This window comes from Mobula hypostoma, unplaced genomic scaffold, assembly GCF_963921235.1.
Source record: "Mobula hypostoma unplaced genomic scaffold, sMobHyp1.1 scaffold_42, whole genome shotgun sequence".
Taxonomy (NCBI): domain Eukaryota; kingdom Metazoa; phylum Chordata; class Chondrichthyes; order Myliobatiformes; family Myliobatidae; genus Mobula; species Mobula hypostoma.
The window spans coordinates 768,427-832,311 of NW_026948219.1; the positions used below are offsets into that span (position 1 = coordinate 768,427).

Sequence of the window (63,885 nt, forward strand, 5' to 3'; positions counted from 1 at the left end):
TACAATGGCTCTCAATGCATTTTTCAACACACCGGATACATGCTGATGATATTAAGTTGCTGCACAAACACTTTTATTTATGGGGTAACTCAGTCCAAATTCAGAGAGCAGTTCGTCAACACAGCGAAATATCCACTCGTGTCAATTATTCAATTAATTCATATACAAATTATCTAAGTTCTCAGAGACCAACGCAGGGTTCTCCATCTTGACACTGCAGAAATGGCGGTCAACAGAGGACGAGGTTTAGAGCCCGAGAGACACAGCACGGGAACCCGCAGCTCACGAACTCCACCTCCTACAGATCATTAAACCAATCTGACAGGTTGTTTTTATGTTTATTTCACCATATTCCCGCTCCCGTCATTGCCACATCCTTTTCAATAATGATAGGGCGAGCCAGGATCTCAGGACATTTGCATAAAAATGAAATGAAAAAGAAATACTACATTGCATACAGTTACAGTTAGCCTTGCACTGGTCCTGCACATTAGGATAAAGCTGTTACAGCAAAAATGTTAAGCACTGCAGAACTCATGTATTCTGTCCATAATTGTGCAATATTATGTGGCTGACTAAGTCCAGGGAAGAATCATTCCGGCCCGCCGAACCCGTGAGATTGAGACGACTGTCCCAAACCGAAACCCGGTTTGTGTGGATGCTCTGTAATTTGCTGCCCTGTTGCAACTCAGTGCCAAGAAATTACAGAGAGGACACTGCAGATTTTAGGAGATTCACTGGCCAAACTGTCTCACAATCGTCTTTAGGGCAGTAAGTACAATAATATTTAGGCAAGACTACAGCAAACATCACTTTGTCTTCCATTGCATTCACGTTACACGAAGTCAGTAACTGTGAGATATTATCGCTATTTATTTTCAGACAAGAGGATGTTTATTTACTCTCCGTGGAGGTGCATTGGGGTAGCACCACAGAATGTGCTGACCTTATCCAATTGAAAGTGAATCTTGGCGGGTCAGTGCGTTAAGTCTTCGTCCATTACCTTCGAATTCTATGAAACAAAATAGTGCCTGCGATTGATAAATCTGTACGCAGGTGTTGCTGAATGTATACAAGTAACTCAAGATCAAAACTTGAAAAGTTAGAAATGCATTACGCTTCAGCTAACGTGCATGTTATGTGTGTGTGTGTGTGTGTGTGTGTGTGTGTGTGTGTGTGTGTTTTAACGAGTATAATCAGTATTATTACAGATGCAGACGGAGTATCGCAGCGTGTGAAAGTGCGACCACATAGGTTCAGCGATCCCAGTAGATCTTGACCTCAGGGCTTTCACTGTGCAGAATTTTCGGCATACGATAATCCGTGCTTCCAATGGGAGATTTATTTTCCTCCAAAGTGCACAAGACGTGCGTGGGGTCAGTGAAGATTGGCTCGTTCGCGCCCACAATCAGGTTGTTGGTTGGGGTCCATTCAAAATCCCCCATTTCCTGGTCAGTTTTGTACCATTGCTAGTTCAAACGTTACAGGGGCCTCGTGATTGGGTGACATATGATCTTGTGGATGTATCGAGAGAGCTATAGATGGCGGTGAACAGAAATGCAAAGGAAGGTCTAGAATTAACTTAGCCAAAGACTCGAAATAAACAAGATGCCACAAACCCAATCAAAAATATAAATCACAGGCAGAAGTAATTGAAATTAAACTCTTACGATTGAGCACTGAGTGCTCAGCACGAGACTTTTAGGCATAGAATTTCCATGTTTGAATATGGTGGGTAATAACTGGCAGTCTGAGTCTTAAAGGGACAGCGGCATCTAACCATACTCCGGGGAGCTGGAGTGCCAGAACCTCGATGTTCAGTCTGGACAATGACAGAGGAGCTTTTCCCTGCTTGTGAACCACGGAGTGTTTGACGTTAATCTACATCCTGTCTTGAACCATTCTTTTTCTTTACGTTATTCCGTTGTATGTCCACAACGTCAAATTAGGGCTGAGAATTTGTATTTTCCTTTGAATTGATTTCCAGTCTCTGTCCGTCATTTTCTCAGGCAATTCACGTTAAGCTTCACTTTCTGTTTGCATGCTATGTCCAACAACAATATATCACCAATGCAGTTAAAACTGGGAGGCTCAGAGAGAGATTGCACTCTGCCGACTCGCAGGCGATTTCGATACTGAACCGCCGCCGGCCTTTGCAAATGCCCTTGAAGTGACAATAGAGCGGTAAACTGACGTCATTCCCACGTCACAGCGCATCCGTCCGGTAACATTGAGAAAAGATGCATTTCCGTCTCCATAACGATTTTTCATCGTCCATCTCCTTGTGAAATCCGCTCGATCAAAGTGGCAGAATCTGGCACAGCAGCAAATGAACAGAGAGACAGAGAGACAGACAAAGAAACAAGTAGGCAGCGCGTAGACAGACTGATAGGTGAATCGATAGACAGATAGACAGTGGACCTGGACAAAGAAAAAAAAATGTTCTTGCCATGAAGTCGCAGGAATGGGGGTTCTTATTCAGAAATTGCTTAATCAGAGCACTCCAATTGGGCCCAATTTGTTTTGGTTTTAGTTATTGCTGATCGTCTGATAAACCTGAGACCATTTTCAGACAAGGAAAAAATCACAATGATAGGCTTGTAGACAGAACAGACTGTGGCCCGCTGGTCTGAGCCCAGTGTTTGGCTAAACTGTTGGACTAGATTGAAGCAGTCTGAGTGGGGAAATGACCTGAATCACACGTCTGGGGCAAAGAGCCATGAAGTTTGATTTAGCGGAACTGAAGCTGAGAAGAGTGATCTGAAAAAGGAAAAAGATCGGACGAGAGGATTTCAGCGACAGCAGCGACAACTCTGTGCAGAGCACCCAGCGCAGGAGTGGGTGACCCCGAGTCATAAACTGCGGGATTACAATAGGATGACGAGTAAGACATGGCCAGCCTAGTCTCCTTTTCCCGGGTGTTAACGTTCGTATTCTTTGACTGTTTGTGAAGGGTACGGGAAACCTGGTGAGTGTCCACACAGGAATTTACACGACCGCTTTCAACCAGATGTCATCACCGAACTTGATGAAATGGTTCGAACTGGATCTAACAGTGTAGTTACGAATCAGCAGCGGGTCAGCAGTGGGCTGAGCACACAGCACGAGGGGCGCCGGTGGTCAGCCTAATGGAGCTAGAGCTGTTTCTACCAACATAAGACCAAAAGATATAGGAGCAGTGTCGGGCCATTTGGCCAATTGAGTCCCCACCATTTCATCATAGTTGATCCAATTTTCCTCTTAGCCCCAAACTCCTGATTTTTCTCCGTATCCCTCCATGCGTCTATCAACCTCTGTCCTATAGATACATAAAGTGTTGTCTTCCACAGATACCTGTGGCGAAGAATTCCACAGACATCACCTGTTCCAACTCCTTCCTTCAGGTAGGCGCTTTAGATCACTGTATGCTAGGACGAATAGGTACAAGAACAGTTTCTTTCAGTATGCCATTAGTCCTATGAACACTTGAATTTTAGTCTATTGTAAACCAAGTCCACCTGTACACACACAAGTATACCTCACTGTATATAGTTCACGATTATTTGCACTATTGTTTTGTTTGATTTTTGATTCTGTACAGCGAGAGCTCAGGGAAACCGGCATCAAATTCCCTGTATGAGTCCACATACTTGGCGATAGTAAAGGACTCTGATACTGATTCTGTTTATATTCTAGTCCTCATGAAATGAACGCTAACGTTGAATTTTCCTTCCTCACCTGCAAATGAATCTTTAGGGAATTATGCACAAAGTCCCTTTGCCCATTCTCCAAATCTGTCTGTCCTTCTAGAGCCTCTTTGCGCAATAACTCCTCGGAGTGTCTCCACAATCTGACGAGGTTTAGGTGTGTGAGCTCGCACCGTTATCACAATACAAACCAATGTTTACAGAAGCAACATCGAGATTGCCCTGACCAGCTGTATAGCCTTCTGGGACAGGAATTGCAATTCATCTGACCGCAAATCCCTCCAAACGATTGCAACGTCTGCTGGGAGAATCATCGGCCTCCCTCTTCTACCCATCAGAGATATTTATGAGGGGCGTTGCGTCTGCAGTTCCAGTAGCATTGACAATGATCTCTCCCATCTATCCAACAACCTCTTTGGCCTCCGACCAATAGGCAGGAGATACTGTGCCATTAGGGCAAGATTGTTAGGATGGAAAACGGCTCCCTCCCCAGACTGCCGGGCGAATGCACCTCCTGCCACCAGGCAGGGCTCGCCAGCAGCTTTATACTTTTCTCTTTTTAACTCGTTGTATATACATCTTAATATTGGTTAATTAATATTACTTGACGGGTTTTGTCTGTGAGTCATTTTGACTGTGTTGGTCCGGAGAACGTTGATTTGGTTGCCCGTATGCATGGGAAGAGCAGGATGACAATAAACAGAACTCGAACCGGAACTCTCTTCCTCAAAGGCCAGTGGAGTTCTGGCGATGGCGGAAATGATATTCCTGATATGAACTGGGGTGAAGAGCTGTGGCGGCAGCGGGGGAAGGGTGGGGGAAAGGGAATTGAGGGTCACGATCAGATCAACCGTGTCCTTACTGAATAGTTGTTGCTGCGTGTTCATATATTTTCATTCATATGTTTACATGAAATGTTGCGATTGATATCGTTTAGTACAGACAAGGTGGGACAAAGGGCATTTTCCTGTGTGCACTGTTCTATGTTCAGGGATACTGACGATTAGGTTAATATTTGTCTCCATTTGTTTATAATGAAGTTTTAAATAGCCGGGCAGAAAAAAAAAGAATTATGTTACATTCATGGAAATATATTAAAATTCGCATCTGGTGTGAAATATTATCTCAAGTCAGGCGTGGGTATCGAAACTCTTTGGAGTCGCGGTGGAGGAGACGCGCTCAGTGAATTGGGTGAGTCGAAGACCAGAGGAGGCAGTCTCTGGATCGAGGGTCGTCCTTTAGAACGGAGAATGGGAGCAAAGTCTGCAGGTAGAGAGTGGTGAATCTGTGGAATTCGGTGCGTCAAGCAGTTGTGGAGACGGTCTTTGTGTGTATTTAAGGCTGATAGATACCTGATTGATTAGGACATGAAGGGATACAGGGAGAAGGCAGGGGAATGGGGCTGAGAGGAAAACTGCATCATCCACGATGAAAAGGCGAAGCAAACCCGATGATGCCAAAAGGCCTAATTCTGTTCCTATTTCTTATCGGATAGTGGTCCTGAATCGGTGGATGTAGGTGAAACATAGACAGGAATGCGGTTGCAATGAGCACTTACCTATAATAAGTACTATAGATTACAGTATGAAATATTCTAATTCCCCGACCAGGAAGCTAACCCGGGCCACGGCGGTGAGAGCGTCGAATCCTAACCACTAGGCCACCAGGGATGCTGCTGAAACACTTCACACAACTGTAGAGAAAAACGAATGAGCAAATATAAAATACAAGATATACATAAACATAATAGTGAATAAATAAGTAATAAATATCGCGTTTTTGAGCTGTACCGTCACTGGAAGTTTGCCAGTCGGGTGTGGAATCAATTCAGTGATAGACGTTATTCACTCGGCCTCAGTTCAGTGCTGGTTGAGAGGGAATCAGTGTTTGTGCCCCGGTCGTGGGCCACCTGACCTTTTTGTTCCCTCACCACCACCACCCACCGCCACCAGATGGCAGCAACGAGCAGAGAGCATGGTCAGGATGGCAGGGGACCTAAATGATCGATGATCCCTGCATCAGCGTTCCTGGTGGATGTACTGGTGGTTGTGATGAAATAGGCCGCATACGCTACTTTTTACTTTGATTATGAAGACACGTAGTCCTTTTTTATTGTCATTTAGTAATACATGCGTTAAGAAATGATACATTATTTCCTCCGGTGTGATATCACAAAACACAGGACAAACCAAGACTGAAAAAACTGATAAAACCACATAATTACAACATATAGTTACAACAGTGTAACAATACCATAACTTGATGAAGTCCATGAGCACAGTAAAGTTCAAAGTTTCTCAAATGTCCCATATCTCACGCAGACTGGAGAAGGAAGAAAAACTCTCCCTGCCATGCCGACCACAATCCGACTCTGAGTCATCCGAAAACTTCGAGCTCTGATCAGCTATCCGACACCGAGTACTGAGCGCCGTCTCTGTCCGAACGATTCGACCTCCTCCTCGGTCGCCAAAAGCAGGCAAGGCCGGGGATTTTGGGGCCTACCCTCCGAAAGATTCCCGACCACACAGTAACGACAGCAGCGCACGGGGGTTTCAGAAATTTCTCCAGATGTTCCTGCGTGCTTTCACGTCCATTCCCCATCAAATCAGAATTGTCCATGGCCCCTATTTAACGGAAACGATATCATTTTCACCGGAGAGCTGCGCACGCGCCAACTTCTCCTCCCGCTTACTTTATGTACACTTTTGCGTTCAAAGGCATTGCTGATTCTACACCAGGCCGTGACATAACTGTAAATATATTCGCCACCGCACCGATATGGAAGGCTGTCAAACCAAGAGATGAAATGACTGAACTTCGTAAACGTCTGATAAGTTACTGACCCTCTTTACTTCTGATACCCTCATGAGGAGTAGTTCACGGACCTCCAGTAGTCAATAATCAGCTCTATGCTTTAGGTGACCGTGAATAGGAGGCTGCTGTCGTGCCGCGATTCGGGCAGACTTTCAATCTCCCTGCTATATAGCGATTCACCCTAACTTTTCATACGAGAAACAACAGAGGGACCGTCAGCTAATTTAAATGTGGCATCGGGGTTGTGCTTAGCCTCCGTCACAGTTACAAAGCGAGTAGAGCAGGGACTGAGACCCCAGGGTGGATCTGTGCCGATGGTGACTGTGGAGGAGATGTTGTTACCAATCAGAACTAACTGGGTTCTCAACTGAGGAAATCGAGGATATTTTGCACAAGGGGTTATTTGAGCTTAAATCTTGGAGATTATGGATTAGTTTTGAGGGGATGATAGTGTTGAATACAGAGTTCTAGTCAGTGAAGTGCATCATGATGCATCAATCTTCACTCTCTGGATATTCCCGGGACGAGCGAATAGTCAATAAAACGGCATCTGTCTTTGACCGAGAGACGGCAGGCAGATCGCAGCGGATCCAAGTCGCTCCTCGGCCTAGAGCCGATACGTTCCATGACCAACCACTCAAAGCACTTCATCAAAGTGGAAGTTAGTGCTTCTGGACGATAGTCTTTGAGGCAGGTTATTACTAACTTCTTGGGCACCGGTATGCTTGAAGACCTCCCGACGCTATGAGCAGCTCAGACTGTCGAGGCGAGCGGATAAAGATATAAGTAAAATCTCCAGCCATGTAATTTGCACAGGCAATCAGTACTCAGACGGGTACACCGTCTAGGCCAGATACTTTTTGCAGGAAAGCGAATGTGTAAGCTTCACCATCCTGAAGGGTGTTCTCACGTCGGCCTCAGAGACTGACGTCACCGGGTCGTTGGGAGCCATGGGAATTTGCTAAGCTGCCCACATGCTCTGTCGGTGAAAATAAGAATAAAATTCATTGAGTCCGTCTGGTGACGAAAACTGGTTGTCACATGTGTCGCTCAGTTTTTTTTTCTTATAGTATGTGATGGTATTCAAGCCGCGTGGCAGCGGCCGAGCGTCTATCAGTAATTCAAGTTTAGTCCGGAATTGCCATTTCACATGTGAGACAGCTTTCCCGAGATCGTACCTGCGCCTGTTGTAATTTTCTTCGTCGCCGGAGCTGAGCGCCACGAATCTACCGCTCAGCAGATTGCAGATCTCGGTTCATCTTGATTTTCTCATTCAAGAATGGGAGTAGAGTTAGCACAGGAAATTATAGACCAGCGAGTCTTACTTCAGTGGCTGGTTAGTTGATGAAAAACATCCTGAGAGGCAGGACTTAGGAATATTTGATGAGATATAATATGATCAGGAATAGTAAGCATGGCTTTGTCAAAGGCAGATCGTGCCTGCCAAACCTGACTGAATTTTTTTTCAGGATGTGACTAAACACGTTGATAAAGGTAGAGCAGCAGGTGTAGTAAATATAGATTTCAGCAACGCATTTGATAAGGTACCCCATGCAAGGATTATTGAGAAACTAAAGGGGCATGGGATCCAAGGGGACATTGCTTTGTGCATCCAGAACTGGCTTGCACACAGAAGGCAAAGAGTGGTTGTAGACGGGTCATATTCTGCATGGAGATCAGTCACCAGTGGTGTGCCTCAGGGATCTGTTCTGGGACCCTTACCCTTCGTGACCTGGATGAGGAAGTGGAGGTATGGGTTAGTAAATCTGCTGATGGCACAAAGATTGCGGTGCTGAGTATAGTGTGGAGGGCTGTCAGAATTTACAGCGGGACATTGATAGGATGCAAAACTGGGCTGAGAAGTGCCTGATGGAATTCAACCCAAGTAAATGTGAGGTTGTTCATTTTGGTAGGTCAGTTATGATGGCAGAATACAGTATTATTGGTATTAATATTATTAATAACAGTCCCTCTTTTCCTTCCGAAACAGCGATATTGCACTTACGTCATGTATCTTGTATTCCAGTAATTGCCCTTTCGCTAAGAAGATGCCGGGTAGAGGATGCTTCATAACCCGTCGATTTAGTCTGGCTTGAAGTCCTCCAAACCGACCTCTTTTCCGGCAATGTGAATGGCCGACCTTCGCTGATCGCTGAAAGATGCCGCACCAGCATCCCGAGAGTCAAGTCCACCTGGTCCTTCAAGAGCTCGTTAAATTACCAATTTACTGAGACGGCTCAAAAATACGTTTCTTAAACGGAAATCAGGGGTTTATGATCGCAGCGATAATGATTCATAAGAAGCCCATCTAGACATTTTGCGAGCTGTCGCAATACGTCGCGTGTATCGCCAGTGCCATCTTGGAGCTTTGGATTTATACATAAATCTCAGAACTCCTTAAAGCCTGATTAATAATGTAGACATCCCGCTCTTACTTGAGCCTACAAAATGCATCACCTCGCGCATCGTGCTTACATACGATCTGTCTTTGATCTGTACGGCAAATTGAATAACGATGCGTAAAATACAGGCCATTGAGTCTAACAGCGCTGGTGAGGAGTTACAGGAGGTGATGCGGGTGTTGGGATCTGTCAGCATGTGAACAGGCAGAGGCTAACTAGATATAATCGTGTGGTTCCTAAATTTATAAATACCATCTTTATTGGTGGTGTTGTGGACAATGAAGAGGATTGCCTAATTTTACAAAGAGAGCGAGACCAACTTAGAAAGGGGCCAAGGAATAGCAGGTGGAGCTTAAGTTGACAAGATGCTGCCCTTTGTAAAGTTAAGGCAGGGTAGTTCTTGCATAGTAAATTGAAGGGTGCTGGAAATCTTGTAGAATTGGTTGAACCAAGCTTATAGAAGCATATTCGCTGAAACTGGTTATGCACGTTGACAAAGCATAGGAAGGATGCCGTTAGACTAGAAAGCGTACCGGAAACGTTTCATGGGAATGTTACCTGAAACAGTCGGTTTGAGCTATAAGGAGAGGTTGTGTAAGCTGAGAGATTTCTCCCTGCTGCACAGCACGCTGAGGGGTGACATTCACGAGGTGTATAATATCATGAAGGTTACGGATAGGTGTCAATATGGTTGTTCTGACACGTCTAGCGTGATAGTGAAGCATTGAGTGAGACGTTTAAGGGCAGGGTGGAAGTTGGAGGCAAAGTGGATGAAATTGTCGAGGTCAGCGCGAGTGCATGAAGCGGCAACAATACATTCGTCGACGTAGCGGTGGAAGAGATAGGGTGCATTACCGATGGGAGTATTGGTAAATGGACTGTTTTACTCAGCCAACGAACAGGAAGGCATATTTGGGGCCTATGCGAGTGCCCATGGCTACACATTGAATTTGGAATAAGTGGGCGCAGAGAAAGGAGAAACTGTTGTGGTGGGGACCGGTTCTGCCAGTCGGAGGATGGTGGTGCTGGAGGGGAACTGGTTGGTTCTTTCCTTGAGAAATGTGGAGAAATTTAAGGCCCTTTTGATGGGGTCTGGAAATCCCTAGAGAAAATGAAACGGCCAGGGCCAGGGAATTGAAAGTTGGTGAGTTGATGGCGAGAACGGGAAGGGTCCCGAGCGTAGGTGGGAAGGGACTGAAGTATGGGGCATAGAATATACTGGAGTTATCAGAACACAGGATCAGTGGGACAGGAGCAGGCAGAGACAATGGGCCTACCCGGACAATCAGGCTTGTGATTCTAGTAGGAGGTAGAAGCGAGCAGTTCAGGGCAATGGAACCATGAGTTTTCCACTGTGAATAGAGGTTCTTCAGAGTTGACGATGTCAGCGATGATGTCAGAGACGGTTCTCTGATGGTCTGCTGTCCAGGCTTCTTCAAGGTGTAGTCATGAGAGTTACCGCCTAGTCTCACCAAGGCAGAGATCAGACCACCACTCCACAACAGCAACCATTTTGTCTGCGGGCGCAGTGGTACGTTTGGGATTGGTGTTGAGGGAATGGGGGAGTAGTGCATTCGGAGGGGGTAAGGGTCGAGGAGAAGTAAGGATTCCTGATGTTGAGGCGGTTGATGTCTAGTCGGCAATTAGTGATGGGAAGATCCAGATAAGGCAGAGAATCAACGCGCTGTGTCGGAGAAGAGGAGGAGGGCTGGAGACAGGAGAATGCACCGTCAGTGCTGGGCGGTGAATTCTCGCCGAAAAAGTGGGCTCGGAGACGGAGATGAATGTGAAATAAACTTCACCTTCCCAGCAGCAGCTCATCCCGAAAGTCTGAGAAGCTGTAGCGAATTGTTTATGAAAGTGTTGGCAGAAATACTTCACAGACCAGACACATAATACTATATGTTGCGTACAACGAACACGTGGCGTTACATTTTACACGAGGGTAGTGTACTCCGATTAATCCCCACGCGAAATTGAGACATCCATGCTGAGAGTGAAAGACAGAATCGAAACAAAACCGCCAGTTTGTCAAAAGGACCGTGGCAGGACTCGAACCTGCAATCTTCTGATGACTGCCAATCAAGCATCGAAGTCAGACGCCTGATCCATTAGGCCACACGGCCGTGTCCTCTAAGATAGGCCAAGGAACGAAAATGGGAAATGCTGACTGCTGCAAGGAGTTTCCATGTATAGAATGTTTTCCCGACAGAGTTAAAAGTACTGGCACACAGTGATTTCATCCCAGGTGAACATTCAACTTTTGTTGTTAATATTTTCCCAATAATTCCTACTTTGGGCTGTTCATTTAAATTCGACATTCTGTCACGCAGAAAGCAAATCTCCAAGGCACACGCCACGGTCTTTTGTGGTGGCGTTATATTCTGGGATTGGAATCAGTGAAAATGGTCCACCATATTCAATACATTATTCATAGAGTGAGCTCGATCACTTTTTAGATATATCAGCCGTTCGATTGGTATTCCAGAGCCGGGCAGCCATGTGTATGTGTCGGGTAAGCTTTCAGGTGATCGGATCTGCGGCTGCGCACAGCCGGGCGTGACGTCATCGTGTCCGTAATGTGGTAGCTTTCAGGTTATTGCATTTGTCGAATACACGGAAAGTCGTCATTCTCGAACCAGGTGGCAAATTTCTATAATATCTGTTAACTTGAAATCGAGCAATATGACAAGAATATAATTTAACACAAATTTATCGCATTGTACAACTTGTAATGGGATCCTGAATTACCCCTATGAACTGTTGTTTTGAAAAGAGAGAGAGAGAGCGTTATTTAACACCGACTTTTTTGTAAAAGAGAGAGTGAGACGAAGACTAACGGTGGGACTGTCACTTTAAGGAACAAGAAAGAACTGCTTAACTGTTGGATATCTGCTGAAGTGGAGATAGCACCGAGCAGCTCGTATGTTGCTATAGTGACCGAAGGCGGTGTTATTTAATAGACACTCGATCTAATGATTTTCGGCAGGTTGCTGACACTTCCTGCAAGGATTTTTGTCTGCTTGCATTTCTTTCACAGAGAGAGGAAGGAGAGATTATTTGAATGGCAGGTGGTACCCAGTACGGTGAGATAAATAGGAGGTCAGATGATAAAGACATCAAGCACATGTTCTGGACAGTGAATGAGCACTGTTGTGCCCGCAGGAACAGTGGGTTTTAGCGGATCAATTAGGCGGATCGATCTGTCGTTTTTGCAGTGGAAAGAGAAAAAGGGTTGACTGGTGGGGAGTTGTCCATGTGTCCACCCTCGCCTGGGGGATAGCTCACCACAGAAAAGCGGTCCCCTTTGATAGAGTCAAAGTCTGTGACTGTTATATATAAAGTCATTGCTAACCTGTTTGATTGTCTACATTTATATTACTGTATTGCGTAGTTACTAATAAATATTATTAGTTTATAGCAATACCGGACTCCAAAGTGCTTTCCATCTCTGCTGGTTCTTTATACCCGTCACGGGGTTCGTGACAAACTTAAAACACTCACAGATTCTAGAGTTGCAGAGAACAGAATCGATCCTTTTGCCACAGCACGTCCATAGCGTCTAAGGCGCCAACATTAGCTATTCCAATGTTTCCTGTGATTAGCACCAATCTCTCTGAACGGAGCTTTTCACGTCCTTGAATTCTGGTAAGCACGGCGAGCAAAATAAATCGACGTAGAATCTGAAAATAAATGTGTGTACCATAAGCAGAGTTTGTAAGTGTTCTGAAGAAATTCAAAACTTCCAGTCACAAGAGGCAGCAGAGCAGACGATGTGGCCGAGAGGTTAAGGCGATGGACTGCTAATCCACTGTGCTCTGCACACGTGGGTTCGAATCCCATCCTCGTCGCGAGGTGTTTGTCTGCGAGACCATCTTTGAATTGATCACTTTATAAGTTCCGAGCCTTCACCTTTTGTCACAGGGACGCCGACAGGTTGTTTTGTGAGCCATGCAAAAGCAATATTCACCATTAGTTCGTCACCAAATCTGGACACAACACCACCAAATATAGGAGCTGAATTCGGCTATTCGGCTCATCGATGTTTCTCCGCCAACCCATCATGGCTAATCTCAAACCAATTCTCCTGGCTTCTCCTCGTCACCTTTGTCAACCTTACTAATCGAGAAGCTGTCAACCTCCGCTTTAAATAAACCCCATAAGATGGGCTCCACAGCGAGCAAAATATCCACAGGTCCTTAACTTCCGCTGCAGAAGGTCCTCCTCATCCCTGTTCCAAAGGGACGTTCTTATCTGAGGTTCTGCCCTCCGGCCCCAGACTCTGCCACTTCAGGAAACACTCTTTCCATGTCCTTTTATCTCAGCCATTCAATATTCGACAGATGTCACTGAGATCCGCGACTCGTCCATCTAAATTCAAGCGAACCCAGGACCAGAGTTGGAAAACGGTCCTCATGCGTGACCTCTTCAATCCCGGGATCATTCTAGATATCGGCCTCCGATGTCAGCACATCCCATTTAGATAACGGAACCAAATATTTACCATATTCCAGATGCGATCTCACTAAAACCTTGTAAAGGGTTAGCATTACATTCTTCCTTTTTGTTTTCCAGCTCTCTCCTTACTACCGCCTCAAACTATAAGTAAACATTTTGGGAACCGTGCACGAGATCTCCGAATCCCTTTTACACGCCTTTTTGTCTAATCCTATCCCCATTTAGATAATAGTCTTTCTCCTTATTGCGTCTACAAAGTACAATTCCATACATTTCCCGACAGGATAGTCCATCTTTCCCTTCATTGCCCATTCTCCTCATCTGTCCAAGTTCTTCTGCAAACTTTCTGCTTCCTAGGGACTACGTATCTCTTACGCTAGATTTGGATTGTCCTCTAATTTGCCCGCAAAGCCACCAGTTTCATCATCAGGATTCATTGACATATAAGGTGAAAGGTTGCGAACGGAATACTGACTAGTCACCAGCAGGCAACCAGAAAATGCCCCCTTCATTCTCAATGTTTTCCTCCACCCAGTCAGTCATTCGTCTATCCATGGCGGTATCTTTGCTGTATTATCAGGAGTGTTTATCATTTTTAGCAGACCCATATACTGCACTTTGTCAACGACGTTCCGAAAATCCAACTAAGCAACAACCAGTGACTCCACTCTGTTGATTGTGTCTGTTATTTCCTCGACAAATGCCAAACAATTTGTCAGGATAGATTACCCCCTGAGGAAGCAATGCTGACTTTGGCCTGTTTTATTGTGTGCCGCGAAGTGCCGCGAAACTTCATCCTTAATAATGGACTTCAACATCGTCGCAAACGCCGTGGTCGGGCTAACTGTGTGATATTCTCTCTTATTTGCTTCACCCCCTTCTCAAAGAGTGAATGGCGTTTCCAATTTCAAAACTATTCAAAAATATATTGTTTCTCGACGGACCATTACGAATGTCTCCACAATATTTTGGGACAATACGATTGGAGCGAATGTCGACAAAACCTGCGATGACGATTAGTTTCGCTTTTTCCCTCTCTCTGCGTCTGTCCCTTAATTTATTATCAAAGTGTGCTGACTTTATACAACCTAGAGATTCGTCTCCGTACTGGTAGCCACGAAGCAAAGAAACACAATAAAACTCATTAAAACAAAAGAGAACAGTCAGACACCCAGTGTACAGAGAGAGAAAAAAAATATCGTACAACAACAAAAGCACGAAAACAGTGTTCAGACAAAAGGTCACAAAATCATCTATCACTACAGCCGGATAAGAGGTTCACTAGTTGTCGGCCACAGTCTCAGACCAGCACAGACACGAGCAAACCCCGCAGGGCAGCAAGCTGTGCCGAACAATCCCTTGCCTCCGGCTCCGACAACAAGCCATTTCTATCTGACCTGTTTCTTAAATCGTCAAAACCTTGTGTCATTCCTCGCTCTCTTTTACTTCGATACGCCCTCGGGCTCGGGTTTCGTCGCTTCGATTCGGCCAATACTCGACACAGACGTCGTCTATATTTCCACTCGCAAGCATGACTTAGAGTGTGTTTCGAAGTTTGATGATAATTAGGAAGAAGGTGAGAGGACAGTTGCAATGCGTATATTTGGGCTTGCGTACTTATAGATATAAAGAGTAAATGGAAGTTTGTACATGGACGTTAATGATGGAAAATGTGAGGGAAGAGGAATCAAGTAGAGAAGATTACATGTAAGTGAAATTCAAAGGGAGTGAGATGTTCCTGCGTGTGAGATATAGAACAGTTAGTATGATGGCGCATCAAGCAGTTAAAGCAGCACATGGCACATTGGTATTTATTACAACAGGGCTGGAGTTTGGAAACACAAATGTGCAGAGTATTAGCACAGACACACCTCGACCACTATGTACGTTCTGAATCCCTTATTTAAGAGAGAATACGTTCATGTTGACAGTCCAGAAGATATTACCTCAGATAATTCCTGGGTCAAAGGCGTTGTCCTATAACTAATGGCTAAACATTATAGACTGAGGGGTAATCGATTTGAACCAGACAGAACCTGAGAGGACACAGCAGGGCGGATGTTGAGAGGGAGGCAGAGAAATAAACAGCGTAGAAATAAGCTATTCAACCCATCGACTCCATGCTAGCCATCAATGATTATTTCAAACTAAATATGCCCCAGCCCTTTACATTCCCTTTACATTCCCCTTGCTCTCATCCACATTCTACCACTCACCTGCATTTAAAGAGACGTATAAAATAAACCAAAATCACACATATATTTGGGATGTTGAGGAAACTGGAACATTCAGGTTAAAAGCCTGTGATCACGGGGATTCCGTGTAATCTCCACTTAGCCAGCACCCAAGGGATATGTTCCCATTTGCAACAGAGCTTTGAACAAGGGGACATAATGGGGCTGATTTACAACTGAGATAGGTCGCAATTCCATCCCATAGAAAAGAGTGACTGTCTGGAATTCTCTACTTCCGAGGTTTGCTGAAATTAGATCACTGACTGTAAATAATAAAGAAGGGGATACATTTTTAAAGACTGGGAAATTCAGAAGCATGTGGACCTGGAACAGGAGAGAAGTTGTGAGATGGTAAAGATCCACAGATAGCATCGACTGTCAGGACAGGTTTAAGGGGCTGAATAGTCGACAACTGCTCCTATTTTATTGTCTAAAGTGAAAGAGGGATCTCGGGTGGTAACCTCAGAACGCAGAGACTTGTAGGGAAGTGTCGGACGATTTACCCTCTGGATGAGAAAGTGAACAGGGCTGGACAGCAGCAATATCCAAACGGAATTCCGTCCTCCATCAGCCCATCGTCCCTCTTTCACCTCGGCCTCACTTGTATTGATTGGTCAAAGCCTAATGAAATGGCTTCTCTGTAATGTTCACTACTGAAATAACGGTTTATCTGCAGCAGCAATGTTTGGGTTATGGCTGGAGATGACAGGACTTGGGGATGCATGTTAGCCAATCAAGATTTTTTTGCCCTGTCTTGTGAATCTGGAAGCAGTTGATTTCGCGGGCTTTTCCCAGAGAGAGAGAGAAAGAGAGAGAGAGAGAGAGAGAGAGAGGGAGAGAGAGAGATGAAAAGAGAATGGGGTGGACTCGGAGCGAGGGTTCGAAGGGCAGCGATGATCGGAGGAGGTCGATGGTGAACGATCGGCCTCTGAGTGAGTTCCAAATTTGTGCACAGACTGTTTATTAAGATTGGGTCCTTTTTTTCCTATTATTTCGTTTCTCTACTAACCATCTCGTCAAAGAGCAATAAAGCTCAATCGTTTAATCGCATATTGTGTACTGTTTGTTATTTCGGGGTACTGATTTGTAACAGGGGAGACATCGCGCAGCATCCTCCCAAACGAAAATTCTTACGTTTGGCCGGGCCGAGGGTTATCACCCCCTAGTTTAAGCCGCTAGGCGGAGCGAAAGTTACAAACGTAACCACGCAGTAACAGCCCATTCAAAGCAAGCAGACCCAGCCTGTGTTTGTGATCTACACCAGCTACTTTAACCGCCCCCCTTTCAAGTGACCATCACATCATCTATTCGCATCTCGCCTTATGCACCTACCCAGCGTCCCTTTGAATAGGTATTGAGCTGATTTTAAAGGAACACTCTCCGTGTGTAAAGAAGGGCCACGACAGATTCATCTAACAGCTGCGTACCCAGGCATATAATGGTAACATTCTCCTGTGCAAAATGATGGTGCACAGCATAAACTTCCCCACATCAGCAGAGTGTCCGTGTTGGACACTGGGATGTGCATACAGGAATATAATAGATATAAAGGGAGCGGGGGCATACATACCCAGGATCAAACCCCATACCATCATGTTGAACCTAATGTGTGGTGTGCTCCCACCCGTGACCATTTCCACCCCTACAAAGCCCCTCACAATCAGGCTTCTCTCATTCTGACCATCCTCCTCACTACCTGGAGCATGAGCGCATCGTCACTCTGTTCTTGGAGTAAAATGACTGAACTGGACGTAGTGTAGAAAGGTTTTGTGAGGATATTACTTGGTCTAGAGGGTCCAAAATGAGAGGCACACGTTTAGACCGAGAGGGCAAAGATTTACAAGGTGCTGAGTATCTTGAATGAGCTGCCAGTGAAAGTGGTCGCGTCTGCTTCAGTGGGATCATTTAACAAGCACTTCGATCCGGGCATGGGTTATGTTTAAGTATTGATATTAGAATGTTAGGGGCAAAGCTAAAGTCAAGTTTATTATTATATTTAGCACAAGAATATTTATACACAATTACCATGTTAAAAGTCGGCATCACGCATGAGGTTTCTGTATCTCCCGCCTCACCTGGAAGGACAGTTTGGGGCCATGAATGGTAGTGAGGGAGGAGGTGTAGGGGCAGGTGTAGCACTTGCTCCGCTTGCAAGCATAAGTTCCAGGAGGGAGATCAGTTCGGAGAGGCGAATGGACAAGGATGTCGCGTCGAGAGCGATCCCAGTGATAGCCAAAAAGTAGCGGGGTGGGGGGGGGGGGGGAGGGAAGATGTGCCTGGTGGTTTGTTCCCGTTAGAGATGCCATGAGTGGGGAGGGATGGAGTGATGATATATGAAGATAAGCACGCCAATAACATCCACAATTATACCATTTTTTTACGGATCACTACACGAGATATAAGTAAGCTTTTCCTGCCAAGGATCAGGGGGCGTCCACAGCGGTCAAAATATTAGAAACAGAGAAACATAGAAAACCTACAGTACTATACAGGTCCTTCGGCCCACAAAGTTGTGCCGAACATCTCCCTACCTTAGAACTACCTAGGCTTTACCCATAGCCCTCTATTTTTCTGAGTTCCATGTACCTCTCCAGGTGTCTCTTAAAGGACCCTATCATTTCCAACTCCACCGCCGCCGACGGCAGCCTATTCCAGGCACTCACCACTCTCTCCTTAAAAACTATACCCCTGATATCTCCTCTGTACCTGCTTCCAAGCACCTTAAAACTATGCCCTCTCGTGCTAACCACTTCAGCCCTGGGGAAAAGCCTCTGACCATCCACACAATTAAATCCTCTCATTATCTTGGACACCTCTATCAGGTCATATTATAGGAGAAGTGTTTTATTTATTACGGCCTCCCCGGGCGGATACATGATGATCAGGGTTGAGGTTTCCAGTGTCGGCTCATACATGAGTTACTGCGCAATGCTTGGCGTCGAGAAGCCTAGGACTATGTCTTATCGCCCGCCGGGTGATCCCCAGCCCGAGAGGTTTAATCGGACCTTGTCAGACATCCTCGGAACGTTGGAGATCAGCAAAAAGAACATATTGCTGTCAACATGTTGGGCATCAGGTCCACTGCTATAACTGTACAAGAAATGAAGCTACCGGGTACTCACCATACAATCTGATTTTTGGGCTCGAGGCGAGGTTGCCCTTTGACATCTGTTTAGGGACTGGTGATGGTGACCTGCCATGAACACTTATCTGAAGTGTGTGTCTGACATGAGAAAGGAGCTGACAAAGGCTTATGAATCAGCGGAGGTCGCGGCTGCTAAGCAGAATCAAGAGAAGGCATAATCAGAAAATTAGGTTCTCCCAACTCATCCCTGGAGACCGAATCCCCATAAGGAATTTGGGGCTACCTGGGAGACATAAGTTGGCTAACCGCTAGAGGGCTACGACCGATGTAGTGGGCAGTCAGATGCCATACGGACCAGTTTTCCGGTTGAAACCAGAAGGTGGGAATGGGCCTGTCGAGATACTCCATCGGAACCACCTTCTGCCTCTGGGACAAGAGGTGCGTGTTGATCCAAAACTTGAGCTGGACCCGACTCCTAGTAAGAGGTCACTGCGGTGACGTGGAGAGACTGACGGACCAGCAGCAGGAATGATTCAGCCGGCCCACACCCCTGAATGGGATACGGATCTGGAGGATAAGGAAATGAGGGTGTGGGAAATGCTGCCACATGGGGAGAGTGTAGTGTCCTGTTCATATTTTTACTGTTGTGTTGTCTGCATTTCATTTTCATTTTCATATTCATAGTCATAGTCATACTCTATTGATCCCGGGGGAAATTGGTTTTCGTTACAGTTGCAAACTGTAGCTTGTGTAGCTTGTGTTAAGCTTGTTTGTGTTACTGCTGAAGAAAAGTGATGATGTGGAATGTGTGGGATCCGGTTCGCCGGAGGTTTTCTCGATGAGGGGCAATAAGGTTGGTCCTCGGCTTTTGTTCGGGGGGGACGAAGTGGGAAGATGTCGAGGAGAGCTGATTGAACATACGATCTGCTGGGAGACCGGTTTGTTCGAGATGGATTCCGAGCGACGTTCGGAAGGTGGTGTGGACTTTCAGACTGAGGAGGGCCCAGCTCGTCAGTGACAGGGAAGATCAAAATAAACTCCAACCTGTGCACATTTGCTGTTTCATCAGAATGGGCCTTTCTCTTTTTTGTTTTTCTTTACTAACACTTTAGTTGAGCTAAGATTCCTAAATATAATTCCCTTCATCGTATGCAGTGTACAGTCCGTTATTTGTTACAGGGTAGCGAATTACACAGCATGCACACAAACTGGGGTTTGAGGTTGGAGAGCGCATCAATCTGATATGTTTTGCGGGGCCCGAGGCTGTTTTCCCTGGACTTACTCAGCCAAGGAAACCAGGGTGTTTCACTTGGAAGAAAGGTGTTGTCCTATCACGAATGGCTAAAGGTTATAGAATGAGGGGTGATCTATCTGAACCAGACAGAAGCTGAGGCGACACACCAGGGTAGTTGTTGAAAGAGAGGCAGAGAAATAAACAGCGTGGAAATAGGCTCTTCAACACATTAACTCCTTACTAGCCATCAAGGACTATTGTAAACAAAACATGCCCCTGTCATTTATATTCTCGTTACACTCCCACTTGCTCTCACCCGTATCCCACCACTCACCTACATTTAAAGAGGCAGTAAAGTAAACCTAAATCACGCACATATACTGGGATGTTGTAGGAAACTGGAACATCCAGGTTAAGCACCTGTCATCACGCGGATTCCATGTAATCTCCACTGACCCCCACCCAGGGGATATGTTTCCATTTGCAATAGAGCTTTCAACAAGGGACATAATGGGGCTGATTTACAACTAAGGTAGATCGCAATTCCTTCCCATTGAAAAAGAGTGAATGGCTGGAATTGTCCACTTTAGAGGTTTGCTGATTAGATTAGATTAGATTATAAGGACACGCAGTCCTCTTTTAATGTCATTTAGTAATGCATGCATTAAGAAATGATACAATACTTTTCCAGAATGATATCACAGAAAATGCATGACAAACCAAGACTCAAAAACTGGCAAAAAACACATAATTATAACATATAGTTACAACAGTGTAGAGCAATACCGTAATTTGATTTAAAAAAAACAGACCATGGGCACGGTAAAATCCCAAAGTCTTTCGAAAGTCCGATCATCTGACGCAGACGGTAAACCTCCAGCACCGCAAACCTGCCGATGCAGCATCCCGGAAGCATCCGACCACACTCCGACTCCGAGTCCGTCCGAAAACTGCGAGCCTCTGATCAGTTCTCCGACACCGAGGCAACAGCACCATCTCTGCCGAGTACTTCGACCCCAGCCCCGGCAACAGACAATAGGCAAGGCCGAGGATTTAGGGCCTTCCCTCCGGAGATTCTCGATCTCACCCTAGTGGCGGCAGCGAAGCATGCATTTCAGAAGTTTCTCCAGATGCTCCCCCGTGCTTCTTCACGTCTGTCTCTATCAAATCGGGATTGTGCACGGCATCCTACTTCGCAGATGCTGAGGTTAGATCACTGGCTGTACATAATGAAGAAGGGGATACAATTTCAAAGACTGGGGTATTTAGAACAATGAGGGCCTGGAACAGTAGAGAAGCTGTGAGATGGTAAAGATTCATGGATAGTATCGACCGGCAGTACTGGTTTGAGGGGCTGAATAGCCTACGGCTGCAATTATTTTATTGCGTGTCTGTCTAAAGTAAAAGAGGGATCTCGGGTGGTAACCTCAGAACACAGGGACTTGGAAAATTTACCTTCAGGATGAGAAAGTGAACATGGAATGCACGCCTCCCCCAGTCCATCGTTCCTGTTTCACCTTCAGTCACATTTGTATTGCTTGTTCAAAGCATTGGGGAAAAGTCTGGACACAATATTTTCATGTTGATTCCCGTCCAAAGACAGTAGTTTCCTGACACGCTGAGTTCCTGCAGCAATTTTATTTTTGTTTGTTATTTTTGTTTTCATTACCTGTTATTTTTGATCCAGTTTTGCGCATCTGCAGACTCTCGTGTCTCTATGGTGCTCAATATTCTTGAGACTTTTCACCAGATGTTAGAAACATAGAAACATGGAAATCCTACAGCACGATATAGGCCCTTCGGCCCACAAACCTGTGCCGAACCTGTATCTTTTCCTTAGAACTACCTCGGCTTACCCATAGCCCTCTATTTTTCTAACCTCCCTGTATTCATGATGTCGCTGTCTTTTCCATCTTTCTCGGTCTGACAGCTTCCTGTACTGAAAACATCACATCAGTAAATACTGCTGGCGCAAGACAAATAATTTCACGGCAGACAGGTCAGTGACAATATCTGATTATGATTGGGAAATGACCTATGGAAACTGTAATAGGCAGCAAGAAATTCAACTTGCTCGAAGCAAGATCACAGGTGGATCAACTGTGGCAATGGACTGCTTCGTGGGGAAGGAATTTATAATCAGTTTTAATACATGTAACCAAGCAGACCCAGCCTGTGTTTGCGATCTGCACCAGCTCCTTTAACCGCCCCCCTTTCAAGTGACCGTCACATTATCTATTCCCATCTCTCCTGATGCAATTACCCAGCCACCCTTTGAATTAGTATTGAGCTGAATTTATAGGGACTATCTCCATGTGTAAAGAGGACCCACGACAGCTTCAGATAACAGCTACGTACCCAGGAATAGAAAGGCAACATTTTCCTGTGGAAAATGAACGTGCACAGGATGAACTCCCCCACATATACAAAATGTCGGAGCTGGACACTGGAATGTGCATACAGGAATATAATGGATATTGAGGGAGCGGAGTGCATACACACCCATAATCAAACCCCATAACATAATGTTGAGCCCATTGTGCGGAGTGCTCCCACCCGTGACCATTTCCAGCCCTACAACGGCCCCTCACCGTCAGACCTCTCTCATTCTGACCATCCACCTCAGTACCTGGAGCATGAGAGCATTGTCACTCTGGGTGGAAGACGGGATCTCAGTCAGACGAAACCGGAAATGCTACAGAGTGAGTAATGCTCCGTCAAAGAGCAGCAGAGCACGTTTAAAGTAATTCTGCGATATTCCTAAGTGTGGTTTTTCACATCAAATGATCAATGTAAAAGATAGAGTCCTCCAATCGCCAGACAAGAGGTATTGTTTCTTTTTCCGCTCATGATGAACGATAATTACAGCCGCCTCGTTTTCATTCGGCTTTCCAGTATCATTTTTTTTGTCATAAATCGATTGCACTGCCAGATTGAATGCAGTTAGGTCCACATAGAGAGAAAAAATACATTTTCCTGTTGTTTTGGTTCTTTAAAGTTCAACGTACATTTATTATCAACGTGAATATATGTTCCGACATAGGGTAATGAGATTTACTTTGTTCAGAAGGGGACCGGGCGTGTGGACAGATAGGAAGAAGTAAGGAAACAGATTGTCACGGGGCCTTGGGATTTGAACGGAGGAATGAAAGGACAAAGAGAGAGCAGTCCGGAGATGGAGAGAGTGTTGAAAAAGAAAACAAAACACATATGGCTCCGCTGTGTGAAGGTCCGATAATGATTTCTCATGCTGCAGCTCACCAATCTAAATGTGTATACCGGCGAGGGAGAAGGCATAAGCGGGGCCTTTTACGGTGGAATCGATGGGATCGGGAGCGAAATTGGGAGCAAAACACCGTGAGCATCACTAAATGGAGAAATGAGAAACAGCGGAGAGGATGGGGAAAAGGGAGCGGATCCATTCTGACCGGACAAGCCCGGAGTGAAACACCGCGAACATCACCAGGTAGAAGAATGAGACCGAAGGGGGGGAATGAAAATAAAACCTGCGGGACATGAGTGAACCGTCCCCGACCGTTCCCGTGTTCCACACAGCGTCCATCGGGGTGAATTGATCCTTACATATTACATATCTGACGAAGGATAAATGTCACCTTTACAGGGTAGACCGGAGTGAAATTTATCAACACTAAATGCACGCGTATTTCAGAGCGCTCAATTGTTAACCGTGGTTCTACATATCGGCAAGCGGATTGCTTATGGAGGAAAATGGCGATAGAATTTATTCCACTGCAGAAACCAAAGGTCTCTCTATGATTTAAGGAATTTGGGTAACAGTTTCAGCGGGTATTTCACCGCGTTCTTCAGCTCCTCTCTGAACTTGCTCTGAGTCACGGCGTAAATACAGCTGTTGGTGCAGGAGCTGAGGATCTGCAGCATCGCCGCCGCGGAGTCTGCGATATAAATCGGATCCGTGTCCGAATAAAGGGTATTGTTTGCAATCCGTCGGTAGATATCAAAAATCAGCCGCGCTAACCACAGAAATATAAAACTACCGGTTATACCGAATAGTAAAACGACCGATTTCCTCCGGTTCTCCATCTCCGGGTCCTTGTCTTTCTCTCCGTTGCTGCGGCCCCGGAGCCCCCTCCGGACTTTACTGGCGGAAACAATCCGTCTAACTGTCAGAGCATTGAACAATAAAATCAGAACAAACGGGAGACCAGGTATTAAAGTACGACGAATCATCTCAAATGTGGCCCACGAGGGGGACGTATCGAAGCTCTCTTTGGTCACGCACCCATAGGAAACTCCATTAATTACCGCCAAAAGCTCTAATGTAAAGTAGAAAGGGATACTTTCCAAACAGCCCAGAACACTAACTGTCCCGATAACCACAGCCGCCGTTCGTTCGGTGCAATATTTTATTTTCAGCTTTTCACAACAAATGGCCACAAATCTGTCAAAGGTGAACACGATTGTCAGCCAGACAGAGATCCCGGTGCTGGCTATAAGAAGGCAATTAAGCACCCTGCAAACGGGAGTTCGATGGAGGAAGGAAGTCTTAAAATATAGGAAAACAGTCCACTTCAGCAGAGGGTCAGAGATAACGACCAGGAGATCGGCCGCTGCCATTCCCAGCAGGTAGCAAGTGATACATTTGGAGAGACCGCACTTTCCTCGGGACAGGATCACAATCGCCACCAGGTTAACTGCAAGAGAGAGGGAGGGAAACAGATATTATTGACTCGTCACGGAAATAGAGCAGCAGTGTGATAGACTCAGATTAGATCTTGTGCTTTTTCTCTGCCTCAAAGGGTAAATACCGGACCAGGGACATATGAAGCGACTGAGAGTCTGCATTATCGGCGCGACAGAGAATTTGACGTGAGTTTTGTAAATGGGTTAAAGCTGGGTGAAATGATCAAACCCGACGAGAGGAGAGCTGCTTAAATGTTTCCTCGGCCGCAGTAAGGGATGGGCATTAAATACCAGCATCACTGGCTCTGAGCAGCACCGGAATGAAATGAAATCCACATCGGCAGTTCCCCCTGCTGAGATCTCTAAATTAAAGGAGCCATTCGCATTGTTCCATCACCCAGTCACGCAATTCACAGTTGATTCATACGGACAGAACAGAAGGACGGCTGGTTCCCACAGATGCAGTGCAGCCCTGTGTCCTCCTGTGCAGACATTTCGATTCACAATTATTCCATGACATCGAGACAGCGGAGAGGATTTCAGTCAAAGGCAGCATCTCGGCTCCAATAGGGAGCGCTGTCTGCTACGAAAGCAATGGGATTAATATTGTCATCGCCTCCGCCCATGACTGAAATGCGGGGACTGGACAGGTGTCTGTGGAAACAAGTAGAGAGAGAAACACTTCAGAACATCCGAATTAACTCACAGTTTCTGCCGTTTTCAGGTGTGACAGCGGCTTACCGGGAATTCCAACGGCTGAAATAACTGGGTAGTAAATGTCTTCAATCCGCCAGATTACTGGATATCCCATTTGAGTGAGGCAGTGAACGCTATTGCTCTGAATTCCACAGCTCGGCAAGACACTCTGGGCTGACGTACTGCAACAGGCTCTGATTTATACCGGGGATTAGTCTCCAGTGACAAGGTCCCACCTCTTTACATCACATTGCAGTGTCTCAGGTGTAAATTCTGTGGGGATGTAACACGAACACGTCAGTATCATTGGCATTACCACATTCAGATCCCCCTGTGTAATTCGACCAGAATGTGCAATGAGACCAATCAGTGAGCAATGAGGATCTCTATTTACAACATCCCACAGTTGTATTGGCAGCGGTCACGACTGTCCTCATCTTTCCACCTGAAACTTCCACAGTGGTTCTCGTTCCACAAGCATTCCGGAATCGATGTTTCCAGCATTTTCTGCACTTCTCACTGTCACGCCTGTTGTTTCATCTACAAATAGATCCGGTTTCCCCTCAGTGTGATCTGGATCCGGGGACACATGAAACCACCGCACCCCCCCCCCCCCCCGCCCAGTCTCCTCCTGCAGACCTTCATTATATTTTTACTCAGCAGCTCCAGTTTGACCGCTCAGGCACCAAACCCACCCCATCCTGTCCCACTGTGTGCTCTCAGATATGAAGCATACCCGCTGTGTACACAGACACAGACACAGACACTATCAGACCTGGAGGACAACGATGTTTACGTCATTTTGATCAGCTTTTCCATGATTATGTTTATTTCCGATATTTTCAAGTCCAGAACTCTTCATGGTCCCCCCCAACCCCGCGCCTCCATCTCTGAAACCGTCTTCTCTGTTGAATCTACCAGCGGAACAGTTGGATGCTGAAATACTGTGGCGTTCAATTAGCCGCGGGAATATAATGGGCTGATAAGACCATTCAGTGCCCTGTGGGTTACGAGAACAACTATCAACACGTTTGTCTCCGGTGTAAATACCGGCGTGATTTCACAGAATATTTTCTGTCAAGTGTAGATTCCACTCGGTACACCGAGGTCTTCATCTGCTGCTTTAACATAACAATACCCGAGTCCGTGACACTCCCTACGAGGTGCCCTTGTAGTTATAAATGCAGGACCGCCAAGTGAGGTCACATCATCAAATAAGGTCATATTACAAACCATTATAATCACCTAGACACACACAGACACATACACTTCTTCTCGGTTGTCTATCGAAATCCGATGACGACGTTCACTCCATTAACGGTGAGATCTTTGATGACTATACAGTCCTATCCTGGACGCACACGCTCTATTGCAGGTGGGACATGTATATGTGGTAGTGGTGGAAACCATGGCCGCATTTCTCCTGGCTCTCTTCTGCTGTCTTCTGGTTGTTCTTTCCATCTCCAGAATACGAACCCCGTCCCATCACAGCTGTCGCCACGTGTTACGGTCAGCAGCAAAATCCTCCAGGTCCTCGGGTCTGATCTTGCACTTCCTTAAAGCATTCTTCATCTCATCCTTATCGCGCTTCTTCGGCCCTCCAGCTGAGCATCGACATGATATAGCTGGCCGTATAACACTCTGCGGGGTAGCCGACATGGGGGCATCCTTATCACGTACCCCAGCCACTGCAGCTGACGCTGGGTGATCATGGCCTCGATACTCCTGCAGTTGGTCTTTACAAGTATTTCAGTGTGAGGCACCCGCTCACGCCAGGTAATCCCCAGAATGCGCTGGAGGCAGCTTATGTGGAAGCGCTCCAAGGACTTGATGTGACGGCTGTAGGTTACCCAAGCTTCGCGGCTATAAAGGAGGGTGGTGACACAGACCGCTTGGTATACGGCGACCTTTGTGGAGGGACGAAGGCTCCTGTTCTGAAAGACTCTACGCCGAAGTCTCCCAAAGGCAACACACACACACACACACACACACACACACACACACACCATATAACCATATGACAATTACAGCACGGAAACAGGCCATCTCGGCCCTTCTAGTCCGTGCAAAACGTTTACCCTCACCTAGTCCCACCGACCTGCACTCAGTCCATAACCCTCCATTCCTTTCCTGTCCATATAGCTATCCAATTTTACTTTAAATGACAATATCGAGCCTGCCTCTACCAGTTCTGTTGGAAGCTCGTTCCACACTGCTACCACTCTCTGAGTAAAAAAGTTCCCCCTCATGTCAGCCTTAAACTTTTGCCTTTTAACTCTCAACTCATATCCTCTTGTTTGAATCTCCCCAACTCTCAATGGAAAAAGCCCATACACGTCAACTCTATCTATCCGCCTCATAATTTTAAACACCTCTATCAAGTCCCCACTCAACCTTTTACGTCCAAAGAATTAAGACCTAACTTGCTCTGACTTATTCTTAGACGAAACAGCCTTACATCAAATGGTCGCCAATAATGGACAATATTTGTCTCTAAATGAGAACAAAAGGCCATCTCCAAACATATCAGACAAATTGCTAAACTGTGTAATTTAGAAACCATAGAAACCATAGAAAAACTGCAGCACAGAAACAGGCCTTTTGGTCTTTCTTTGCTGTAATACCTACTACCGACGTTAAACTTACTGGCCTATAATTTCCCGGATTATTTTTCGATCCTTTTTTAAGCAACTGAACAACATGAGCCACTCTCCAATCCTCCGGCTCCTCACCTGTAGATAGCGACATTTTAAATATTTCTGGCAAATATTTAGCTTCAATAAATGGCGCATTCACCTAGCAGTCACAAACGAGTCTGAGATCACATTAACTCCACTGTTAAAATAGTATTCTGCCAGACAAATGAAGCTTTAAAGATCAAACATCATGCATTAGCTTTTAAATATTTCTACTTTAAAGACATAGGGGAATTAGGCCTTTCAGCCCATTGCGCATTTCATCATGGCTGATCCATTTCCTTCTCAGCCTCATTCTCCAGCCTTCTCCTGATAAAGTACTTGTCAAAACGCACTTTGTGGCCTACATACAAGTAGACTGAGTATTCCGTTAATATTCTTGTCATTTTCTTGATAAAACAATTCAATTCACAACTTTTTAATTATATAATGTTTAGCAGTGAGTTCACAGCAGGCTGTACATAATAAATGCTATTTTCAATAGAGAGGACAGTTTTCTTCACAACAAGAAAGCAGCTGAAATTGCTGATTGGAAATACATTTTGCAAAATAGAAGTTCTCTTGAAATTGGTATTTAACTGTCATTGGTATAGTTAGCTGGGTTCTTTCTCATTGACAATTCGTGATCACGGTTGCCCCAACTGTTAATGAGGTCCGGCGCCACAAATGGAGTGCACACACACAGTCTCTCTCTCTCTCTCTCTCCCCTTATCTATCTATCTCTCTCTCTCTCTCTCTCTCTCTCTCTCGCTCACACACACACACACACACACACACACACACACACACACACTCACACTCACACTCACACACACACACAGGCAAATAAATGCCAGTGCAAGTTTTAAATTATTTGCCTATTTCCCTGCCCGTTCCTTCCTCTTCCCTCCCTCTACCCGATTAACAGGGTATTTTATGACCGATCGTATCATCGATAAGGAGACAGAAGGAACAGATCAGCTATTTAAACAGCCGCAGTTGCAGAAACTAGAGGAAGAAAATGAATCGTGAGTTGGGAGAATATAGCGTAATTGCTCAGTCTGCCGGAGAGCAAACATCGAAACATAGAAAATAGGTGCAGGAGTAGGCCATTCGGCCCTTCGAGCCTGCACTACCATTCAGTATGATCATGGCTGATCATCCAACTCAGAACCCTATACCTGCCTTCCCCCCATAGCCCCTGATCCCTTTAGCCATAAGGACCATATCTAACTTCCTCTTAAATATAGCCAATGAACTGGCCTCAACTGTTTCCTGTGGCAGAGAATTCCACAGATTCACCACTCTCTGTGTGAAGAAGTTTTTCCTAATCTCGGTCCTAAAAGGCTTCCCCTTTAAGTATTTATTATTCAGCAGGCTTCAAGCTGAAAATGAAGAGAGAATTTATATGCATTTCACACGAAATGAAGAACTAGCGAGAGAGAACGACAGCAGTGTAGAGACAATCAACCAATGGGAGACATTCAGTTGGATAATGTGAGACTGTTGGTTGAAATTTCTACTTGACTGTCGCCGGTAAAATGCTGAAGGATGGTTCCGTTTGCAGCCACCTGTCTCTGGTGCAATGTGAGAGTGCCGGGTTCATGTTGTAGACATCAGTCTCTGGTTCAGATTGAGAGTGTGGGCTTCTGTATGTGTCACTCTCTGGTTCACTGTGAGAGCATGTATTTCATTCTCTACATGTCAGTCTCTGCTCCAGTGTGAGAGTGTGGGTTTCTATCTGTATCCGTCAATCTCTGTTACACTGTGAGATTTTGGGGGTCATTCTTTATCTGTCAGTCTCTGACTGAGCATTACATGCGCCGTCTCGGTCCTTTACCTTTGAGCCTCTGATTCAGAGTGAGCGGTTGTATTTTCCTCCTTCTTTCCCGCTGTTCCTAAAATTCAGTAAATACTCTTAAAATAGATTCTGTATTCCCTGAGCTATTTTTAGAACAAGAGTTTTCTGCAGTTGGTTTATGTTAAAATTGTGAGATGGACAGTGCACCGATCAATGATGACGGTTGTATGGAGCAGTACATCCTGTGTAATAGAGTCTTATGGTAAACAGTCCATTCGGCCCGGCATCTTTCTGCATGCGATTCGTTGCTAAACCAAATAGAGCCAATCGAACAGCACCTGATCCGTAAATTTCTACGCTTTGGCAAAACAATCTCTGAAACGTTGAATGAAAATAAGGAAAATAAATACGTTAGTTAATTTAATTAAATAAGAGGATAACTAAATTGATAAATTTATCAAAATAAAACGCACAGAGGCAGCGAGTTTCATGTTCGAGCAGCATTTCTCTCAACAGTTCTGAATTGCACCCTTCACCGTGTATCCCGCACTGAAGTTATTTCCCACTCATAAATCATATAACATTCATTTCGATTTTCTTATGACAGCTTCGGACTGCTCTGCAATATGCCATGCATTGTTCATTGATAAAATTGTGACAGCCTTCTCCTGTGCAGCACAGGAAGAGTTTGTGAGCGGGAATGCGAGGGAAGTTCAAGTTTCACATTTGGGATCATCCAAAGCGTCACACTGCAGCACGCGCTTGATCGGAGAATCCTGAGGATGTGACGTCACAGATTACGTCACTGCCCAGCTGGGAGTGTTCCCCTCGTCAGGGACAGGGTGTGCGGAAGTGTTGCTCCTGTGCTACAGGATGCAGTGTCCTATATTACACCCACCAGTGCAGAAGAACGAGATCAATGGGGGTGAGTGGACAGAAGATGATGAATGGACTCATATTACAATGTGAATACAATATGTGGACATGTTGGGATCGTGGGAATAGTGGAGTACAGGAATAAGCCCTTTGACTCACTACTTCTGCACTCAACAAGATACCTAATGAGCCTAAACTCTGTTGACTGTACATGATCCATCTCCATTCATTCACTGCATGCTCATGTGTGAAGCCAACAACATCGTAAACAAGAATGTATTACCGACTGCCACACTTCAAGTCAAGTCAAGTCAAGTCACTTTTTATTGTCATTTCAACCATAACTGCTGGTACAGAACATAGCAAAAATGAGACAACGTTTTCCGGGACCATGGTGCTACATGAAACAATACAAAAACTACACTGAGCTACATATGAAAAAACACAAAAACTACACTAGACTACATACCTATCCAGGACTGCATAAAGTGCACAAAACAGTGCAAGTACTACAATAAATAATAATACATAATAAACAAAACACTTGACAGATTATCCAGACACACACCGTTATCTGTGCAGAAAGAAAAAAAAACAAACTTGTCCCGCGCATCTCCTCTAAGCTACACTCTCCTCTCGCGTTAAATACAGACCATCACGCACTTGATATTTCTATCTTGGCCAGAACAATTCACCTTCTAGTCCTCTGATAACTCTATCACCTTCTGCCAGATCTCCCCTCAGCCTCTGTGCTCAGGAAGGGGAGGTCGAGGGACCATCCAGCAGTCCTCTCGTTGACGGACCAGAAGTGGAACGAGTGAGCAGTTTCAATTTCATTGGTGTTAATCTCTTTGAGGTCCTATCCTGGGCCCAAATATATCGATGCAATCTCAAAGAGAGCACGACTGGGGCTATAGTTCATGCAGAGTTTGAGAGGAATTGATATGTCGCCGAAAACTCTAGCACATTTCGATCCGTGGAGAGCATTCTAACTGAAAACATCACGGTCCGCACAGGATCAGAACAGTCTGCTGAAAGATGTGGCTGCATCATAGGCACCAGACTCCCAAACACCCCAGACTTTCTAAAGACGATTCCTCAAAAAGCTGTATCCATCAGTAAAGTGCTCACCCGACCCCCATCCCAAGTCCCTCCCTCGTCTAGAGGGTGTAGGGTCCCGAGGACACCCACCCCCTCCCTCGCCCAGAGGGTACAAGGTCCCGAGGACACCCACCCCCTCCCTCGCCCAGAAGGTACAGGGTCCCGAGGACACCCACCCCCTCCCTCGTCTAGAGGGTACAGGGTCCCGAGGACACCCCACCCCCTCCCTCGCCCAGAGGGTACAGGGTCCCGAGGACACCCACCCCCTCCCTCGTCTAGAGGGTACAGGGTCCCGAGGACACCCCACCCCCTCCCTCGCCCAGAGGGTACAGGGTCCCGAGGACACCCACCCCCTCCCTCGTCTAGAGGGTACAGGGTCCCGAGGACACCCCACCCTCTCCCTCGCCCAGAGGGTACAGGGTCCCGAGGACCCCCCACCCACTCCCTCACCTTGAGGGTACAGGGTCCCGACGACCACCCCACTCCCTCCCTCACCCAGAGGGCACAGAGTTCAGAGGACACCCCACCCCCCTCCCTCGCCTAGCGGGTACAGGGTCCCGACGACATATCGCCCCCTCCCTCGCCTAGCGGGTACAGGGGCCCGACGGCACATCACCCCCTCCCTCGCATAGCGGGTACAGGGGCCCGACGGCACATCATCCCCTCCCTCGCCTAGCGGGTACATGGACCCGACGGTACATCACGCCCTCCCTCGCCTAGCGGGTACAGGGGCCCGACAGCACATCACCCCGTCCCTCGCCTAGCGGGTACAGGGACCCGACGGCACATCACCCCCTCCCTCGCCTAGCGGGAACATGGACCCGACGGCACATCACCCCCTCCCTCGCCTAGCGGGTACAGGGGCCCGACGACACCCCAACCCGCTCCCTCGCCTAGCGGGTACAGGGGCCCGACGACACCCCCACCCGCTCCCTCGCCTAGCGGGTACAGGGGCCCGACGGCACATCACCCCCTCCCTCGCCTAGCGGGTACATGGACCCGACGGCACATCACCCCCTCCCTCGCCTAGCGGGTACAGGGGCCCGACGGCACATCACCCCCTCCCTCGCCTAGCGGGTACAGGGGCCCGACGGCACATCACCCCTCCCTCGCCTAACGGGTACAGGGGCCCGACGGCACATCACCCCCTCCCTCGCCTAGCGGGTACAGGGGCCCGACGGCACATCACCCCCTCCCTCGCCTAGCGCGTACAGGGGCCCGACGGCACATCACCCCCTCCCCCGCCTAGCGGGTACAGGGGCCCGGCGACACACTCTCAGCGTTTCAGAAGCAGCTTCTTCCCATCGCGATCAGATTTTTGAATGGAGATCAATCAGTTGGTAAAATCTTCATCTGTATTTTTCTCTTTCATCCTGCACTATAAGTTTAATTTATTTCTGTACATACTGTAGTTTTTGCATTGGACAGCTTAACTCCTCCGTTAACTCCTCCTGCGAGTGAGGAGTGAGGGACATCGGACACTCGAAGCCCAGATGTCTAAACAGGAAGATGTTGGAGCAGAGCCGGGCACAGCTGGACTGTGGCTCCCAATTCTGTTCCTATCAAGTTAGGATGGACGTGGACGTCTCCGTCATGTAGCCGAGAATATTCCTGGGAATATTTCCACCGGTAAGAAACCTCAGACCCGGGTTAGACTGGAAAGGCTGTTATGACTCGTCCTGCAGCAGAGAAGCCGAAGAAGTGTACAAAGGCTGTTGTAAATCTAGTCAAGAAGGAAAGAACTTACAAAAGTTTCAAAAAACTGGCTAATGACAGAGAGCTAGAAGATTATAAGGCTGGCAGGAAGGAGCTCGAGAAAGAAATTAGGAGAGCCAGAAGGGACCGTGAGAAGGCCCTGGGGGACAGGATTAAGGAAAACCCCAAGACATTCTGGAAGTATGTTAAGAGCAAGAGGTTAAGGAGTGAGAGAATAGGACCAATCAAGTGTGACAGTGGAAAAGAGTGCATGGAACCGGAGGAAATAGCAGAGGCACTTAATGGATACTTTGCTTCAGTATTCACTACAGAAAAATGATCTTGGCGATTATAGTGATAACTTACAGCGGACTGAATAGATTGAGCAGTAGATATTAAGGAAGAGGATGTGCTGGAGCTTTTGGAAAGCATCAATTTGGATAAGTCACCAGGTCTTGTACAAAGCCTAAAGCAGCAATGTTCCCCAAATCAACCAACGTTACATCTCTCTCTTTTTTCTCCCTGTGTCCCTCTGACTATATCCCTTGCCCATCCTCTGGATTTCCCCCCCCCCCTTTCTTTCTCCCTGGGCCTCCTGTCCCATGATCCTCTCATATCCCCTTTGCCAATCAACTGTCCAGCTCTTGGCTCCATCCCTCCCACTCCTGGTCTTCTCTTATCATTTCGGATCTCCCCCTCCACCTCCCACTTTCAAATCTCTTACTAGCTCTTCCTTCAGTTAGTCCTGACGAAGGGTCTCGACCGGAAACGTCGACTGTACCTCTTCCTAGAGATGCTGCCTGGCCTGCTGCGTTCATCAACAACTTTGATGTGTGTTGCTTGAATTTCCAGCATCTGCAGAATTTCTCGTGTTTACGTTGTTACTAGTTGAACATTTTTGTAGTGAGATATCAATTCTGGATTGCACAGCATGTTTCCAGACATTCCGAATTAGACCAAGGGGCAATTTTAACCTTGGAGCTCGATCATAATATGTTGCTCTAGTTATTGGGACGTTTGTGCAAAGTGATTTGGAATGGCATTAAATTGTCCGTTTAAGGGGGCATAGTTCACTGTCAGCACGTCAGTTTTATTTTGAGTTAATATTTGCTAGATAGTCTTAAGAAAAATTAACTGAATTGGCTATATTTCTGACATCCTTCGAATAAAGAGCAGCAAAAACCTTTACGTTTTTCTTCCGTCTAAATGTGCAATGTGTAATTATGGTAATTTATAATAAATCGTGTGTAGTACTACTTATTAGACAATCTGTACTGCTCTTGCTTATTTTAATATAACGGCAGTCAATGTTTTAGGAGAACAAGGACAGACGTCCGGATTTCCAGACGCGTCACGCTCTTTTCACGATAGCCTGATAACACATGTAGCGTGACAGAGAGTGACCAGAGTGATTGTGATCGAGTGAGACGGAGGCATCGAGCTTTTGGAAATACTGTACAATATGAACTTCGCGTCGCACACGAGCACACAGAAATATTTAAATAACTTGTCAAAGAAAATTCGGTTAAGAAAAAAAAAGATTGGGGAATGACGTTTTTGATCTGAGATTTACAGTTTAAAATCAAAGAACAGGTTTTGAAGACTTGAGAAACTGACGTGATGTGACGTGGAATCAAAACAAGTTCCAGTAGATCATGAGACTACAGCAGCAGAATTAGCCGTTCAGTGAATCGATTCAATTATATTGTGGGCTTCGACGTTTGCTGAAACTGGAAAGATCCAGCCAGACAGAGAAAAGAGCAATAAATCTCCCGGTTACATGCTGGTATAGGCAAACTGGAACATTAAATAAAGGGAAAACTCCGAACAAGATGGAAAGAGAACGGATGTCGAGATGGCAAACACGGCTGGGTCACTCCAAATGTTTGGATAATGCACACTTCCAGACTAGATCTCTTTGTTTTCAATACCGGATATTACAGTGATATAATGCGCAAGGTAAAATACATTTTAAAGAAGGGAAATATCCAAGCAATCTAATCTATATTTAAAAAAATGATTTTTTTTCTCTGAAATGACGTAATGGCAGAACTGTTGGGGACAGCAACGTTTTCAGGAAGATCAATTTATATTTGTTGACATGGGAAAATTATTTCACCCTTTCAACTGAGCGGTATAGACTTCTAAAATGTTTCCGAGCTAAACTAGCAGGGAAGAGTAGAACAACTTTCAACTGCTCTCTGAATTTTGTCTGGGTCACTCCGTAAATAAATGTATTCGTGCAGCTGCTGAAATTCTGAATCACAGAACCCCAAAACTGTGCCTGAAAAAGCCGAATAGACATTTCCAGGTCTGTGTAGAGGCATCGCATGAGAATGAAGACCAGAGTGCTCGTCGCCCAACAGAGAAGGAAACTCGCCGACAGGCTGAAGAGCAGAATGATGGATTGTCTCCGACTCTCCATCTCCGGATCTCGCTGTTTCCCGCAATTTCCCCGTCCCTTGAGCCGCCTGCGGACTCTGCTCGCCGCCAGTATCTGTCTGACGGTCAGAGCATTGAGGGTCAAAATGAGGAAGAAAGGAAGTAGCGGATTCAACAGACGGTCCACCCAATAAAACCCCTCAAACCCTCCGGTGAAAGGAAGTGCGGGTCTACCGAAGCAGACCAAGTTACCTTTCAAGAAACCTGTTGTTTCCATATATAGGAAGTAAAATGGGATATTTTTTAAACAGAGACCGACAAATACAGCGCCAATCACCAAACCCGCAATTTTGGGGATGCAGTATTTTGATTTAAGTTTAGCCGAGCAAATGGCCACAAAGCGATCGAAAGTGAAAGTCACGGTGAACCAGACGGAGCAATCAACGGTCACGTGACACATGACGTAGTGGACAAGGCAGAACGGAGCGTTGTCCAGGAACGTGTCAACTCCGTATGCTCGACCCATCCGGTAGAACAGGACTTCGATCATCACCACCATTAGATCCGCCGCGGCCATCGCCACCAGGTAGCGTGTGACACATTTCGACAGACCGCATTTTCCTCGGCAGAGAATGATGATTGCAACAAGGTTAACTACAGTGAAACAGAAAAAAAAGACCAAAAATAAGAATAGAGAAAACCAAACGCATTTTGCATAGAAATACAGCCATGATTTGTTCGCTTGAAATAAAATCCATCGTTCATCTCTGCTGGACATTATCAGTGGAAGTGAAGAGTACCCGTGTTTATGCGGTTTGTTTGAAAACCTGACCGCAGCATAAAGCGCTTTACAGTAAGTAGCACATGCTGCATTATCTCCTCACGATCACAGATGCAGCAGCGATGAGCAGAGTCCAGGAATGATAGAGCACAGAAACGCGCCCTTCGGCTCAATATCTCCATGCCGACCGACATGGCCATCTGAGCTGGTCCCGTTTGATCGCGTTTGGAACACCTCTCTCTAAGGCTTTCACATTTGTCAAAATGTCCAGGTGTATTTTAAATATTGTTAATGACTCTGCATCGCCCATTTCCTTTGTCAGGCTCTTCAATACACAGAGCAACTTCTGTGTGGGAAAACGTCGCTAGGAACCCAACTACATTTCTGTCCTCTGACTTTAAATATACCCACTTTTGCTCACGATTACCCAACCCCACGGAGATGAATGACTGGACCTATACATTATCATGGTTTTATGCACCTTTGTTAAGCCATCGGCCAATCACCTGTCTTCAGGAATAAAATGCCACTCGGCCGAACCTCTCCCTGTAACTCAGGCCCGAGAGTTCCTGCAGCTTCTTTGTAAATACTGTCTGCTCTCCTTTCAGCGCACTTCTGCCTTTCCGATAACAGGGCGACCAAAACTGTTCACAGAACTCCAAGCGCGGCATCTCCAAGGAAAGAGGTAGTGTGATTGAAGTGCGCACCTACGCTTCTTTCCGAAGTCTTAGTTATTATTCGATTGCAAGATCAGATTCTGAAACCAAGATCTTGCACCCCAGCAAAGTTCCCTTTATTTTTTTTACTGCTTCGGGGACAAACCATTGCTCTGAGCAGAACATTTTTACACGGTTTGAAAAGTGCACGGCACTTTAAATGTGAGTTTTTTTTTTAAAAACTCTGTAATATGCATGTCGAACAATGACAAGACATAACACACAACACGAGTAACGCTGCTAGGCAGTCACATCTGACAGGGAGTGAGCCAAAGTGAACTGTTTTGACTGAACGGCGTTGGTGGTCTCTGTCTCTATTGTTACCATTTTTGACAGTGTTGTAACTTGAAACAATGACAATGCAAATACGCTGAAGCTCTAAAATGATCCAATGTAAATGCGGTACGTTCAGTATTTAGCACATTTATGGATTATATTCATTAATACGGTTAATTTCACAGTATTTAATAATGATATTAACAAAGATTTTAAAAATATATTTACAGAGTGACCCATTTCAGTTATGGCGCAGCTACGTGCACGCGCATGTTAGAGGGAACAGAGCTGACACCAAGAAACATAGATACGAATTTGGTGACGGAAGAAACTTGGGAATTGTCAAAGAACAGAAAATGGAACGCTTTTTAATTGAACAGTGCTAGGAGAGGAGAAATAGAAGGGGAAAAGTTGAGTTTACCTTTCAGAAAGAGGGAAGAGATTTTTTTTGGTGGAAATTGGTAAATTTGCAATTGGGCGCTCAGCCGCTGGAAGTTGCGTGTGTGTTTGTGGAGCGACAGGAGTCTCCGGATCACAGCTGTGGCGGCGCATCGTTTATGGTTAAATGGAACCCTACCGCCCGATTTAAATTCCTGTCTTTAGCCGAGTCTCTTTCACCCTTCCCCAACAAGCCGGCCTCGGTGACGAAGCACACGACACTACCAAGTTGTTGTAAAGTCTCATTTGTTTCACAGATGTCCTTTAGGGAAGGAGAATATTGGCCTTTATCTGGATCTTATGTGACTGTAGACATAAGAATCCTGTGGATTGTTACATTAATCCTCTGATCGGGAAAATTAGAGAGGCGCTAATAAAATCAGAACTGCCTGTCATGCTCACTGCCCGTGAACCCGAACAGGAAAAGGGAACAGAATTTCACAAGTTGAAATCAAAGCTACTTACTTTGAGTTTAAACGTTAGTCTACTGCTCACGTGACAGGGTTGGAAGGAATGAGTTTCGCTAATATCAGGAGGTTTTGATAAACATGGATTGCGTTTGTTATGTCTATACAGTTAGAAGTCTCACACCACAAATGAGAAGACTACAGGCAGTTCCAGTGACAAGTCTGCATGTCCCAGGTTAAATTATTAACAGGGCAGGAGACGGAGAGGTACGAGACAGCATTTTAGGGATGTTTAATAAACAGCGATTAAAACAACATCAGCAGTAGCTGAGACTACGTTCACACTACGCCGGATAATTTTGAAAACGCCGCTTTCGAGTAAAAACGACAGGCGTCCACACTACGCGTTTTTCAAAATATCTCCGTCCACATCAGACGGATATTTGGGCGAATCTCCTCTCACTGGGCATGCGCAGGACACAGAGAAAACAAGTGAAGAGGAAACGGTATACTTGGTGTGTGTTTGTCCAGTTACAGAGCAGAAAAACTTAAAAGGACTTGCTCTTGGCTCTCGCGCAAGAGGACTTAAAACTAAAAAAACAAATACTGGAGCGTATGGAGGCAGCCGACAGGGAGTTCACGGACAGTATGACCCGGCTGACGACGAGCATTGAAAAACTGACCAACTCTGTTGTATTAATAAAGCACCTTGTTAAATATATAAAACGTCTGCATCGGTATTTCCATACAATGTTACATTAGGTTGTTACACATCTATTGTCAGAGAAGTACTTGCATAAATAGGTAAACCACCTTCATACAGGCAAGGACAGAAAACAGGGCAAAGTGAGTATACTTATTTATTCAGTGAGCTATGGGTCAAAGTATTTGGTGAGTACATTTCTAACCCTTCTGGCTTCAGTCTCGTTGCCGTCTGTTCTGAAATTGTCAGGTGGTTGCGTTCAAGAACACAATGAAATGCCGCGCTAAGGCGATCTGTTCCGGCGCGTCATGACAGCGTTTTTAAATAGTCAAAAAAGCTCACTTTACAATTTAACTCTCACGCCGTTCACACCGACTGCGCGTTATAACAGCCGTCCAAGCAGAAGCAGAAAAAGTATTGTTGTTGTGGTGCAGTCATTACAGCGTTTTTAAATCTCTCCATTTACCCCGTACGCGCTACAACGGGTATTAGGCGTTTTCAGACTTATTCACTCTGGAGATCGTTTCTGAAAATCTCCGTTTTCGGGGGATGAAAATGCCGTTTCAGTGTGGACAGAAGGTCGAAACGAAGAGAAAAAGTTTCGTTTTCGAATTTATCCGGCGTAGTGTGGACGTACCCTAGAGACGCGTGAGGTCTCTGCTTCCGTATAAGTAACGGAAAGGTACTTACCCGGGATACCGACAATTATAATCACTGTGTAACAGATAGTCCTCTCATCAAGCATTGTTAATCCAAGGCTGTTAGTATTTACAGTTCTGTTCGGAATGTTCCCAATTTCTAAATGTCATAAGTTGTAAATAGCCAGTAAATAAACTCAAACAGTTATAACAAAGCCCAGATAGCAGAATTCTTTTGCGCCTACTGGGTAAAATTCTTCACCGATCACACGTTGTTGAGAGTCCACCGTGTCTGAGTGTTTCCGTCCGAAATGTAGCTGAAGTACGGAATGACATTCTTTTATAGAACAATCGGTTACCAATAATGAAAACACCTTGCACATTGACTGGTGCTAATTACTGCTAATTAGCAGTTATTTCTCTACTTTAAGGAACCGTAATGCCAATGGGGAAATAACACGCCTTATTTCATTGAACTGGACGCAACACCAGTCTTAAAGCCTCAAGAGACGGCCGATGCTGGGATTGCAACACCAAGTACGATGTTGTCAAACTACTCCGTGTAATGACAGGACATTATCTGAGCATCGCTGGCGGCGACAGTAGTCTGTAATCCTGCCCCTCATCAGCGCTCATTCCACTCCAACATGGAGTCTCTGCCTTGCTATTTCTCAATGTGATGACGCACCTTTAATATGATTCACTTACTTTGCTCCGGTGATTTTTTTCTCCATATGATACATTAACATTAATGTTTTTTTTTTTTGGCGCAAACCCTCACTGTTTGCACTGTAACCGGAGTCAGTAGTAAACAGAGATAATGGCGGCGAGAAATGCAAACCAATGACCCCAGCATTACAGACATTGCCGGCTGCTGCACCAGAGACAGAGACAAATAGAAAGCATTGTATCAACACCAGTGAAAATGCAAATAAGTACCAACAACGATATTACAGTCACCAGCGGATTTTCGAAGTTGGATTTCAGAAAGAAATTAATTCAGGGAAAAAGTGCGTATTAAGGTGCTGAACAGAGATGAACTGCGCTGTGGAACATCAATACACGTGCACTGCGAAACATCGGGATATATAAAGCAAGCTATTCCCGAAACTCGCTGTTCTCGGGTTTAGATAGAGAAACACGCAGAAGTAGGAGACCTGGGTTGTTTGACATTTCATGAAACATCAGATTACAAGAGGAATTCACGTCAATTGCGGACATCGGTAACAGAGTGTAGGTCCAAAGAGAGACTAATTCGAAAGAACACAGCATTCTGAAACCAGCATCAATAACTGAGGTTTTGGTTGTGCAGTGGCTTAAAATTACAGCTGCGCAAATATCTGCGTGTCAGGGAAAGGGGATTAATGGTATATCAGGGAGCATTCTGGCAGTAATTCTCGAATCTCGTTGTGTGCACATGAGAATAAAATGGTTAATTGTGTCGAGGATCTGGATTCTATGAAGGGTCAACATAAGCTGTCTCGACCAGAAAAAAAACAACTGTCCATATTCGTCCGCAGATGCTGCCTGACATGAAAATTTCCGCCAGCATCGTGCCTGTTGGTTATAGGTTCATTCACAGGGGTTTCTGAGCTTACTCAAGGCCAAATCAGGGGCCGCCAAATTCAGGAGTTAATTCCAAATTGATTTTTAGAATGCAGTATGTTGTTTTGGCAATTCATTGCCTAACTCACTGGCTAGATTTGCACACAAAACGTGGTATATATTTCAGCCTACAACAGACTATGAGAGGAATGGGAAGTGGTCCCATATTGTTGCCACGCCACATCCAGGCTGACGGACGTACATTTCCCCCCGCTGGAGATCATCCCGCAGTTGCATTTGGTAACAGAGTCACAGAGCAGAGAATCATAGAGCAGTACGGCACTGAAACAGGCCCTTCTGCTCATCCGTCAGTGCCGAAATTACACTCTCGCTAGTCCCATGGGCATTGAATCCGGACCATGCCGTCCATAACTCTCCCATTGCTCTTTAATGTTGAAATCGGTCCCGCATCCACCATTTCCGTTGGAAGCTTGTTCCACAGTCTCACGGCCTTGAGAAGATGTTCCGGCGCATTTTGTCCTGAAATATTTCACTTTTCACCCATAACTGATGAGCTCTCGTCTACTCTAGTCAAACCTCAGTGTAAAACGCCTGTTTGTATTTGCCCTATCTATGCCCTTCACAAATTTGTACATCTCTTTACTAAAGTTCCCGCTGACTCCAAACGCTTGGGGGAATCGGAACCTATTCCTAACCTACTCGATCTTTTCCTCTAACACCGGTCCTCAAATCCCAGCATCATCCTTGCAATTTCTCTCTGTACTCGGTCAAAATCATTGATATCGCTTATGCAAGTAGGCGACCAGAAAACATACAATGCTCCCTATCCGGCATTACCAACATCTTATACAACCTCTACAGAGCATCGCAACTTCTGTACTCATCACTTTGATGTCTGAAAGCCAATGCACCAATAGTTCTCTTCCGACCCGATCTGCCTGTGACGCCACTTTCAAGGAATTATGAATCGGTCTTACCAGGTCCCCCTGTTATACCGCAGTACTCAATGCCCTACCTTTTACAGTGTAAGTCCTACCACGGTTTGTCCTCCCAAAATGATACACCACATACTTACCTGTATTCAAGACCATTAGAAACTCTTGCTGTCAACTGCTCATCCAATATTGGTATCATTCGCAAATCTGCAGATTCAATTTATCAGCTTATCAGTCGGATCGTTGATATATATGACAAAGAACAATGCACCCAGAGCAACACCTGCGGTACACCAGTAACTACAAGCCTCCAGTTAGAGAGACCACCATCTACCAGCACTCTCTGGATTCTGCCTCTAAGACAGGGGTATCCAAACGTTTTATGCCGTGGAGTACGACCATTAACCGAGGGGTCCGTTGACACCAGGAAGGGAAACCCTGCTGTAAGCCAAAGTTGAATCCAATTTACTACTTCATCCACAGTGCCAAATGACTGAACACACCGGACTAACCTCTCATACCGGACATTGACAAAGGCTTTGCTAAAGTTAACCGGACAAAAGCCTTCATCAGCTTTCCTGCTAACCTCCCTGAAAAAAACTTCGCAATATTGGTGAGGCACGCCCTAACACGCACAGGCCTATATCGACGAACAATCCCGAATCAGACGCCGTCTGACCAAATACTTACATGTTCGGTCCCTTAGAATATCTGCGAATGTCGGGTTCAACGCCTTATTCCCAGAGTCTTTCTTAAGTAACAGAATACATTAGCAATCCTCCAGTTCTCCAGCACCTCAGCCGTGATAAACTTCGGTAGAACCAACACGTCGGCAGATTGTGAAAATGAAAACATGCTGAAATTTTATTTTCAGTTATACAACAATGAGCCGTTTGCAATTGGTTATCTAACCTGGGCTTGGACTGCGCTATAAATCTCAGCAATGAGTGCATTATTGATCTGGCTGCATGACCACACAGGATGTGGTGGACATTTTGAAAATCATTGGGATAGATGGGCTCTTGGAGAGAGAAGGCATATACCAGGCGTTACTGCAGGAAGCGAGTGAAGAGATCACTGCGACTTCGTCGATAATCTTTCTGACCCCACTGGCCACCGCAGTAGCATCAGATGATTGAAGCGCGGCAAATGCTTCTCCTTTGTTTAAGTCAGGGATTGGGGAAAACGCTGGCAATTATCGGCGAGGGAGTCTTTCTTCATTGGTTAGCGAATTATTGGAGAACATTATGAGAGGCAGAATTCACAAGTGTACTGTATAGAGAAGCGAGGGGTGTTTAAAATTCGGTCAGCATGGAATTCTAAGGGGGTTCATTAGTCAGACTGATTACTTTGAATTAAGAAGGATAGTATATCTACGAGAGATCGCTGCCCCTTGCGTCTGTACTTCAGAAAGGCGTTTGATAAGTTCCCCATGGCAGACTCGCTCAGCACGTCACGAGCCATGAGATTCAGGCAAACACAGGTGAACACAGAAACGACCTGCCCATGGATTGCGCAGTGTGCTCGGAGATGTAACACATGCTGCCGGGAGGTCGGTGACCAGTGGATTCTCACTGGGATCAGTTCAGAGAGCTCTTCTCTTTGTCATTTTTATAAGTCACCTGGATGAGGAAATGAAAGGCTGGGTTAGTAGAGTATCCACTGGCACGAAGGAAGTTGGATTTCCTGTCGGAAGTTACTGGAGTTTACAAGGGGACATGGAGGGGATGAGGAGCTGGGATGCCACGTGGAGTTCACCCCGGAAACGTGTGAAGTGATTCACTCTGGGAGGTGGAATGTGAGGCAGAAAACAGGGTTAGTGACTGGATTCTTACTTAGCACCGCGGAGAGACAGAGGGACGATCGGCACCAGTACAAAGTACAGGCTTTTCCTATTTTTCTAAATAGACTGCTTCTTCTTCTGAACTCCTTCGATTGCCGCCTGAAATTTCCCTCTTGAGAGTGTTTTTTTTTGGGCGAACTGAGCGATTTGGCGTTTCTGCAGGGTTTTCGGCCCCATGCTGCAAGGTTCGATGGCCTTGGCGGTTCTTGGTTGTGGACTCACTTTAGGCTGCAATGTGATGCTTAGTGCCCTCAGTATTGAACCTGCTTTACTATTTCCGTTATTTAATCGAGGCGCTTCGGCTCGGAACTGTACCTGCCGCTGTAGCCGGCAGCATTGACACAGTCCCGAACCGACTGAGTCAGTGGCCGTGGCGGCAGACATCGGCTGCTGGACCGGCTACACCCGGCTCTGCGGCTCCTGGCTGAGGACTCAATTTTGGGGACTCTGCATTTTGATTTTGAATATCCCGTTTTATTTTGCTAGCTTTCTGTTGGTTTGCGCAATTTGTTCTTTCACATATTTGATGGTCTTGTTCTCTGTGTTTTTGATTTCTTTAACCGGGTTCTTTGCTCTGTGGCTGCCTGCAAGCAGACGAATCTCAGGACTGTGTACACACTTTGATGATAAATGTACTCTGAACTGTGAATAAGTTGGGAGCAATGTTAGGAAGGCCTGCTGGCCTTCATTTGTCGGGAACCGAGGTCAAACGTGGTGAGAAAATGTTGCAGATCTATAACGCACAGGTTGGACCACACTTGAAATGTTGTGTTTAGGAAAAACGGTGGAAACGTGAAAGTGGGTGAAGAGAAGATTTACCGGGATACCACCTGGGCGACACACGCTGAGCTTTACAACCAATAAGTGTTTGTGAATTCAAAGGCGCTGCCTGATCCTGTGATGGAGGTGGGTTCACCAGGTGTTTTCAAAGGTAACTGCATACAGAGATGGCGGGCGATTTATGTGCAGATATCGATCCCAAAGTTAACGAGACGGCTCCACTAATAGTCAGCGGAAAGAAGGTAAGGCCATCACGAGTAGGAGCAGAATTAATCCAGTTCGCCCATCAAGACTGCTCCACCATTTTATCATGGCTGATCCAATTTTCCTTTCAGCCCCAGTGTCCTGCTTTCTCTTTCCATGATCTGCACAATGAAGAATCTATCACTTTCCGTCTTACATATACATAAAGACTTGGTCTCCACAGTTGGCCGTGGCAAAGAACTACAGAGATTCACAACTCTCTGGCTAACGAAATTAATTCTGTTCGGCGTTCTACAAAGACGCTCCTCTATTCTGGGGCAGCGTCCTCTGGTCCTGCACTCTCCCACCATAGAAATTATCCATCCCACATCCATTCATATAAATTATCCATCCCACATCCATTCATAGAAATTATCCATCCCACATCCATTCATAGAGATTATACACCCCACATCCAATCATAGAGATTATCCACCCCACATCCAATCATAGAAATTATCCATCCCACATCCATTCATTGAAATTATCCATCCCACATCCAATCATAGAAATTATCCACCCCACATCCATTCATAGAAATTACCCACCCCACATCCCTTCATAGAAATTACCCTCCCCACATCCAATCATAGAAATGATCCATCCCACATCCATTCATAGAAATTATCCATCCCACATCCATTCATAGAAATTATCCACCCCACATCCATTCATAGAAATTACCCACCCCACATCCATTCATAGAAATTACCCACCCCACATCCATTCATAGAAATTATCCATCCCACATCCATTCATAGAAATTATCCACCCCACATCCATTCATAGAAATTACCCACCCCACATCCATTCTGTCAAGACCTTTCACCATTCGTTACGTTCCAATGACGTCACACCCCATGTCTCTGAATTCCGGTGAACACCGGGCCAGAGCCAACAGACCCTCCGTACATGACGAGCCATTAATGCCTGAAATCATTTTTGTAAAACAGGCTTGAGCCCTCTCTAGTTTCGGCTCATCCTTTCTAAGCGAAGCAGAGCAGATCTGCTCACAACACTCAAAGTGCAGCCTTAACAGTGCTTTATAAAGTCTCGACCTTATATTAGATGGGGCGAGTGATCTCTTTCCATAGCGTTCACTGAGTTATTTCTGTGGTGGTCAGGGAAACTGGTTTCCCAAAGAATGGTCCTCCCTCTTTCCTCCCTTTCCCCATTCCAAATCAGAGGATTCTCGCCCTTATCGCTTTGTTAAACCTAACTTGTGCTGATACAATCAACGTTGACTTTCACTGCCCACGGGAAACTGCAGAATGACGCGCGAAGCAGCACCGGGTCAAAATGCCGAAAGGCATCCTCCCGGGGATTCACTGATATCGGACCCGAGGGAGAGGTGTGCGGTCACGTAGATGAGTGAGAGTGGGCAGTGAGTGTGTGGATTCACAGGTATCGGACCCGAGGGAGCGGTGTGCGGTCAGTTAGATGAGTGAGGGTGGGGGTGTGCTCTGGGTTGCTGTTCGTGTGGATGCTTCTGGTGGGTGTTGTGGTTCTGTGGTTGTTGAGCAATGGGCGTCTGCTGAGCGTGAGGGGTCAGATGGGGGCTGTGGGAGCGGCTGATGTGCCGTTATGGGCCCACAGAATCAAGATTAGGTACCCTGGTCTTGTGTTGCTGCACAAGCCAGTGCGGGAGCGGAGATGCAGCTTCAGTGCTGGTGGGCTGGTATGAGAATGGCTTCAGGGTCTGACCGGTGAGGTATGGGCTGGGTGGTGTTCGATAGAGGTCTGCGGTCAGACCATGGAGGGAATTTTCATGTAGTGCTAGAGTCGAGGGCCAGCGGGCACAACCTCAGATAATGACGTCCCTTCAGAAAAGGACGAGAAGCAATTTCTGTAGACAGAAAGTTATGGATTTGTGGAATTTATTGCCACGGATAGCTTGAAGGGCAAGTAACTTGGCATATTTAAAGCGGCGTTTGAGGAGGTGGACAGGTAGTAAGGATGTCAAATGCGACGAGAAGGCAGGGGAATGGAGATGAGAGGAATGATATGTATGACCATGAGGCTATAAGACATAGGAGCAGAATTAGGCCGGATGGCCCATCCAGTCTGCTTCGCCATTCAATCACGGCTGATCCTTTTTTTTTTAACTCCTCATGAACTCCAGTTCCCAGCCCTCTGCACGTAACTTTGGTGCCATCTCCAATCAAAAACCTACCAATCTCTGCCTTAAATACGCCCGACGACATGGCCTCCACAACTGGATGTGGCAATAAATTCCACAAATTTGCCAACCTTTGACCAAAGAAATCTTTTTTTGAAAGGGCGCACTTCTATCCTGACTCTGTGCTCTCTCGTTCTAGCCTCTCCCACCATGGTAAGCACCCTTTCCACATCTACTCTGGCTAGTTCTTTCAACGTTCAAATAGTTTCAGTGAGATCCCCTTCTCACCCTTCTGAATTCCAGCCAGTAGAGTCCCAGAGCCATCAATTATCCTTGTGAACGTCCTCCAGACTCTCTCCAATGCAGCACATATTTCTAAAGATGAGGGACTCAAAACTGTTCACAAAACTCAAGGTGAGGAGTCAGCCGTGATCGAATGGCGGAGATCGGTCAGCCGAATAGCCTAATTTTATTCCTATATCTTGTGGTATTGAGGCCAAATTTAGTAATAAATTAATGATGAATATTGCTTTTCATGACCCACATAACGAACTATCTGGCGTCCCTGTGACAAAATTTGGAGGCTTGAACGTTTTAAAGTGACAGTTTCAAAGGTGGTCCCCCCGATTCACATGTCACGACGAGGATGGGATTCGAACACACGCGTGCAGAGCACAATGGATTAGCAGTCCATCGCCTTCACCTCTCGGCCACCTCGTCTGCTCTTCTCTCTCTTGTGTTCCGAAGTTCTGAATATTTTCACAGCATTTAAAACTTCTGCTTAAGGTCCACACATGTGTTCAGCTTCTATGCCGATTTACTTTGCTCGCCGTGCTCACCAGAATTCATGGAGCTGGATAAGGACAGTTTACAGAGATATGTGCCAACCACAGGAAACATGGAAATAGTTATTTTATGCACGTTAGACGCTATGGACGTGCTGTGGCATAAGTATCGATTCCGTGCTCTGTAACTCGAAGAAATTGTGAATGTTTTCATGTTGAATTAAATAAAATTTCAACGGCTTCGTTAATATATGTGCTCGATTTCAAGTACACTGATATAAGAGGAATTTGCCATCTGGTTCGAGAATGACGACTTTCCGTGTATTGGACAAATGCGATAACCCGATAGCTCCCACATTACAGACGCGCTGACGGCACGCCCGGCTGTGCGCAGCCGCAGATCCGAAAACCCTAACACTTACCCGACACAAACACGTGGCTGCTCGGCTCTGGAATACGAAACCAACGGCTGAGATATCTAAAAAGAGATCGAGTTCACTCTATCAGTAATGTATTGAATGTGGTGGACCATTTCCTCTTATTCCAATCCCAGAATAAAAAGCCGCTGCAAAAGACAGTGGGGTGTGCCTTTGACAATTCCTTTCTGTGTGATAGAAACAGAATATTAAACAGCCCAGAGCAGGAATGAATGGAGAGATATTGACAACAGTGGTCGAATATTCACCTGGAATGAAATCACTGCGTGCAAGTACTTTTAGCTCGGTGAGGAAATCATTCTACGCGTGCAAATTCCTTGCAGCAGTCTGCATGTTCCCCATTCTCACAGAATACGGCCGTGTGGCCTAATGGATAAGGCGTCTGACTTCGGTGCTTGATCAGAAGTCATCAGAAGATTGCAGGTTCGAGTCCTGCCACGGTCGCTTTGACAAACTGGCGGATTCGGTTCCATTCTGTCTCTCACTCTCTGCAGCATGGTTGTCTCAATTCCGTGTGGGGATTAATCGGAGTACAGCACCCTCCGGAAAAACGTAACGCCTAGACTTCGTTGTATGTAACATATAATATTATGCGTCTATTCTGTGTGTATTTCTGCAGACACTTTCATAGTCAATTGGTTGGAGCTTCTCAGACGCTCAGGAGGAGCTGCTGCTGGGAAGGTGAAGTTTATTTCACATTCAGCTCCGTCTCCGAGCCCGCCTTATCGGCAAGAATTCACCACCCAGCACTGACGGTACATTCTGCTGTCTCAAACCCTTCTCCTCTTCCTGGTTCTCTCCCTGCTCTGAGATATCTTCATCACTAATTGCCAACGAGACATCAACCGCCTCAACACCAGGAATCCTCACTTCTCCTCGAACTTCACCCCCTCTGAATACACTGCACCTTCAATCTCTCAGCACCAGTCCAAACCTTACCAACAATCCCGCAGACAGGGTGCTGCTGTTGTAGAGTGGCGGACTGACCTCTGCCTTGCTGAGACACGGCGGTACCTCTCAGACACATCCTCATGCCTACACCTCGAATAATCCCGACTCCGAACGATCAGAGAACTGTCTCCGACATTATCACTGACATCACCAACTCTGGAGAACCTCCATTCTCTGTGGAAAACTCCTGGCTCCGTTTCCCTGAACTGCTCTCTTCTACCTCCTACTCGATTCACAAGTCTGAATGTCCGGGTAGATCCATTATCTCTGCCCGCTCCTGCCCCTCTGATCCTGTGGTCTCATCGCTCCAGTCCATCCTATGCCCCATACTTCAGTCCCTTCCTACCTGCATTCCCGACCCTTCCCGTGCTCTCGATTCCCTCACTAGCTTTCAGTTCCGAGGCCCTGACCGTCTCATTTTCTCCATGGATGTCCATTCCCCCTTTTAAAAGGCCCTTAAAGCTCTCCACATTTCTCAAGGAAAACCAGCCAATTCCCCTCCATCATCACCATCCACCGTCTGACAGAACCGGTCCTCACCTCAACAGTTTCTCCTCCGCCTCATCCCACTTTCTCCAGATTCAGTGTGTAGCCATGGACGCTCGCATAGGTCCCGGATATGTCTCCTTTTTCGTTGCCTAAGTAAAACAATCCATGTACCAAACCTTCCCCGGTAATGCACCCCAACACTTCCACCGCTGCATCGACGAATGTATTCTGCCGCTTCATGCGCTCACGCTGAGCTCGACATTTTCACCCACTTTGCCTCCAACTTCCACCCTGCCCTGAAACGTCTCACTCAATGCGAGCAAGACGATGGAAGCAGACACCAGAGGGTCCATGTGCCAGTCCTCATCGGAGGATCAGAGAGGGAGAGCAACTTCAAATTCCCGAACATTACTATTTCAGTGGATTTGTCCTGTACCCATCACAAGTGCAATTGCGAAGAAAGCACGGCAGCGCCTCTGGTTTCCTAGGAGCTTGCGGAGATCGGCATGACATCTAAAACCTTGACAAATCTCTGTCGATGTGTGATGCAGAGTGTAGTGACTGGCTGCATCATGGCTTGGTGTGGAAACATCAATGTCTTTAAACGTAAGTTCCTGCAGAATGTTATGGATTCTGCCCGGTACATGTCCGGTAAATCTCTCTCGCCCCTGAGCACATCTCTGTCTGGGGACTTTGCCATTGCTCATTTGGTGGGTGGTGGGCGCTGATGCTTTTTGCTGAAACGTGGCGGGGGTTGGGGGATTGATCCTGTGCTGCTGATTGTATTGTTTCATTATTCTCCTCAACCCCCATTACCTGTTCTGCCCGTCACCCTCGAAACCCTGACTGATCAGAAACCTATCAACTTTTGTTTTATAAAATCCCAGTTGCTCCACCTTTACAGCCGCCCATAGCAATGAGTTCCCCAGATTCACCACTCTGATGGCAGAATTTTATCCTCAGCTTTCTTCTAAAGGGGCACCCTTCAATTCTGAGTCAGTGCCATCTGGTCCTAGACTCCCTTTACTACGTGAATTATTCCCACCACATCCACACTGTCACCGTCTTTCAATATTCTATACTTGTCAATAATACGCACCCACATTTATCAAACGCCTCTCACCCGCAAACCCTTTAATTTCGGGATCATATCGTCCCCATGGCATCATCAATGGTGACGGGAGAGGTTCCAAATGATTGAAGGTTTGCAGGTATTGTTCCCTCATTCATAAAATGGAGTAGAGATCGCTCAGGAAATTATAGACCAGTGAGGCTTACTTCAGCGGTTGGTAAGTTGATGGAAAAGATCCTGAGAGGCAGGATTTATGACATTTGGAGAGGCATAATATGATTAGGAATAGACAGCATGGCTTTGTGAAAGGCAGGTTGTGCCTTACAAGCCTGAATGAATTTTTTGAGGATGTGACTAAATACATTGATGAAGGTAGAGCAGTAGATGTAGTGTATATGGATTTTAGTAAGGCATTTGATAAGGCACTTCATGCAAGGCTTATTGACAAAGTAAGGAGATATGGGATCCAAGGGGACATTGATTTGTGGATCAGAATTAGCTTGCACACAGAAGCGAAAGAGAGGTTGTAGACGAGTCATGGAGGTCGGTGACCAGTGGTGTGCCTCGGGGTTCTGTTCTGGGACTCCTACTCTTCGTGATTTTTATAAATAACCTGGATGAGGAAGTGGAGGGATCTGTTGGTAAATGTGCTGATGCACGAAGGTTGGGGGTGTTGTGGATAGTGTGGAGGCCTGTCAGCGGGTCATGGATAGTATGCAAAACTGGGTTGAGAAGTGGCAGATGGAGTTCAACCCAGATAAGTGTGAGGGGATGTTGCCGGAAGGGCGTTAGGTAACGTTCAGCCGGCTAAGGGGCTCCATTCCGGATTTGCTGTCTGTGTTTACTCCCGTAGCGTTCGTCTCTCCCAAGGCTGCCCAAAAGGCCGTGGGGCTATTTACCCATAGCTGGGGATCTGTTCACGAGCACCAGGGCGCGTCCACACACCGGCGGGCCTGCAAGACACGTGTGCCGGAGCCAGACGTCCTCCCTGCCCTTTGTAGTTCAGCCTGAGTCCGAAAGTAGTTCAGTTTCCCTGTGTCGCCAGCGAGTAGGCACTATATGAGGCTTCCTGTTGGAAAGGCTATGCACTGGCAGGGAGAGAATTACACGTTCAGCTCTCCTTTTCTCCTCGCCGAAAGTGAGAGCCACAAACACTACCACTACCACAAATACTATCACTCTAGACGCGTTACAACAACCATATTGACACATATCTGTGACCCTGATGATATTATGTACCTTGTGAATGTCACCCCTCAGCGGCTTACATAGCAGGGAGAAATCTCTCAGCTTACACAAACTATCCTTATAGCTCAAATCGAGTGTTCCAGGATACATTCTCATGAAACGTACCCGGGACGCTTTCCAGTCTAATGGCATCCTTCCTATGCCTTGTCTACGTGTATATGTATCCACCGGCTTGGTTCATCCAATTCTGCAAAATTTCCAGTGTTCTGCCATTTACTCTGCAAGATCTGCCCTGCCTTAACTTGACAAAGTGCTACATTTTATCATGTTAAATTACACCTGCAATTCATTGAACCCTTTCTAAGTAGGGCAGATCTCTTTGTAAGCTTGGACAATCCACTTCATTATCCGAGACACCAGCAATACGGATGTCATTTACAAATTTATGAACCGGCTGATTATATTTAATTAGCCTCCGCCTGTTTAAATGCTGATAGATCCCAACACCGGCATTTCCTCCTGTAACCCTGCCAACAGCGCTGTTAAACTCAATAGCCAGCATTTCATGCATCGTTATTCAATTACTGTACAGATCAAAGACAGATCGTACTTAACCATGATGTGTGAGGTAATACATTTTGTAGACTCAAGTAAGAGCGGGATGTCTACATTATTGATAAGGCTTTAGGGATTTTGAGATTTGAGTATAATTCCAAAATCCACGATGGCACTGGCGATACACGTGACGTATTGCCGACAGCTCGCAAAATGTCCAGATGTATTTCTTCTGAACCACTGTTGCTGCAATCTGAAACTCCTAATTTTACCTTAAGAAACGTACTTTTGAGCTGTCCAAACAAACTGGTAATCTAATGAGCTCCTGAAGGACCAGGTGGACTTGACTCTCGGGAATGCAGGTGCGGGATATTTCAGCGATCAGCCATTACCTTTGCCGGAAAAGAGGTCGGTTCGGAAGACTTCAAGCCAGACTATATCGCCGGGTTATAAAGCATACTCTACCTGGCATCTTCTTAGCCAAAGGCCAATTACTTGAAAACACGATACATTACGTAAGCGGAACATTGCTGTTTTGCAGGTAAATGAGCGACTGCTGTCTTCTCTGTTTCATGGAGACATGGCTCACTGCTGTCTTCTCTGTTTCATGGGGACATGGCTCAGTTCGGTGGAACAGCTGGAAGGCTTCTCAATGTACCGTTGGGGTAAGGGAAGATGTTATTGTGGTGGTGGTGAGGGGGGTGTTGTTTCATGATAGAATCTTCATGCTCTCTGTAAATAGCGGTCTCGTCGCTCCCCTGTTCTCCCAACCACAACATCCAATGATTAAGTTCTGTCAGTGCTACTTACCGAGAGGGTTCTCCTCATTGATCCGGACAGCACTTTACATACCGCCAGAGCAGATGCTAAGCAAGCATACCATGTATTGAGTGTCGCGATCAGCAAACAAGGAACCGCCTACCCTGAGGACTTTCAAATCATTGCGAGGGTTTCTATCAGGCTTATTTAGAGAAATCTAGGCTTATTTGCCATCAGCACGTCATTCCCAGTACCAGGGGCTCCCGCACACTCGATCACTGTTAGAGCACGATCAGGAAAACCTACCGTTCCATCCCCAGACCATATTTCGGGCATTCTGAACGTCTGGTTTTCTTTCTCCTATCTCCATCCCGGCAGAGGGTAAGGAACAAGACACCAGATGTATCGGCAACAATGATGTGGTCGCGGGAATCGTAGGGCCGACACTGAATTGCTTCAAGGCGATAGACAGAAATAAAAATGACCCGGGGCTCATAAGAGAATCTGAATTTCACAATCTTTATAAAGACACTGAGAACGAGTGTTTACCACTGAGTCATTCAGAGTCCAGAGTGTTCCTTAACCAGAAGCACTGGATGAACAGGAGATCTGCAAAATGCTGAGCGGTAGATTCATGGTAATATTTATCACATTTATTCATTGCTATTACTAATCTATAGGTTTTGTTTTATAGTTTGCCCATTTGATAGTTGTCTATTGCTGTGTGCAGCGCTTTATCAGCTTCCCTGGTGGTCTAGTGGTTAGGATTCGGCGCTCTCACCGCCGCGGCCTGGGTTCGATTCCCGGTCAGGGAATATAAAATATAGCCTGCTGTAATCTAATGTGCTAATTTTTAAACCATCGTATGGATTAACTTGTTTCCACAACAACCCCATTCCTGTCACTCGATAAAACCACAAAATATAGGACCATAATTAGGATTAGGCCGTTTAGCCCATCGGGGTTGTTTCGACATTTCCTCTCAGCCCCATTCTTCTGCTTTCTACTTGTATCATTTCATGCCCTGATCTATCAAGAATCCATCGATCTCTGACAAATATATAGAAAGACTTGGACTCCACAGGGGCCTGTGGCAACGAATTCGACAGATTCACCACTCACTCCTCATCCGTTCTGAAAGGATGCTCCCCTACCTCGAGGCTGCGTCCTTTGGTCTTAGATTCTCCCACCATAGGAAACATCCTCTCAGCATCCGCCCCATCAAGGCCTTTCGCCATTCGATAGGCTTCAATGAGTGGCCGCACAATCTACTGAATTCCAGTGAAAGCAGGCCCGGCGCCAGCAAACGCTCTTCAAATCCATCCTAGCGTAATTTCTCTGAATCTCCTTTGAACCCTCTCCAGCTTCAGCAATACTTTCTCAGCTAAGAGAACTAAAACTGCTTACAATACTTCAAGCGAGGACTCTCCAGTTCTTCACAAAGTCTCTGAATCACATCCTTGCTTCATATTCTAGACCTCTTGAAATGAAAGCGAACATCGTACTTATCTTCCCCACCACAGACTCAAACTACAAATTAACCTTTAGGACATGATGGTGCAGGTCTGTACGTCGCAATGGAAGGCCTGTACAAGGACTCCCAAGGCTCTGAGCGCCTCAGTCTTCTTGTTTGCATTTTCTCTCCTTTTAGAAAGTGTGCTCCTTCATTTCTGTTATGAAAGTGTATGACCATAACTCTCCCTGCACTGCATCCCATCCGCCACTTCTTTGTCCATTCTCCCAATCTAAGTTTTTCTGTAGCATGTCTACCCCCGGGAAGGAGCTCCTGCTCGTTTCGCTCTGAAGGATCTGTACATGGTGAGTGGAGTTACTCTACCATTCCAGTACCCCCGGGAAGGAGCTCCTGCTCGTTTCGCTCTGAAGAATCTGTACACGGCGAGTGGAGTGACTCGACCATTCCAGCACCCTCGGGAAGGAGCTCCTGCTCGTTTCGCTCTGAAGGATCTTTACACGGCGAGTGGAGTGACTCGACCATTCCAGTACCCCCGGGAAGGAGCTCCTGCTCGTTTCGCTCTGAGGAATCTGTACACGGTGAGTGGAGTGATTCGACCTGTCCAGGTGCCAGGTCCCTGCACTGGAACTGTTGGAATGTTTCATTAGTTTCATCTGCTTTACCGGTGAGATCAAAGACCATTTCATGACAATATTCTGTGCCCACTTTGCGCTCGCGTAAGCTTCTTCATCTAATCTATTTGCCATCTGTCTGCATGTGCACCAGCAGGACACGTTTAATTAGAAAGAGGGCAGTCAACATACCAGTGTCTACTCTGATTCTGAATGTTGGTGGTTGATCGAAGTCTTCTTGTTTACACATTCATCCCGGTGGTGAACGCATTGTACCGCATTGCTCGTAAGAAGTGGAAAGTGAGTCAGAGACAATATCAAAGCTGCTGGTGAACGCAGCAGGCCAGGCAGCATCTCTAGGAAGAGGAACAGTCGACGTTTCAGGCCGAGACCCTTCGTCAGGACTAACTGAAGGAAGAGTTAGTAAAAGATTTTGGTAGAAACTGGAAGTGCGAGGTGTGGGAACTATAAGGTTGGTAGCAGTGGCTGGGAGATCCCCTGAGCGGATAAAGTCGGTGATGGTGTGGGAGACAATGGCCTGGTGCTCCTTAGTGGGGTGACGATCGAGGGGTAAATAAGAGCAGATATCCGCGAGTTGTCCCTGTGCCTCGGCAAGGTAGAGGTCAGTACGCCAGACTACAACAGCACCCCCCTTATCGGCGGGTTTAATAATAAGGTTAGGATTAGTGCGGAGGGAGTGGAGACCAGAGAGTTCCCAAGGAGTGAGGTTGGAATGGGAACAAGGTGCGGTGAAGTCGAGACGGTTGATGTCCCGTCAGCAGTTAGCAATAAAGAGATCCAGAGCAGGCAGAAGGCCAGAGCGGGGTGTCCATGAAAAAGAGGAGGGTTGAAGACGGGAGAAGGGGTCATCGGTGGGGGTGGAAGAGTGCTTGCCGAAGAAGTAGGCGCTGAGACGGAGACGGCAGAAGAAGAGTTCCGCATCGTGGTGAACACGGAACTTGCTGAGGTATGGGCGAAGGGGAACAAAGGTGAGGCCCTTACTGAGGACAGAGTGTTCTACCTCCGACAGGTGAAGGTCGGAGGGGATAGTAAACCTCTTACTAACTCTTCCTTCAGTTAGTCCTGACGAAGGGTCCCGGCCTGAAACGTCGACTGTACCTCTTCCTAGAGATGCTGCCTGGCCTGCTGCGTTCACCAGCAACTTTGATGTGTGTTGCTTGAATTTCCGGCATCTGCAGAATCCCTGTTGTTCAGAGACAATATGATTGCTGAGCAATATGACAGCATCCGCATCACCTGATCATAGCGGTAGTCGGCTCAGTAACCACGCATGCGTCTTTGCCATTGCTCTGACATATGATGTCTATCCAGTGATATCTGACGTATTCCACTGGTACAAGTCGTGAAGAATTGATGAATTGATACAGGATCTTCGACTCAAAAAAAACATTCCGACCACCTTTCCCACCAGAGTAAGTCCCAGTTTCCTGCGTGCGGACCATATTCCTCCAAGGCCCGCCCTTCCATGAAACTGTTCTACCTGCCTGATCGACTTCTTCTGGCAGCTCTTTCCACATATTCACTAAAGTCTTCGTGAAAACTTTGCTGCCCATGTTCCTTTCAAATATTCCAATTTCAGAAAAAAAACAGACTGTTAACATTCATTTTACCTCTGTTTTAAATCGCTTTCTTCTCGTCTTGGAATGAGCAGATGACAGGCTTGGATAAACTCTTTATATAACCCAGTTCTCCTTGTCCTGAAAAAGTCATTGTTGACTTGCACTGTTCACAGTTTAACGGCCTATTTTCTATAATAGAGCGTCCGGAACTATACATGGCACTCTATACACAACCTCAACAATGACCTATCGTAATGTCTTGTTTTACGTTCCTTCCTGTTGCCCTGAATGAGAAAGGCCGGAATGAGAAACGGCTTCTCACTATACCATCGAAATCAGCGAACAGTGAGCTTCTGCCTCTGGGTCCCTCGTGTCAACTGTAATGCCCGGCCATTTACAGCACAAGTGCTTTGCAAGTTTTATTTCCAAAATGCACGACGTTATACTTATCTACATTGGAATCCATTTACCACACATCCGTCACTTCTCTAACTAAAACAGGTATGCTTGTAATCAACAGTAACCTCCCTCAGTATCAATAGCATCGCCTAATTTTGTGTCATGCAGAAACTTCCTTATCAAGACGCGATTTCGCATCAAAATTACCGACATAAATAAGGATTAACGAACAACAGCGACCACTGTGTCATACCAAAAGTCTCCCATATCGAGCTGACTACCACACATCCTCACTTGCACCCTTCAGTTCATTCCCAACTCTAGCCCCATTCGTAGCTCCCCAGAGAGAGAGAGAGAGAGAGAGGGAGGGAGAGATTGAGAGAGAGAGAGAGAGAGATAATGTGTGTGTGTGTTGTGTATGTTACAGATAGAGAAAGAGCGAGACATGGAAGTGAAGCAGGGGAGAGAGTCGCATCGTAGACAGGGCAAGAGCGATAAACGGGGGAGTTTTACAGGCAGTGGAAGAGAGAGAGTTACACGGCAATTTACCGATTTCATGTTCACTTTGGGTCATCGTTTTCCTCGTAGCGTTTTCTTGATCATCAGAGTATTTCACCCCAGCGAGACAAAGAAATTGACCTTTCCGCACCTTCATTTAAACTCGGAAGCTGGAGGGCTCATAATTATTGTCACCGTCTGGACGGATGAGGAGAAATGGTTCATGCGTTTACACATGATCCTCCAACAGAGGGAGCAAGGGAGGACGATACGTTATACTTATTGATGGTACTTCTCCCAGTTTCTTCAATCATAAAGACAATTAAAATTAAATTGGTCATTAATTCTTAGAATTCCAAGGTTGCTGCTGATTTGGCCGCAGGAATTCTGCTCAGTGCGATAAATCGTCCGCAATCCAGCTGAAGGAAGTAGGTTGGTGAACGAAGTGAGGCGCTCGGTATCCAAACAGCTGTAGAACCCACCGACATCAATCGCTCTGTTTCTACTCGAAACCTATTGTTAGAGATTCGGTTGCAAAGTAACAATGTCGTCGCTAAGTAAACTCCACCAGAAAGGATTGTTTAAGCTGCCTCACGGAGATTGATCAGAGTCGGGGTAGAAATGAACTCTGGACACTGAGTAGAAATGCAACAGTATTGAAGAGTGCAAAAATCTTAGTCTGCCGCCTGGACTTGGCAGAGAATGTAGCGTTCAGAGAGCAGCCAGGGAGTTATTGACAGGCAGCTGGATTTCTAGTCCCTGATGGCTGTAGAGTGAGCGATGCGAGCAGGGCTCGAACCTGCGTGGGGATTTCAAGTCCAACGCCTTAACCACTCTCCGTCTATGTTAGTTACCCACCGCAGCACTGCATCTGAAGCGAGGGCTGAACATGATTTATTTTCACTGATGGCAATGATCAATCATCATTCCGATACAAATAGTATGATTGGACAGTTTGGGAATATGTTGCAAGACTGGTAGGTCAGAACGTGAGTGTACAGGGATAACGTTGGCGTTAGTATTGCAAATGAAGGAGATTTCCACTGTTGGGGATAAAGGTCAGGATTAGAATCAGGTTTATTATGACGGAGATATGTCCTTTATTTGTTTGTTTTACGGCACCTGTACCGTGTAACACAGATAGAATAATAATAGATCACAGGTCCATAAGACGAAGGAACAAGAACAGGTCATTCGCCCCATTGAGTCTATTCCGCCATTGTAGCAGAGCTGATTTATGATTCCCCTCAACCCCAGTCTACCGGGCATGGACATTGACGTCCTTAATAATCAAGAAATTATCAATTTCTGCTTCAAATACACCAAGTGACTTGGCTTCCATAGCCGTCTGTGACAACTAATCCCTCAGATGCACCACCTTTGGATAAAGATATCCCTGTTCTAAACTATCATCGTGCTAATCTGAGGCCCCGCTCTCTAATCCTAGACTGCCCAACTGTAAGAAACACCCTCCGCACTTCTACTCTAAGTAGGCATTTCAATGTTCCATAGATTTCAATGAGATGCCCCTGCAGTGAGCACAGGCACGGAGCTATCAAACTCAAACACCAGGAAATCTGGAGATGCTGGAATTTCAAGCAACACACATCAAAGTTGCTGGTGAACGCAGCAGGCCAGGAAGCGTCTATGGGAAGAGGTACAGTCGACGTTTCGGGCCGAGACCCTTCGTCAGGACTAACTGAAAGAAGAGCTAGTAAGAGATTTTAAAGTGGTAGGGGGAGGGGGAGATCCAAAATGATAGAAGAAGACAGGAGGGGGAGGGATGGAGCCAAGAGCTGGACAGGTGATTGGCAAAGGGGATATGAGAGGATCATGGGACAGGAGGCCCAGGGAGAAAGACAATGGGGGGGGGGTAACCCCAGTGGATGGGCAAGGGGTATAGTGAGAGGGGCAGAGGAAGAAAAAGGAGAGAGAGAAAAAGAATGTGTGTATAGAAATAAATAACGGATGGGGTATGAGGGGGAGGTGGGGCATTAGCCGAAGTTTGAGAAGTCAGTGTTCATGCCATCAGGTTGGAGGCTACCCAGACGGAATATAAGCTGTTGTTCCTCCAACCTGAGTGTGGCTTCATCTTTACAGCAGAGGCGGCCGTGGATAGACATATCAGAATGGGAATGGGACGTGGAATTAAAATGTGTGGCCACTGGGAGATCCTGCTTTCTCTGGCGGACAGAGCGTAGGTGTTCAGCGAAACGATCTCCCAGTCTGCGTCGGGTCTCGCCAATATATCGAAGGCCACATCGAGAGAACCGGACGCAGTATATCACCCCAGCCAACTCACAGGTGAAGTGTCGCCTCACCAGGAAGGACTGTCTGGGACCCTGAATGGTGGTAAGGGAGGAAGTGTAAGAGCATGTGTAGCACTTGTTCCGCTTGCAAGGATAAGTGCCAGGAGGGAGATCAATGGGGAGGGATGGGGGGGGGGCGGAGACGCAGGGATCGCTCTCTACGTGACTTCTTTATTCACTCTCGCCTCCCTTTTATTTATATGTCTGAAAAATTGGTATTTTCATCTCTATTATTTTCCATTTCATCTTTCCTCTTATCAATTATTAATTGTCTTCTTTGGAATTCTATGGACCGCTTTGAATTGTAATAAAGAATGACGAGCACATAATGATGAAGAATAAATCAATTTTAAAATACTCTTCCAGCTCTCATCAGATATGAAAATCTGTAAATCCTTTTCCCAGTCTCCTTTAATTATATCTAAAGAGGCCATTTTCAGTCCCAACAGCAGACTGTAAGATATTGAACCGTTATCAAAGGGTTTCAAATTAAAAATTGTATCTAATATATTCTTATCTGGACTTGTAGGAAATGTAAGTAATTGAGATCTTAAAAAAAATCTCTAATTTGTAAGTATCAAAAAAAGTGAGTGTTGGGAAATTTAAATTTCATTGAAAGTTGCACAAAAGAAGAAAGTTTCCCTCCATTAAACAAATCCTGAAATCGTTTAATACCCAATCTATTCCATTCTTTAGAAGATGAGTCCATTAACGATGGTTTCAAAAAACAATTAGAAAGTATGGGACTTGAGAGGGAAAATCTCAATAAACCAAAATGATTTCTAAACTGCAACCAAATCCACAATGTATGTTTAACCACCACATTGTCAATTAATTTATTTAAAGGTAAAGGAAGCGAGGATCCAAGTAAAGAAATAATGGAAAATTTTATAACATAGTTGACTTCCAAGGAAACCCATATAGGGCAATTCCCATTGTTAGTGTAATATATCCAGAACGTAATATTATGTATATTAACTGCCCAATAATATAACCTAAAATTGGGTGGGGCAAATCCTCCATTCTGTTTGGTTTTCTGAAGGTGAGCTTCATTTATACAAGGTTTTTTTTTATTCTTTCATATATAGGGAGAAGGAATTGAATCCAAAGAGTCAAAAAAAGATTTAGGAATAAAAACAGGCACAGCTTGAAAAAGGTATATAAATTTAGGTAAGATATTCATTTTAATAGAATTGATTCGGCGAATCAGTGATAAAGAGAGTGGCAACCAATTAGAGAGTGTTTTTAACGTAATTCAATGAACTTTTAAAAATTTCCTTAAATAAATCTTCAGAATTCTTATTAATTGTTACTCCCAAATATGTAAATTGTTCTCCTAAACTTTTAAAGGAAGGTTAATATCAGTTGGTGTGAAATTGTTTAAAGGAAACAGTTCACACTACTGTAGATTTAATTTCTATCCTGACAACTGACTAAAATTAGTCAGTAAATGGAACACAAATGGTAAAGAGATTGTAACATTAGATATAAAAAGCAATAAGTCATCAGCATAGAGTGACACTTTATGAATAGTACCTCTCCTTAAAATACCAGTGATCTCTTTTGACTCTCGAAAAGCAATTGCTAAGGGATCTAATACCAAATCAAAAACCAGGGGGCTCAAGGGGCAACCTTGTCTAGTTCCAGGTTGGAGTTTAAAGGGTTTAGAATTCTGAAAATTAGTAAGAACCCGAGCGGAGGGAGATAAATAACATAATTTAATCTAATGAATAAAATTAAGTCCAAAATTAAATTTTTCTAAGGATGTAAATAGAAAGTTCCATTCAACTCTGTCAAAAGCCTTCTCCGCATCCAAAGATATCACACATTCCGGTATTTCCTTAGATGGAGCGTATATAACATTCAACAAATGCCGTATATTAAAATGGGAATATAGATTTTTAATAAATCCTGTCTGATCATCCAAAACCATAGAAGATATAATATTTTTATGTTTGCGAGCCAACACTTTAGATAAAATTTTAGTATCAAAATTGAATAAAGTGATAGGTCGATACAAAGAACATACAGTAGGATTCTTATTCTTTTTGGGAATGAGTGAAATGAAAACTTAGTAAAGAGACTGCTGTAGTCTTCCTACCTTAAAGGAATCTGTAAGGGTAGAACATAAGAGTGGTATAAGCAACGAGGAACAAGCCTTATAAAACTCTCCAGAGAATCCAGTGGGTCCTGGGGATTTCCCAGAATGCAATTCTCAAATAGCCTGAGCACTTTCCTCCTGGGAAATAGGTTGATCCAATTGCCTACGATCATCTAATGAAAGATTAGGAATATTTAATTGATCTAAAAATTATTCTTTGCAATATTATCATTAACAGTCAGAACTGTACAATTTAGAATTAAATTCCCTAACAGTGTCATTGATTTCAAGGTGGTCAGTCGTCATGTCCCCATTAATTTTACTTATTTCTTTAATTTGCTAATTCGCTGAAAATGGCTTCAATTGATTAGCCAGCAGCTTACCAGTTTTACCTCCGTGAATATAAAGTTGACTTCTATCTTTTAAAAGTTGGCTTTCAATTGGATACGTTAAAAGAAGATCATATTTAGTTTTAGTTTCAACACGTCTCATACGTTTCAGGATCAGGTACTGAAGTCCAGTTGCTTTAATTGATTGGCTAATTCATTTCATTCTTTGTTAGCTTTTTTAATGATGTTTGCAGTATAAGAAAATTTGACCCCGGATGTATGCTGTAAAAGTATCCCATATAATAAGGCTAGACGTCTCTTCCAACGTATTTTCTTCCAAAAAAAGAGTAATTTGATTCTCCATAAATTTTTAAAAATACTCATCGGATAACAGAGTTAAAGTAAATCACCAAAATCTACTCATGGTGATAGGACCAGAAAGATTTGAAGATAGAATTACAGGAGAGTGGGCAGAGAGAGCAATCTCTTTATATTCAATCAATCGAACTAATGGAATCATTTGAATATCAATTAAAAAAATAGTCAATCCTGGTATAAGAACGATAGACATGAGAGAAAAATGAATACTTCCTGTCCGTCAGATGCAGAAAACGCCAAGCATCAACTATACCACATTTAGTTGAAAAAAAATGGATAAACAAAGCTGATTTATTAAGTGTGGAGGGTTTAACAGATGAGTGATCTAATACTGGATCTAATCAGCAGTTAAAATCTCCTCCCATCACAAGGGAGTAAGTACACAGATTTGGCAAAAAGGAAAACAGACGTTCAAAAAATCCTGAATCATCTACGTTGGGGGCATATACATTCGCAAAAACAATCAACTTACTGTCTAAACTCCCTGATACAGTAACAAATCGACCATTAGAGTCCGAAACAACTTTATGCTGAATAAAGGAAACTATTATCTACAAAAATCGAAACTCCGCGTGATTTTGCGTTAAACGAAGAGTGGAATTGCATACCCTTCCACCGAGTAAAAAAATCGTAAGGTATCACAGCTGCGTATGTGCGTTTCTTGTTAAAAAAAAAAATGGGTGCTTTTATTTTTTTAATATAAGCAAACACTTTGTTCCTTTTG

The 63,885-nt window shown here is 45.5% G+C and overlaps 1 protein-coding gene and 5 non-coding genes across 6 annotated transcripts in view; 4 read left to right on the plus strand and 2 right to left on the minus strand.

The window, feature by feature from the left end:
* Positions 1-177, plus strand: part of LOC134341975 (probable G-protein coupled receptor 139) — a 2,389-nt gene extending 2,212 nt beyond the window's left edge. The window contains exon 2 of the mRNA XM_063039922.1: positions 1-177. This exon is cut by the window's left edge and continues 734 nt beyond it. Coding sequence (XP_062895992.1) covers positions 1-177 — 177 coding nt within the window.
* A 10,762-nt stretch (positions 178-10,939) lies between these two features.
* On the minus strand, positions 10,940-11,028 carry trnar-ucg (transfer RNA arginine (anticodon UCG)). The gene is given in 2 exon segments: positions 10,940-10,975; positions 10,992-11,028. It is a non-coding gene; the product is annotated as a tRNA-Arg (tRNA).
* A 1,643-nt stretch (positions 11,029-12,671) lies between these two features.
* trnas-gcu (transfer RNA serine (anticodon GCU)) lies at positions 12,672-12,753 on the plus strand. Its single transcript has one exon. It is a non-coding gene; the product is annotated as a tRNA-Ser (tRNA).
* Positions 12,754-47,884: 35,131 nt separating this feature from the next.
* trnas-gcu (transfer RNA serine (anticodon GCU)) lies at positions 47,885-47,966 on the minus strand. The gene has a single exon. It is a non-coding gene; the product is annotated as a tRNA-Ser (tRNA).
* Positions 47,967-48,823: 857 nt separating this feature from the next.
* Positions 48,824-48,912, plus strand: trnar-ucg (transfer RNA arginine (anticodon UCG)). The gene is given in 2 exon segments: positions 48,824-48,860; positions 48,877-48,912. It is a non-coding gene; the product is annotated as a tRNA-Arg (tRNA).
* Positions 48,913-54,225: 5,313 nt separating this feature from the next.
* On the plus strand, positions 54,226-54,297 carry trnae-cuc (transfer RNA glutamic acid (anticodon CUC)). The gene has a single exon. It is a non-coding gene; the product is annotated as a tRNA-Glu (tRNA).
* The last annotated feature ends 9,588 nt before the right edge of the window (positions 54,298-63,885 follow it).